At 48.0% G+C, this 51,288-nt stretch overlaps 1 protein-coding gene across 1 annotated transcript; it reads left to right on the forward strand.

The window, feature by feature from the left end:
- The first annotated feature begins 21,525 nt into the window (after positions 1–21,525).
- Positions 21,526–45,484, forward strand: LOC143793444 (uncharacterized). Its single transcript, XM_077280414.1, has 9 exons — positions 21,526–22,269; positions 24,090–24,401; positions 29,287–29,556; positions 29,820–29,909; positions 30,368–30,463; positions 31,026–31,124; positions 36,819–36,929; positions 43,183–43,299; positions 43,791–45,484. The coding sequence occupies exons 1-9, from the start codon at positions 22,221–22,223 to the stop codon at positions 43,934–43,936; spliced, it is 1,290 nt and encodes a 429-aa protein (XP_077136529.1). The 5' UTR covers positions 21,526–22,220; the 3' UTR covers positions 43,937–45,484.
- Positions 45,485–51,288: the final 5,804 nt, after the last annotated feature.

A 51,288-nucleotide genomic window follows, 5' to 3' on the forward strand; every position in this document is an offset into this window, starting at 1 on the left:
ATATTTAAAAAAAAAAAATAATAATTAACATTTAACTTTTTTTTTTCACAAAAAAATGACTTCCGATCCTAATTTTCCAGTCCCTCCTGCCAGCACCATCAGGAGGTTGTCCTTCTTATCCTTGACCGGGACAGGAAGAGGTGAAGAGGCCTCTCCCTCCACCACCTCAGTGATTCTACTGTCCTTATCAGAAGAGTGGACCTGTCATCTCCCAATGCGCTGGAGCTCCTGATGGCGGAGGATTGGGGCGGGGTCCTCGTCATCTTTCCGCTTCCTCCTGCAGGAGGTCTGGAGGCGAGCGAGGGGGCTCCTGGAGAGAGGGGCTCTTGGCTCATGCAGCTCATCCCTGCACGTGGCTCCGACCCATACTGAAGATTCAGAGGCACTTCCGGTTACAGGGGATGATGCACAGGCCTCTAGTACCTGGCGTACGTTCCACCTTGGAACATACTTCTAGAAGATTTGACTAAAAAACAGCGCCAAATCCTAATTTTAAAGGGAACTGCCTTTTGACAATGCAGATGGAAAACAGGTAAGACATTACTATTTAAAGTATGGACAGGGGTGAGCTGAGGTTCCCGGGAAATATAGTCAGCCATCTGTGGAAGGTCAAACCACTTGGCCGGTCTGATACCTTCTGGAACCCCGCTACAAGTGAGTTTCTGGGAGTTTGGGGTCTCACACTGTCTGTCGTCTAGGGTATGATTCATGGTACCTTCCTTTGAAGGAAGCCCCTAAAAGGTCCATGACACCACCCGCACCCAGAAAGAAAGGGAAGAGATGTGCCATGTGTAATACTAAACTGCCGGACACATATGGGAAATGCTATGCCCAGAGTGTATTGCCAAGGGAGTTAACGATGAACACCCCTCATTTATGACCGATATAAGGACCATAATAAGAGAGGAGGGTCAGAATCCCGTCACGGAGTTGGCTACCCCACAATCCTCCCAGATGGCTCCCAGGCAAAAAGACCACGATGGGAGATGGAATCCAGTTCAGAAGGGGAGGAATTATCAGACTACACTGACCCTAAACGAAAGGGAAGAATTTATCACAAGTCCCCCAGAGGACAAGAAGTACCTTGTCTCTTGAGAAGATACTGACGCGCCATTATCGGCCGTCGGGACTACTATGAAGATGGAGGATACCCACCAGCCCTCCTCAATACATGATGAAATGTTCCGGGGTTTAAGGAGCCGTATGAACAAAGTGTTCCCTGTCAATAACCATATTAAAGCCATGACCCTGGAGTAGTGTTGAGCATTCCGATACCGCAAGTATCGGGTATCGGCCGATACTTGCGGGTATCGGAATTCCGATACCGAGATCCGATACTTTTGTGGTATCGGGTATCGGTATCGAAACAACATTAATGTAAAAATGTGTGAAAGAAAGAATTAAAATAAAAAATATTGCTATACTCACCTCTCCGACGCAGCCTGGACTTCAGCGAGGGAACCGGCAGCGTTGTTTGCTTAAAATTCGCGCGTTTACTTCCTTAAGTCCCGGCTTGTGATTGGTCGCGTGCTGCCCATGTGGACGCGACGCGACCAATCACAGCAAGCCGTGACGTAATTTTAGGTCCTTCAGGATTTTAAAATTACGTTCTGGCTTATGATTGGTCGCGTCGCGGTCACATGGGCGACGCGACCAATCACAAGCCGTGACGTCACGGGAGGCTGGACACGCGCGCATTTTAAAATGCGCGCGTGTCCTGCCTCCCGTGACGTCCCGGCTTGTGATTGGTCGCGTCGCCCATGTGGCCGCGACGCGACCAATCACAGCAAGCCGTGACGTAATTTTAGGTCCTTCAGGATTTTAAAATTACGTTCTGGCTTGTGATTGGTCGCGTCGCGGTCACATGGGCGACGCGACCAATCACAAGCCGTGACGTCACGGAAGGCTGGACACGCGCGCATTTTTGCGCGGTGCATGTCGGGCTCTGGAGCTGAGCCCACATCTTTTCCAGCACATGTCATATGTCCCTAACAGCCACAGGTGGAATCACGATCCACCCGAGGCTGTTAACATGTGAAATACCACTGTCAATCTGACCGCGGTATTCAACACGATAGCGCCTGAAGCGCGTCACAAACCCCTCCCATCTGTGCCAGTGTCACATGACCATGGGTCGCCGCTGGGTTGGCATGACCACCCATGGTTTAAATTAGATTCATGTGGTTGTCATAGCAGGATAGCCATGAGCACCGCCCAGCGTATCTGCTAACACAGGATGATCGCAGCTTCTAGTCTCCCATGGAGACTGATGACAGTGTAAAGTAGAAAAAAAATGTTTTTAAAATATTATTAAAATAAATGTATAATTAAATTAACCCCTTCAAAATAAAACAATGAAAAAAAATATATACATTTGGTATCGCAGTGTTCAGAATCGCCCAATCTATCAATACATAAAAATAATTTATCCAATCGGTAAACAGCATAACACAAAAAAAAATCAAAACTCCAGAATTACATTTTTTTTATTTCCTCAACATTGCACTAAAATGCATCTAAAGATGGAATCTGCACCAAAATGGTATCCATAAAAATATCAGCTCGGCACGCAAAAAAACATTCCTCACCCAACCTGAGATCACGAAAAATGGAGACTCTACAGGTCTCGGAAAATGACGCAATGTTTTTTGTTTTTGTTTTTTCCCTAACTTTTTGAGGATTTTTTTTCACCACTTAGATAAAAAATAACCTAGACATGTTTGGTGTCTATGAACTCGTAATGACCTGGAGAATCATAGTGGCAGCGCAGTTTTAGCATTTGGTGAATGTGGTAAAAAGAAAAATTATCAAATTGAACTTTTATTGCAAATTCACCTCACTTTAAATTTTTTCCAGTACATGATATGGTAAAACCAACGGTGTCGTTCAAAAGTACAACTCGTCCCGCAAAAAAAAAGCCACCACATGACCATATTGACGGAAAAATAAAAAACACGGCTGGTGTCAACGATTGACAGTAGCATCAGAATGGTTACTCAGCAGGGACCGGAGCCAGCTCCCATCACTGCTGTCCCATGCACCTAATGGCTGTTTAGCGCAGAAGGCATCTGCTGCGTAAAGTTCGGCTCCTGAGCCCCCTCCGCCCATGCAGACCCCATGGTGTAGTCGTACTTTGTGTTGACTTGATTTTATGTATATGCACAGGGAGAGGATTGTCCCGGCCCTTGTCCTTGCCTTGGCCCGGTCCTTGTTCCAGCCCTTGTCCTTTTCCCCGATCCTGTCTTTCTTAAAGAAGACATGGAACCAATACATGTGCAGTGCAACCATTTTAAACGTGCAAAAAAATCATGCTTTGTACAAAAGTCCACAACTATGTAACCGAATACACTGGTCGACAACTTTATTTCTTTTTTTTTAACATTGGGACATTACTATCATGATTACAAAGTTGCAGTTGCGTAATTTGCACAATTGTATAATTCCGGCGACATTTGATAAATATGTGGTGGAGTTGAAGTAAAGAGTTTGTCTGAAATTGCGCCATTTTTGTTAATGTGGGCCACTGTGTTTTATATGACACCCTGATATTAGTGTGTTTTAGAACATTATTGGTGGCCTTAGTATTTCTATGTAGCTGCATCATGGGCTCCAAGAATGATTGTATCAGATGGGCCCAAAGTGCTCCACAGAAGCTGAGCGGGGCCTGTGCTAAGCTAGAAAAAAAGGGGCTTTAGAATGTTAGTGCGGTAAGTTTGTCATGATGGCATCTACCAAAGAGCTCCAAGGTGGCCCCAAGGTCTCCAGGACAATCTGGAGTGGTCATGTATGTTACATGCCGGGGAAGGTCTCAAGGTCAGTGAATGTCCCGGCCGGCCGTGAGAACATTGCAGACTGGCATCCAACCTGGGTGCAGAGGGGAATTCACCATAAGTCCCAGCAGTTACTGGCAGCGGCCGGGCATTTCCAGAGGTACTTTCCTTTGCTCCGGGCCTTGTCACATGTTCCTCTCCTGACTTCTGTGAAGACAATAACTTTTACTCTGCTCTCAGAACTTTAAAGGCAAGAAAGTCAAGAATCATTTGTGCTATAACGAAACCTTAGATTGGACGATGGACACTCACGTCTTCGTGCAAATCACCTGGAGTGAGGAGCATCGCCACACAAGGATCATAGACTACAGTGCTTTGTGTAACGAATCCATCCATCATAACCAGAGTTGTTGACCGTAGGTCTGAGGTCCAGCGTAATATTTGTCTGGACCCTCTGATCTGCTCTAACCACCTGTATTCTGTATACATAAGGGAAAAACACAAAGCCCTTCAAAGGCAACAAAAACGCAACCTTCTGCCCAAGGAGAAGCTCTCTGAACATAAAAGGTCCGTTATGATGCCACCATGCCAGTTACTCAAGTGGAGGGCAGATGGAAAGTCTTTACCAGGTGATGGATGAAAACATCCATCACCTGGTTAATCTATCAATAAAGGATCTACTTTAGTCCTGTGAGACTTTTCACAAGGTCACATCCTCCCTAATAGGAGAAAAATCCCGTAATTTCACAGCTTCTCCAAGAATTCATCCACATGGAAGTATTGGAGGAAGGTCCAGGCATGTATTCTCCAATCTTGGTGGTTCTTAAGCCAGGAGGCAGCTGGTGTTTGATGGATATCGCATACCTCAACATCTTTAATCAAGTCCATCAGTAACATGGACCTGACAAAGGTTGTTTACCGAAACGCGCGTTGGGGCGGAGGCGTGTGCCAGGAGTGTCTCCGCAGATTGCGGTGGGTAATTATTTGTTATGTGCTCTGTTCACTTTACCATCTTTGTGGCGCTGTCCCTTTATATAATTGTGCGATGGTTATCATAGGATTATTTATGGCTTCAGCACTCAGTATTTTTACAGAGTATGATGTAATGTCGGTGTGAGCCCGGCACTGTGAGTGATTATTGTTTGGGTCACACCGTTTGTTTATCCCATTACCTTGTATAGATTGCTTGACCTCCTGTCACACGTCTCCTGCCATTGCCTTTGCAGCACTGTTTTAGACTCTTTTCTGTATTTTTGCTTCTTTACACCTGGTGTTATTTTAAATAATAAAGTTTTTGATGTTTTCTACTATTAGTCTGAATATCATCTTTTTGATATGTCTACATTTGATATTTGCGTAACCATCAATTTATGAGATTCCGTTCAGAAATTTCTGCACATGGCAAATCCGAGGTAGGCTGAAGTCCTTCATCTTCGGGTCACTCCATGTTTTCTATCACGTGTTTAGAGCCTCATCTCATGTTGTTCTACCCTGTTTCACCAGACACACCACACATCTTCTGACCTGCCCTAATTCTCCACCATGCAGCCACATATCTCCTGACCTGCCCTAATTCTCCACCATGCAGCCACATATCTCCTGACCAGCTCTAATTCTCCACCATGCAGCCACACATCTCCTGACCTGCCCTAGTTCTCCACCATGCAGCCACATATCTCCTGACCAGCTCTAATTCTCCACCATGAAGCCACTGCACAGCCACACATCTTCTGACCTGCCCTAATTCTCCACCATGTAGTCACTGCACAGCCACACATCTCCTGACCTGCCTAATTCTCCACCATGCAGCCACATATCTCCTGACCTGCCCTAAATCACCATGCAGTCACTGCACAGCCACACATCTCCTGACCTACCCTAATTCTCCACCATGCAGCCACACATCTCCTGACCTGTCCTAATTCTCCACCATGAAGCCACTGCACAGCCACACATCTCCTGACCTGCCCTAATTCTCCACCATGCAGCCACACATCTCCTGACCTGCCCTAATTCTCCACCATGCAGCCACACATCTCCTGACCTGCCCTAATTCTCCACCATGAAGCCACACATCTCCTGACCTGCCCTAATTCTCCACCATGCAGCCACACATCTCCTGACCTGTCCTAATTCTCCACCATGAAGCCACTGCACAGCCACACATCTCCTGACCTGCCCTAATTCTCCACCATGCAGCCACACATCTCCTGACCTGTCCTAATTCTCCACCATGCAGCCACACATCTCCTGACCTGTCCTAATTCTCCACCATGCAGTCACTGCACAGCCACACATCTCCTGACCTGCCCTAATTCTCCACCATGCAGCCACACATCTCCTGACCTGCTCTAATTCTCCACCATGCAGCCACACATCTCCTGACCTGCTCTAATTCTCCACCATGCAGCCACACATCTCCTGACCTGCCCTAATTCTCCACCATGAAGCCACACATCTCCTGACCTGCCCTAATTCTCCACCATGCAGCCACACATCTCCTGACCTGCCCTAATTCTCCACCATGAAGCCACTGCACAGCCACACATCTCCTGACCTGCCCTAATTCTCCACCATGCAGCCACACATCTCCTGACCTGCCCTAATTCTCCACCATGCAGCCACACATCTCCTGACCTGCTCTAATTCTCCACCATGCAGTCACTGCACAGCCACACATCTCCTGACCTGCCCTAATTCTCCACCATGCAGCCACACATCTCCTGACCTGCCCTAATTCTCCACCATGAAGCCACTGCACAGCCACACATCTCCTGACCTGTCCTAATTCTCCACCATGAAGCCACACATCTCCTGACCTGCCCTAATTCTCCACCATGAAGCCACTGCACAGCCACACATCTCCTGACCTGCCCTAATTCTCCACCATGCAGCCACACATCTCCTGACCTGTCCTAATTCTCCACCATGCAGCCACACATCTCCTGACCTGTCCTAATTCTCCACCATGAAGCCACTGCACAGCCACTCATCTCCTGACCTGCCCTAATTCTCCACCATGAAGCCACACATCTCCTGACCTGCCCTAATTCTCCACCATGCAGTCACACATCTCCTGACCTGCCCTAATTCTCCACCATGCAGCCACACATCTCCTGACCTGCCCTAATTCTCCACCATGCAGCCACACATCTCCTGACCTGCCCTAATTCTCCACCATGAAGCCACTGCACAGCCACACATCTCCTGACCTGCTCTAATTCTCCACCATGCAGTCACTGCACAGCCACACATCTCCTGACCTGCCTAATTCTCCACCATGCAGCCACATATCTCCTGACCTGCCCTAAATCACCATGCAGTCACTGCACAGCCACACATCTCCTGACCTACCCTAATTCTCCACCATGCAGCCACACATCTCCTGACCTGTCCTAATTCTCCACCATGAAGCCACTGCACAGCCACACATCTCGTGACCTGCCCTAATTCTCCACCATGCAGCCACACATCTCCTGGCCTGTCCTAATTGTCCACCATGAAGCCACTGCACAGCCACACATCTCCTGACCTGCCCTAATTCTCCACCATGCAGCCACACATCTCCTGACCTGTCCTAATTCTCCACCATGAAGTCACTGCACAGCCACACATCTCCTGACCTGCCCTAATTCTCCACCATGCAGCCACACATCTCCTGACCTGCCCTAATTCTCCACCATGCAGCCACACATCTCCTGACCTGCCCTAATTCTCCACCATGCAGTCACTGCACAGCCACACATCTCCTGACCTGCCCTAATTCTCCACCATGCAGCCACACATCTTCTGACCTGCCCTAATTCTCCACCATGCAGCCACACATCTCCTGGCCTGTCCTAATTCTCCACCATGCAGCCACACATCTCCTGACCTGCCTAATTCTCCACCATGCAGCCACACATCTCCTGGCCTGTCCTAATTCTCCACCATGCAGCCACACATCTCCTGGCCTGTCCTAATTCTCCACCATGCAGCCACACATCTCCTGACCTGCCCTAATTCTCCACCATGAAGCCACTGCACAGCCACGCATCTCCTGACCTGCTCTAATTCTCCACCATGCAGCCACACATCTCCTGACCTGCCCTAATTCTCCACCTTGCAGCCACACATCTCCTGACCTGCTCTAATTCTCCACCATGCAGCCACACATCTCCTGACCTGCCCTAATTCTCCACCATGCAGCCACACATCTCCTGACCTGCTCTAATTCTCCACCATGCAGCCACACATCTCCTGACCTGCCCTAATTCTCCACCATGCAGCCACACATCTCCTGACCTGCCCTAATTCTCCACCATGCAGCCACACATCTCCTGACCTGCTCTAATTCTCCACCATGCAGCCACACATCTCCTGACCTGCCCTAATTCTCCACCATGAAGCCACACATCTCCTGACCTGCCCTAATTCTCCACCATGCAGCCACTGCACAGCCACACATCTCCTGACCTGCCCTAATTCTCCACCATGAAGCCACTGCACAGCCACACATCTCCTGACCTGCCCTAATTCTCCACCATGCAGCCACACATCTCCTGACCTGTCCTAATTCTCCACCATGCAGCCACACATCTCCTGACCTGCCCTAATTCTCCACCATGCAGCCACACATCTGACCTGTCCTAATTCTCCACCATGAAGCCACTGCACAGCCACACATCTCCTGACCTGCCCTAATTCTCCACCATGCAGCCACACATCTCCTGACCTGCCCTAATTCTCCACCATGCAGCCACACATCTCCTGACCTGCTCTAATTCTCCACCATGCAGTCACTGCACAGCCACACATCTCCTGACCTGCCCTAATTCTCCACCATGAAGCCACTGCACAGCCACACATCTCCTGACCTGCCCTAATTCTCCACCATGCAGCCACACATCTCCTGACCTGCCCTAATTCTCCACCATGCAGCCACACATCTCCTGACCTGCCCTAATTCTCCACCATGAAGCCACTGCACAGCCACACATCTCCTGACCTGTCCTAATTCTCCACCATGAAGCCACACATCTCCTGACCTGCCCTAATTCTCCACCATGAAGCCACTGCACAGCCACACATCTCCTGACCTGCCCTAATTCTCCACCATGCAGCCACACATCTCCTGACCTGTCCTAATTCTCCACCATGCAGCCACACATCTCCTGACCTGTCCTAATTCTCCACCATGAAGCCACTGCACAGCCACTCATCTCCTGACCTGCCCTAATTCTCCACCATGAAGCCACACATCTCCTGACCTGCCCTAATTCTCCACCATGCAGTCACACATCTCCTGGCCTGTCCTAATTCTCCACCATGAAGCCACTGCACAGCCACACATCTCCTGACCTGCCCTAATTCTCCACCATGCAGTCACACATCTCCTGACCTGCCCTAATTCTCCACCATGCAGCCACACATCTCCTGACCTGCCCTAATTCTCCACCATGAAGCCACTGCACAGCCACACATCTCCTGACCTGCTCTAATTCTCCACCATGCAGCCACATATCTCCTGACCTGCCCTAAATCACCATGCAGTCACTGCACAGCCACACATCTCCTGACCTACCCTAATTCTCCACCATGCAGCCACTGCACAGCCACAAATCTCCTGACCTGCCCTAATTCTCCACCATGCAGCCACACATCTCCTGACCTGCCCTAATTCTCCACCATGAAGCCACACATCTCCTGACCTGCCCTAATTCTCCACCATGCAGCCACACATCTCCTGACCTGTCCTAATTCTCCACCATGAAGCCACTGCACAGCCACTCATCTCCTGACCTGTCCTAATTCTCCACCATGAAGCCACACATCTCCTGACCTGTCCTAATTCTCCGCCATGCAGCCACACATCTCCTGACCTGTCCTAATTCTCCACCATGCAGTCACTGCACAGCCACACATCTCCTGACCTGCCCTAATTCTCCACCATGCAGCCACACATCTCCTGACCTGTCCTAATTCTCCACCATGCAGCCACACATCTCCTGACCTGTCCTAATTCTCCGCCATGCAGCCACACATCTCCTGACCTTCCCTAATTCTCCACCATGCAGCCACACATCTCCTGACCTGTCCTAATTCTCCACCATGCAGTCACTGCACAGCCACACATCTCCTGACCTGCCCTAATTCTCCACCATGCAGCCACACATCTCCTGACGTGCTCTAATTCTCCACCATGCAGCCACACATCTCCTGACCTGCCCTAATTCTCCACCATGCAGCCACACATCTCCTGACCTGCTCTAATTCTCCACCATGCAGCCACTGCACAGCCACACATCTCCTGACCTGCCCTAATTCTCCACCATGCAGTCACTGCACAGCCACACATCTCCTGACCTGCCCTAATTCTCCACCATGCAGCCACACATCTTCTGACCTGCCCTAATTCTCCACCATGCAGCCACACATCTCCTGGCCTGTCCTAATTCTCCACCATGCAGCCACGCATCTCCTGACCTGCCTAATTCTCCACCATGCAGCCACGCATCTCCTGACCTGCCCTAATTCTCCACCATGCAGCCACACATCTCCTGACCTGCCCTAATTCTCCACCATGCAGCCACACATCTCCTGACCTGCTCTAATTCTCCACCATGCAGCCACACATCTCCTGACCTGCCCTAATTCTCCACCATGCAGCCACACATCTCCTGACCTGCCCTAATTCTCCACCATGCAGTCACTGCACAGCCACACATCTCCTGACCTGCCCTAATTCTCCACCATGCAGCCACACATCTTCTGACCTGCCCTAATTCTCCACCATGCAGCCACACATCTCCTGGCCTGTCCTAATTCTCCACCATGCAGCCACGCATCTCCTGACCTGCCTAATTCTCCACCATGCAGCCACACATCTCCTGACCTGCTCTAATTCTCCACCATGCAGTCACTGCACAGCCACACATCTCCTGACCTGCCCTAATTCTCCACCATGCAGCCACACATCTCCTGACCTGTCCTAATTCTCCACCATGCAGCCACACATCTCCTGACCTGCCCTAATTCTCCACCATGCAGCCACACATCTCCTGGCCTGTCCTAATTCTCCACCATGCAGCCACGCATCTCCTGACCTGCCTAATTCTCCACCATGCAGCCACACATCTCCTGACCTGCTCTAATTCTCCACCATGCAGTCACTGCACAGCCACACATCTCCTGACCTGCCCTAATTCTCCACCATGCAGCCACACATCTCCTGACCTGTCCTAATTCTCCACCATGCAGCAACACATCTCCTGACCTGCTCTAATTCTCCACCATGCAGCCACACATCTCCTGACCTGTCCTAATTCTCCACCATGAAGCCACTGCACAGCCACACATCTCCTGACCTGCCCTAATTCTCCACCATGCAGCCACACATCTCCTGACGTGCTCTAATTCTCCACCATGCAGCCACACATCTCCTGACCTGCCCTAATTCTCCACCATGCAGCCACACATCTTCTGACCTGCCCTAATTCTCCACCATGCAGCCACACATCTTCTGACCTGCCCTAATTCTCCACCATGCAGCCACACATCTCCTGACCTGTCCTAATTCTCCACCATGAAGCCACACATCTCCTGACCTGTCCTAATTCTCCACCATGCAGCCACACATCTCCTGACGTGCTCTAATTCTCCACCATGCAGCCACACATCTCCTGACCTGCCCTAATTCTCCACCATGCAGCCACACATCTCCTGACCTGCCCTAATTCTCCACCATGAAGCCACACATCTTCTGACCTGCCCTAATTCTCCACCATGCAGCCACACATCTCCTGACCTGTCCTAATTCTCCACCATGAAGCCACACATCTCCTGACCTGCCTAATTCTCTACCATGCAGCCACGCATCTCCTGACCTGCCTAATTCTCCACCATGCAGCCACACATCTCCTGACCTGCCCTAATTCTCCACCATGCAGTCACACATCTCCTGGCCTGTCCTAATTCTCCACCATGCAGCCACACATCTCCTGACCTGCCCTAATTCTCTACCATGCAGCCACGCATCTCCTGACCTGCCTAATTCTCCACCATGCAGCCACATATCTCCTGACCTGCTCTAATTCTCCACCATGCAGCCACTGCACAGCCACACATCTCCTGACCTGCCGTAATTCTCCACCATGCAGCCACACATCTCCTGACCTGTCCTAATTCTCCACCATGCAGCCACACATCTCCTGACCTGCTCTAATTCTCCACCATGCAGCCACACATCTCCTGACCTGCCCTAATTCTCCACCATGCAGCCACACATCTCCTGACCTGCCCTAATTCTCCACCATGCAGCCACACATCTCCTGACCTGCCCTAATTCTCCACCATGCAGCCACACATCTCCTGACCTGCCCTAATTCTCCACCATGCAGCCACACATCTCCTGACCTGCCCTAATTCTCCACCATGCAGCCACACATCTCCTGACCTGCCCTAATTCTCCACCATGCAGCCACACATCTCCTGACCTGCCCTAATTCTCCACCATGCAGCCACACATCTCCTGACCTGCCCTAATTCTCCACCATGCAGCCACACATCTCCTGACCTGCCCTAATTCTCCACCATGCAGCCACACATCTCCTGACCTACCCTAATTCTCCACCATGCAGCCACACATCTCCTGACCTGTCCTAATTCTCCACCATGCAGTCACTGCACAGCCACTCATCTCCTGACCTTCCCTAATTCTCCACCATGCAGTCACTGCACAGCCACACATCTCCTGACCTGTCCTAATTCTCCACCATGCAGCCACACATCTCCTGACCTGCCCTAATTCTTCACCATGCAGTCACACATCTCCTGACCTGTCCTAATTCTCCACCATGCAGCCACACATCTCCTGACCTGTCCTAATTCTTCACCATGCAGTCACTGCACAGCCACTCATCTCCTGACCTGCCCTAATTCTTCACCATGCAGCCACACATCTCCTGACCTGCCCTAATTCTCCACCATGCAGCCACACATCTCCTGACCTGCCCTAATTCTCCACCATGCAGCCACACATCTCCTGACCTGCCCTAATTCTCCACCATGCAGCCACACATCTCCTGACCTGTCCTAATTCTCCACCATGCAGCCACACATCTCCTGACCTGCTCTAATTCTCCACCATGCAGCCACACATCTCCTGACCTGCCCTAATTCTCCACCATGCAGCCACACATCTCCTGACCTTCCCTAATTCTCCACCATGCAGCCACACATCTCCTGACCTTCCCTAATTCTCCACCATGCAGCCACACATCTCCTGACCTGTCCTAATTCTCCACCATGCAGTCACTGCACAGCCACACATCTCCTGACCTGCCCTAATTCTCCACCATGCAGCCACACATCTCCTGACCTGCCCTAATTCTCCACCATGCAGCCACACATCTCCTGACCTGTCCTAATTCTCCACCATGCAGTCACACATCTCCTGACCTGCTCTAATTCTCCACCATGCAGTCACTGCACAGCCACACATCTCCTGACCTGCCCTAATTCTCCACCATGCAGCCACACATCTCCTGACCTGTCCTAATTCTCCACCATGCAGTCACACATCTCCTGACCTGCTCTAATTCTCCACCATGCAGCCACACATCTCCTGGCTGCCCTGTATATTTTCTGTTGCTTTATGGTATTATTGATGCTTGGAGCGTTTACAAACCTGAAATAACTTACAAAATAGGGATAATTTTTGGAAACAGCCTCTTCCCTTTTCCTTTAAAAAAAAAAAAAAAAGATACATTTTAGATACATTTTAGACAATTTGATAAAGCCTCTGTAATTTCTTAATCATTTTGTGAATAACAAAACTGTTGCGGATCCCAAAAATTGATGTTTTTTTCACTTGTACTTGAGAAGTCAATACTTCACATTCAAAGCTATGCACCTGATTGTTCTCCCTAGATAAAATTATAATTTTTGGGACGGCATGTGAGAAAATTATCGCTACTTCATTTTGCAAAATGATACTTTCCAAACATGGATCATTTTTGCACCCTACCGTGTGAAGAGGCTATGGCTTAAGTTTACATCTCCTGTGTATATACAGCAATCACATTTTTAGGGAAAATTTAACGAACTCTAAACCAATGTATCCAACTCTAACCATAATGAGTTCTATAGAAGCGTCATCCGCCGCCATAGCTCCATTGGCCAGGTGCACGTTCTTTTTGTTCTGATGACCGCACTCTAGTTTGAGACTTCACTACAATTTTGCTTCCGGCTGTAGTTTCTTCAGAGCTCTGACCTATCAGGCTGGATCGTCACTTGTAAAGCAGCTGCAACAACAAGCCATCCCTCAATGTCTTCTGGGGGGACTTCCAGACCACCCATCTCTACACCCTTCTTTTTTTTGTTTCAATATTTTTATTTGGATAATAAAAATTTCACAATAATCTCCCAACGTGGGAGTACTGAAAATACAAAATTTACATAAGTATCAACACTAACATTGTAATGTATGGGGGAAGTATTAATGTTGATTAATGAAAGACAAGACAGAAACAAAAGGGGATAAGTCCAAGACCGAATACAGTATAAAACCACTCTACAATTTTACAATAATATTCTCACATATCAACAAGTATCGATCGGTTATCAATATTATCCAGTTCAGGATCCCCACTCCTTCGAAGAGAAAAATAAAAAGCAACATCTCAGGGAGACAGGGTGAGAGCCAACTTCATTTGACCATCCGGATATAGTTCGAGCCATGGCGACCAGGTTTGGAAAAAGGAATTCCAGCTATCAGTTCTCGTCGCTTGAATGCGCTCATATATCATGATAGTGTTCATTCTATCTTTGACAAGAGATATTGAAAGTGTAGGAGACCTCCATTTTGACGCTATGTGTATTTTGGTTGCCATTCCCAATAACACCGCCAGTCTGTGTAATTTTTTAGATAACCCCTGCGGTTTTAATCCCAGAAGGAGGGTCAGTGGGTTCATTAATGTCTCTTTTCCAATCATCCTATCCAGTAAAAGCTTTACCTCCCGCCACAGTCTACACCCTTCTTAATAGTGTTTTGGTGCACCAGACATGGACTGTCCTGAGACTTCTTGCATTTGATAATGGTGGTCTTCAGGGGGCAGAAAAGATGTTCAAAAGATGTTGTGAGTAACGTGGAAATGGCCTCGTCATGTATGTCAGTTAAAAGGTGCCTTGGAGAAGGGCACAAGGTCATTAAATGTCATCTTCCTCTCCGGGCCGTGAGAATATTTCAGATTAGCGGTAGTTCTGGGTGCAGAAGGGAATTCACCATAAGTGTCAGCAGTTCCTGGCAGCGGCCGGGCATTTCCAGAGGGACTTTCCTTTGCTCCAGGCCTCCTTATATGTTCCTGTTCTGACACCATCATGTGTTGTGCTACTAACCAAGAAAGTGACATGTAAATCAGTGCAAGCACAACCCCTCTTCTCGCCATGTTTCACCACACCAAACAGAGCAGATTGGATGTTGGACATTTCCCTATTAACTTGAAAACTAACTCATGTAGAAACTGATTGCCTGGGCCATGTCCGCCATTGTGTCAAGTGATGTCCATGTCGGCCATTGTATCCGAGCCATCTCCACTATTGTTTCCAGGCTGCTTCCACCATTGTGCCCGGGCCGTGTCTACCACTGTATCCGGGCCATGTCCACTATTGTGCCCGGGCCATGTCTACCATTGTATCCAGGTCTTGTCCACCATTGTGCTCGGGCCCTGTCTTCCATTGTATCTGGGCCATTTCCACCATTGTGCCCGGGCCGTGTCTACCATTGTATCTGGGCCATGTCCACCATTGTGCCTGGGCCGTGTCTACCATTGTATCTGGGCCATGTCCACTATTGTGCCTGGGCCGTGTCTACCATTGTATCTGGGCCATGTCCACCATTGTGCCTGGGCCGTGTCTACCATTGTATCTGGGCCATGTCCACTATTGTGCCTGGGCCGTGTCTACCATTGTATCTGGGCCATGTCCACTATTGTGCCTGGGCCGTGTCTACCACTGTATCTGGGCCATGTCCACCATTGTGCTCGGGCCGTGTCTACCATTGTATCCTGGCCATGTCCACCATTGTGCCCGGGCCGTGTCTACCATTGTATCTGGGCCATGTCCACCATTGTGCTCGGGCCGTGTCTACCATTGTATCCGGGCCATGTCCACCATTGTGCCTGGGCCGTGTCTACCATTGTATCTGGGCCATGTCCACCATTGTGCCCGGGCCATGTCTACCATTGTATCTGGGCCATGTCCACCATTGTGCCTGGGCCGTGTCTACCATTGTATCTGGGCCATGTCCACCATTGTGCCCGGGCCGTGGCTACCATTGTATCTGGGCCATGTCCACCATTGTGCCCGGGCCATGTCTACCACTGTATCTGGGCCATGTCCACCATTGTGCTCTGGCCGTGTCTACCACTGTATCTGGGCCATGTCCACTATTGTGCCCGGGCCATGTCTACCATTGTATCCAGGTCTTGTCCACCATTGTGCCCGGGCCCTGTCTTCCATTGTATCCGGGCCATGTCCACCATTGTGCCCGGGCCGTGTCTACCATTGTATCTGGGCCATGTCCACCATTGTGCTCGGGCCGTGTCTACCACTGTATCCGGGCCATGTCCACCATTGTGCCCGGGCCGTGTCTACCATTGTATCTGGGCCATGTCCACCATTGTGCCTGGGCCGTGTGTTCCATTGTGTCTGGGCCATGTCCACCATTGTGTCTGGGCCGTTTTAAGCTTTGTTTATGGGCCATGTTCACTATTTTGTCATGGCCATGTTTACCATTGTGTCTGGGCTGTTTCCACAATGGTGTCTGGGCCATGTTAAGCTTTGTTTATGGGCTGTGTCCACCAATGTGTCTGAGCCACATCCACCATTGCGTTCGGGCTGTTTCCACCATTGTTTCTGGGCCGTGTTAAGCTTTGTTTATGGGCCATGTTCACTATTTTGTCATGGCCATGTTTACCATTGTGTCTGGGCTGTTTCCACAATGGTGTCTGGGCCATGTTAAGCTTTGTTTATAGGCTGTTTCCACCATTGTATCCTGGCCGTGTTTACCATTGTGTTTGGGCTGTTGTCACAATTGTGCCCGGACAGTGTGCAGCATTGGCTGTGGACTAAGAACATTCAGTGTTCGAAACGCGTTCAGCTGTATCATGGTTGTCCTTCCATTTTTTGGATATTACTGATTTTTGACATGCAGTGTTTCCTCTCTTTTTAAAAAAAATAATTTGAAATAAACAATTTTTGATTTTATACATTTTCCTGAGCTGGATTCTTTTCTCACTTTCATCGTTTCCAGAGAGCTTTGGCAGAAGCCCTTTCCGTGCTCGGACTGATTATAACTCATGGAGATCATTCAAGAAGGGTGAGCTGAAATTTTGTGTGTGTTTTTCCAGCATTGATTGTGCCTGGGCCATGTCTATCACTGTGCAGCGTCCCTTCTTCCTTCATTGTGTAAACATCAGGGAAATGAAGAGATGATTGCTAGGGTTTAAGGAGAGGATTGTTGTCCCCTTCTCGTTCCTTTCTCACTGCTCCTCAGTTCCGGATCTTTGCTGGATTTTTCTTTTCATAATGTTTCCTATTGGTGGAAGGTGCGGACTACAGGCAGCTGGTTAATCCCAAAGTGGGGCATGGTCTGGTAGTATCACAATATATCTTCTGCTCACTTTATGGCCAAGCATTCTTTTTCTATGATGGAATAATCTTTCTGACATGCCGACCGTTTCCTATTCAGGTAGAGAGCAGGATGTTCTTCTCCATGAATTTCCTAAAAAAGGACTATTCCTAATCTAACTTCTGAGGCGTCCGTATGGAGTACAAATTGTGTTAAAGTCTGGGGTAACCAGGACCAGCAGCTTACACACAGCTAGGTTCAGTTCTTGAAAGGCCGTCTCTGCCTCCGATGTCCATCTGGCCATAACTCATTCTGTCCCCTTAAGAAGGTTGGTCAGGGGTGCAGCACCATGGCAAAGTTTGGAAATAACCTCTTGTAGTACCGTGTGATTTCCAGAAAGGCCCTAACTTGCTTTTTCGAGAGTGGGTTCTGCCAGTTGTGGATTGTCCACTTTATTGATCTTATTTCTACCTACTACATATCCAAGTTATTTGACCTCCTCTTTCCCCATGGCACATTTTTGGGGATTTATAAAGAACCCCACATTCCTGAGTGCATCAAACACTGACCTATCCCAGATGACTTCCGAAATCCAGGTTGAAAATTACGATATTGGCCAGGTATGCCGCAGCATAATTCTTATTTGGTGCGAGGATCCGGTCCATGGTCCTCTGAAAGGTAGCCGGAGCTCCCTGTAGTCCAAACTGCATCTGGCTGTATAGGAAGCATAGAGAAGGCCATCTTCTCCTTGGCTTCTTGTGACATTAGATCCAATGTGGTTACATACCTTGCCGGTCAAATTCTTTCGATAAGCTCATCGACATGCAGCATCAGATATGCACAGAACTTGGAGACTTTGTTCAGCTTCCAATAATCATTACAGAATCTCCATTTGGCATTGGGATTTTATACAAGGACAATCTCTAGCTAAACCATCCAAAAATTCTAAACCACTTAGATTCCTCAATAACTTTGAGATTAAGGATAAGCTTCACTTCCTTGGAGAGCAGTTCTAGCCAGGCCTTGGGAATTCGGTAGGTCTTCAAGTTCACCTGTACATGGGGTTCTGTCAGAACCTCGTGTTCTATGACATCTCTACACCCCAAAAAATAAAAGAACAGGTCTCGGGTTCTGCTGCAGCAATTCCAGACCTGTTTTTGGGCCTACATTAGCATCTCAGCTGATGTGACTGCTTCAAAGCCCCCCTTCTGGCACACCAGCAAACATGCGCTTCAGTAGCGTCCCTGTCATGCCATGCCTTGATAAGATTGAAGTGATAGACCTGGTACAGCTTTCGTCTTCCCAGTTGATGCATCTTGTAGTTCACTTCACCCAACTTCTCTATCACCTCATAGGAGCCAAAAATGTAACTCTACTGTGGGAGTAAGTACAATGACTCTGTCCTCGGGGCTGAACTGTCTCAACTTAGCAGACCGGTTGTAGACCCAGGATTGAACCTGGAAGAGATGTTCCTTTACAATAGACATTACCTTTGCAACTCTCTCCTGCATCTGGGTGATGTGCTTGATGACCCTCCAGTGGGGAGTGACTTCGGCTTCCCAGATTTCCTTTCCTATATCAATGAGACCTTGCTGATGTCAACCATATACGAGTTCAAAGGGAGAAAATCCGGTAGTCTTGTGGAACCTCCAGGATAGAGAGTAACTGATATCAGAGGAGACAGCCCGATCTCATCTGTAATTTTCTATGACTTTCTTAAGCATAATCTTTAAGGTTTTATTAAACCTTTCCACAAGGCCGTCCGTCTTGGGATGGTAGACTGATGTTTTCAGTTCTGTAACTTGCCAGGCCTTACAGTTTTCTTCTCACCCTACTCATAAAGGGTGTTCCTTGATCCGTCAGGATCTCTCTTGATGGTCCACATCTTTGCCAGGGCAGGACTAAGTCGCAGGCTATACTTTTTACAGAGGAGTTTCTCAGGAGAACCACTTCTGGGAAAAGCAAAGCATAGTTGAGGACAACAAATATTGATGCCCCCGAGCAGACTTAACCAGGAGCCCACCAGGTCCATAGCAATTCGCTCAAGTGGCACCTCTACGATAGGCAGTGGCACAAGAAGAATTTTGAAAATGAGGGAGCTGTTAACTGGCAGATGGGACAGGATTTACAATTGTCACAATAATGTAAAAATGCCATATTGTGAGTTTAGTTCTAGAAGGTACTTTGGCACAGACGCGCTGCAGATTCGACCCCCTTTCTCCTCCACTGCATTCGCTGATACAAAAACAAAGCCCTATGACAGACACACTCTGTGCAACCTCATACCAATGTGTAGCAGCCCCCACTGAGCAGTTTTATGGATCTATGCTGCAGGCAGACAAGTCTCCCTACCCTACTCATTCCCCCTCCCACCTGGTACTGGTTGAAACTGGTATAGAAGCCATGAGCTTCTATTGTTCTTTTAAGGCTATATATAGTGGCACCGATCAGGGCTAGAGATATAAGAATTATATATTCCGGATGTCCATCGAGGGATCTATAACTCTCTGAAATAGCTAGAAGCTAAACCCAATGAGTGCGAAGTGCGGGTTTCTCTGTAAGCTGGTCATGTAACCATGCCATATTTACACTTATAAGAATTGCCCCGACGTGGTGCACCCCCTGATCATTGTGACTTTTGTATATGAGACTCATACAGCGAGCTAGGCATAAAAATGGTTTTCATAATGCTAAGTAAAGGGGGGGTTTCAGCCTCTAAGTGAGGTGACCACAGGGGGAGTGCCTTTGGTTTTAGGCTAGGAAATAACTGAGTGAAGCAGGAGGCTTCACGGGTCTTTGTCTGGGGTCTAGCTGCTGTACAGATGCTTGCTATGCATCTAGATGTATCCCCTCCTCCACAGCACACAGTCGGCCTTGAGATAAGATGACATAGTGAAATGTAAGTGTTTTTTCAACTTTAAACCCATTTTATTTGTAATTGTCTGTACATACGAGAATTGTTTTCTTTATAATATCTTTTTATACTTTGTAAACACTGCCTACCTTTTTGAAGTAAAATATAAAACTACTAGCTTGTCTCTCCTTGCTCTATAGCGAACGGTCGCGTCCTCTGAAGTGAATTACACTACTAATCTGGGTTGGCTCCGGACCCTTTAATAATTACAAAATCGGAGCTGGTGGCAGCGGAATTTGTCCTGTGCAATTGGGAGTCTTTGCCGCGACCGGCGGCATTGATAATTATTGTTCCTGCCTGAGTGGGAGTAGTTATATCGCCCTCGCTGCAGTGTGCCCAATAGACAGTACATAGCACTAGTGTTAATTGAGTTTGCTTGGGTGCTCGGGTATGCACCAAGTATCTCAAATCCCAGCATATTGTTTTTTGAGTGTCTAATAGCCATGAAACATGCGGGGCAGGGGCTCCAGCATGTCACTGAAGCACCCGGTTCAATACTTGGTGCATACCGAGCACCCTAGGCAAACTGGAGTAGCGACCACTTGCACGCAACACTAATAGCGACTTATTCAATATGATGACCTAATGTTATCAAATTCTGTGCGCTACCTGTGGGTCAAAATACTCACTATACCCCTGGATCCTTGAGGGGTGTGGTTTCCAAAATTGGGTTACATGTGGGGAGTTTTCACTGTTTGGGTGCATGAGGGGCTCTCTAAAAGTGGCATGGCGTCCTCTCTTGATTCCAGCAAATTTTGGGTTCAAAAAGTCAAATGGCGCTCCTTCCAGAGCCTTGCTATGGGTAAAAACAGTAGTTTTCCCCCACATATGTAGTATCTGTGTGCTCAGTGGAAATTGCACAACAAATTTTGGGGTATATTTTCTCCTGATACTCTTGTGAAAATAAAAAAAAAAATAGGTGTAAAGTAAATTGTTTGTGAAAAAGTTAAATGTTCATTTTTCCTTCCACATTTTTTCAGTTCCTGGAAGCACCTGAAGGGTTAATAAACTTCTTGAATGTGGTTTTGAGCACCTTGAGGGGTGCAGTTTTTAGAATGGTGTCACTTTTGGTCATATAGACCCCCCAAAGTCACTTCAAATGTGAGGTGGTACCTAAAAAATGGATTCCTAAATGTTGTTGGAAAAATGAAAAATCGCAGGTCAACGTTTAACCCTTATAACGTCCTAACAAAAAATATTATGATTCCAAAATCGTGCTGATGTAAAGTGGACATGTGGGAAATGTTAGTTATTAACTATTCTGTGTGACATAATTGTCTGGTTTAAGGGCATAAAAATGCACAAATTGTAACATTTTACAAAATTTCTTCAAATTTCCGTTTTGGTTTTTTTTTCACAAATAAACACAAGTCATATCGAATAAATGTCACCACCATCATGAAGTCCAATGTGTCACGAGAAAACAGGATCACTGGGATCCGCTGAAGCTCCAGAGCTGTAATAAATGGTCAGAATTGTAACATTTAGCTTGGTCATTAAGGTCAAACTTGGCTCGGTCACTAAGGGGTTAAGCGCCTCTGTTAGACTTGGGTCCCTATGTTGGACAGACCCGACATTTTCTCTGGTCACTCCTATCTCAGGAATGTCGGCCTCAGGAGATGATACTGCCTCATCTAAGTGATATTTCTAAGAATCCCATAGTGTAAGTTCTGCCGGTGTAAATCCCTGTTGCAGAATTTAGGTGCCATTACACTTTTAGATCGGCTGTGCCTGCAGCTGCCTGACACAAGAAGAAGCCATCAGCAGCAGTCACCTCCTCACATCATGGGGGGCCGGGGGAGTAAAGTCTTCACTTTCTAGAATTGAACCATTAGTCTCAAGAAATGGAAAAACCCCAGAAATTCCCGTGACATCATCTGAAGGACTGAGGAAGCTGAGGGTCAGACTCCTCCAGAAACCTCCAGACATGGCTGCACCCACATCGCTCCTCGTCTTCCCTCTCATTATCGGCATCGGTGAGTAATTAGCAATAACTTCAATATTTCATAAATTACTCTAGGTATTGTGCCCTTAACAGGGAGCTGCTATACAGGGGACTGCCTGACTGCAGGGCGGCCGCAGGACTCAGCTCTGTGTACATGAGGCTGCTATACAGGGGACTGCTATACAGGGGACTGCTGTATAAGGAGCTGCTATACAGGGGACTGCTATACAGGGGACTGCTGTATAAGGAGCTGCTATACAGGGGACTTCATGACTGCAGGGCGGCCGCAGGACTCAGCTCTGTGTACATGGGGCTGCTATACAGGGGACGGCTGTATAAGGAGCTGCTATACAGGGGACTGCCTGACTACAGGGCGGCCGCAGGACTCAGCTCTGTGTACATGGTGGGCCATGTCTGGTGACTTTGGTAACGAGGATGCATACCAGCGACTCACTAATCTAATTTATCCCCAGGCAGGAGAAGTGGCCGGGACATCGGATCTGGCTGATCTAATCCTCCGTAACTTGTATCTATGCATTTCGACAGAGTTGGCGTTTATGGTTTCATATGTAAAAAGTTCTGATAAACTTTCACTTCCCCTCCACTGCAGCCGCAGAGTCACATAATAACAGTAGGGGGCGCTCTTCATATCACTCAGCTGCCACTAAACAATACAACTATTCTACATGGGAGAGCGCCCCCTGGTGTCAGAAGGATTCTTCTAGAATTGGCGTCTAAGGCGATGAGTCTCGGCTCCAGTCCTCAAATTCCCCCAACAGATGATGTTTTCAGGCTTTTCTTGATATTACACAAGTTATAGAGTTACCAAGGCTTCAGAAATTGCCTCACGTTATAGAGAGAACTTGTGGGACCTGGAGCAATGTCTGATGCCTCGATAGTCCCATCACCTGAGTAATATGAAGGTTATTGAGGACAGGAGTTGGAAGTTCTGTCCTAAGGAACTTCTCAGAGGGGGCTCCTGGTGACCTCCTGGGACCAGTTGTTGGATTTTAGGACACTTGTGCCTTTTTTTTTAGCTGAGACAAGTCCTTGTGATTACTTCTGAGTTGCTTTAGCTTTGACTTTGATCCATGTTTCTCCAGAATGGTCTACAGATTTCTCCAAGTCTTGTTCTTGCTGACCGTCCTCTTGTTCTGTACTCGCCTCTTCTGAGCATGGTCCTGATATAAGGGCAGTACAAGTTGTTTGCCCGGCAGCTCTAAAAATGGCAACCGTTGACATGCTTTGTGCTGACTGTTCGGCTATCAGGTCCCAGTAGAGCTCCGACTTTCAACCCTGACAGGGATGGGGACCTACACGGGGTCCTGGCTTGAGTCCTTATAGCAATACTGGCTGGTGGTGCAGTCTGGCAGAAAGAATGGTCGGAACTAGGAGGCACAAAATCGTACGGCAGAATAGTCAGTCAATGAGCCGAGGTCAGAATCAGGACGATCCACTGGGAACACAAGAACAAAGCACTCGGGAGTTTACTAAAGATAGTCAAATTATAACTGACAGTAGACAGCAGGGTTTCAGGAACTTAAACGGGACCTGTATCAGCTGTCATGTTCCCTTTAAATAGATTGAAGCCTACCCAGTTGACACGGAAGGGAGCAAACACTGACAGACGATAACTCCAGTGATACCAGTTTGTACAGGCCTAGTAGTCCCAGTGCCATACAAAATATGAATGTGGCTCTGCCCAGCAAAAAAACAGACAGGACGGGCAGGCAGATGTCACAGGACCACTTCTCCGAGGACCTGTGTCTTCCAGCGTCTCCTGAATGGTCATTGCTGATGGCTGGGCCTTACTTTTGTGTCCTCTTGTAATGTTGTTTCTGTGTTTTCCAGTGGGAGATGTTGAGATTGAGACGCTCAGGATCCTTGGAGCCACCGGCTCTTCTGTCCTCCTTCCAGGACTGAAGAGTGAAGTAGAATTCAAAGGAAATATGATCTACGAGCTGAGAAAATTAGGTGGAAATCCCAGCTGGTTGATGATGGACCACGGAGAACCCCATGTACATAAGGTCTATGAAAACCGAGGGCAAGTCTTCCCAGAAAACAAGTCATTCCTGCTCACAAACCTGACTGAGAAAGACAACGGTATCTATGAGCAGAAGCTGAATCAGCGAACACTGCTCCGCGTGATCCTGACTGTGATTGGTGAGTGGTCCTAGTGATAAGGGAACTGGTGAGGAGGCCAGTCCTGTGGGGTTATTACATGATTGTGGGGCAGGAGACAAGAACATCAGATGAGCTCCATTCGGAAATGTGGAGATCTCCAGAAGCCGTGCCCAGCCCTTCAAGGTTTACTATCATCTCACCTCATCAGGGAAGTCCCCAGGTCTCCATCATGTGTCTTCTCATGATATGAACCATTCAGCCCATTGTTACTGGTGGGATCCATTGTGATGATGGTGATGCCAGGATCTTGCACGTATGGGGGTCACTGGACAAAGACTGTTTCACCCACATCCAGATTTACTCCAAGACAAGCAGATGTGGGCATTGCACAGTACCCATCCCATAACAAAACACCCATCCCACCACAGAGTACCCATCCCATAACACATCACCCATCACACAGTACCCACCCAGAAGCACTGTATCCATCCCATAATAGATCACCCATCCCATAACACATCAACCATGCCATAACACATCACATAACACAGTACCCACCTAATAGCACTGTATCATCTGTCTGTGACGACACATTTTATCTTAATTATCCAGGTCTCTATTTTCAGTAATGCTGGAGGCATAGACTGTTATCTTTTATGAAGCTTCTTCTTGTAGGTTGAAATTATATTTGTAAATTGATGAATGGTTGTTATTTATCTCTTATATCAGCTCCTATAGTTTATTGTATAGTTATCTTTGCAAAACAGAGAGGCAGGGTCACTGAGCAATGATGTTTGCTAATACGTTGATTACACATTATACCAGGCCATTCAGTTTGCTGACTAGCATACATTGAAGGATAAACTATTAATAATAGTTAACCTCATCACCCCTTCCCCTTGACCTGTGGATCATGGCTAGAAGAACACCAATAGTGAACTATATAAGTGGCATATGCCTCTATAACAGGTCATCTAGGACATCCAAGACATCCAGAGATTCTTTACAAAACTACAGCCGGGAGCATGCTACAGAATAGCTGCAAGATCATGGCTCCATCATGAAGGAAACAGATTTGACATTCTACAGGATGTCAGCTTAGGGGACCACGGCCCCAGCTGAAAGAATACAGATCTGCTCCATTGACCATCACTGAACACATGGAAACGTTTGGGAAAGCCAGGATTTGGACCCACCGGTCACATGGCTCCATGAAGATGTTTGAAGAATCCAGGTTTTTTCCTTCCAGTCACCTGGCCTTGTATCTAAATGGAATTTCATCTTCCTACTCTTGTCGTTACCTCCTGCAGACCGGTCACCATTCTGGTCGCTCTTCTCGGAACTTGCTCCAGTTTGTTGATGTCTTTTTTTAAAATGTGCCCAGAACTGGACACAGTATTCCAGATGAGGTCTGACCAAAGAGGAGTAGAGGGCAATAATGACTTCACATGATCTAGACTGGTATGTTTCTGTTAATACATCCCACAATTGTATTTGCCTTTTTTGCTGCTGCTGCATCACACTGTTGACTCATGTTCAGTCTGTGATCTATTAGTATACCCGTCTTTTTTACATGTGCTGTTGCTTAGCCCTATTCCTCCCTTTCTGTATATGCGTTTTTCATTATTATTGCCCAGATGTAGTACATTTGCATTTTTCCCTGTTAAAAACCATTCTGTTAGTTGCTGCCCACTGCTCCAGTTACTTATATCTTTTTGACTGCTCTCTCTCTTCTCCAGTATTAGCTATCCCTCATAGCTTTGTGTCATCAGCAAATTTAATCAGTGTACCCTCAATTCCTTCATCTAAATCATTGATAAAGATGTTTAACAATTCGGGGCCCAGGCCAGAGCCCTGTGGTACCCCACTTGAGACATTCTTTAAACTTGATGTGCAGCCATTTACGACCACTCTTTGGGTCGGATCACTAAACCAGTTATGAATCCACCTAACATTTGCCTCGTCCATTCCATACTTAGTCATTTTTTCAATAAAGATGGTGTGAGATACTTTGTCAAATGCTTTGCTGAAGTCAAGATATACTATATCTACAGCATTTCCCTGGTCCACCCAGTCAGTGATTCTGTCATAGAAGGAAATTGTTAGTCTGACATGACTTATTAGTTACAAACCCATGCTGACTCTGGTTAATCACTTCATTGTTATCCAGGTACTTGCATACATGTTGTTTAATAATTTGTTCAAAGATCTTTCCTGGTATAGACGTCAGACTCACCGGCCTATAGTTCCCTGGGTCCACCTTCTTCCTCTTTTTTAAGATAGGAACAACATTTGCTCTTGTCCAGCCTTATGGGACTTCTCCTGTTCTCCAAGAATTTTCAAAGATTATGGAGAGTGGTTCCAAAATTTCTTCTGCTATCTCCTTCAGTACTCTGGGGTGTAATTCATCTGGACCCGGAGACTTGAATTCATTTATGTTAGCGAAGTGTTTCCTCACAATCTCTCTGTTTATAGATATCTTGAATTCTTCTATTACTTAATAGGACAGTTAAAATCAGTTGATATTACATTTTCTTTCTGAGAGAAAACAGATGCAAAATAGGAATTTAAAAGTTTGGCCTTCTTAACATGCTTTCTTACCATTTCATCATTTTCATTCTGTAAAAATCCCATAGCATCTTTGACTTTTCTTTTACTTTTGACATATCCCCAAAATCCTTTTTTATTGCTTTTGACGTCTCTTGCAATCCTTAATTCATTGTCAGCTTTAGATAATCTGATTTGTGCCCTGCAGGTTCTGTAGACAGCATTATATTCTTCTTTAGATATGCCTCCCTCTTTCCATTTGATGAACATTTCTTTCTTCCTTTTTAGCATGTGTTTAAGTTCTGAGTTCATCCATCCTGGTTTCCTTAAATGCTTCCTATTCTTCCCTCTTTTTGGAATTGTTAACGAATGTGCTTTGAGAATCTCATTTTTCAAGATTTCCCATCCTTCCTTGACATTGGATCCCTCCGATTCTCTTTCTGAGTCCCTTAAAATCTGCATTTCTAAAATCTAACCTTAAAGTCTGAGTCTTCACAGGTCTTCCTCCTCTAGTTATCCAAAATTCTAAAATAGCATGGTCGCTACCTCCTAGCGTCCCAGCCACTCCTCAACCATTTCCTCCCTGTTTATAAGGATTAGATCCAAGGTAGCAGATCCCCTTGTTCTCTCCTACCTTTTGGAAGATAAAGTTGTCAGCAAGAGAGGATAAGAATTTGCTTGACCTGTTAGATTTGCCTGAGAGAGATTCCCAGCAAATGTCTGGATAGTTGAAATCTCCCATGACCACTATGTCATATTTTTTGGAGAACTTGTCCATTTGTTGCATAAAGAGTTCATCCATATCTTCAGCTTGCACAGGCAGCCTCGTGTCTCCTGTATGCTCCTGTATCTCTTGTATGCTCTTCTGTCTCCTGTATGCTCCTCTGTAGGCTTCTCTGTCTCCTGTATGCTCCTCTGTAGGCTTCTCTGTCTCCTGTATGCTCCTCTGTCTCCTGTATGCTCCTGTGTCTCCTGTATGCTCCTCTGTCTCCTGTATGCTCCTGTGTCTCCTGTATGCTCCTCTGTCTCCTGTATGCTCCCGTGTCTCCTGTGTGCTCCTCTGTCTCCTGTGTGCTCCTCTGTCTCCTGTGTGCTCCTCTGTATGCTCCTCTGTCTCCTGTATGCTCCTCTGTCTCCTGTATGCTCCTCTGTCTCCTGTGTGCTCCTGTGTCTCCTGTATGCTCCTCTGTCTCCTGTGTGCTCCTCTGTCTCCTGTATGCTCTTCTGTCTCCTGTATGCTCCTGTGTCTCCTGTATGCTCCTGTGTCTCCTGTGTGCTCCTCTGTCTCCTGTGTGCTCCTCTGTCTCCTGTGTGCTCCTCTGTCTCCTGTGTGCTCCTCTGTCTCCTGTGTGCTCCTGTGTCTCCTGTATGCTCCTCTGTCTCCTGTGTGCTCCTCTGTCTCCTGTATGCTCTTCTGTCTCCTGTATGCTCCTGTGTCTCCTGTATGCTCCTCTGTCTCCTGTGTGCTCCTCTGTCTCCTGTATGCTCCTCTGTCTCCTGTATGCTCCTGTGTCTCCTGTGTGCTCCTCTGTCTCCTGTATGCTCCTGTGTCTCCTGTGTGCTCCTCTGTCTCCTGTATGCTCCTCTGTCTCCTGTGTGCTCCTCTGTCTCCTGTGTGCTCCTCTGTCTCCTGTGTGCTCCTCTGTCTCCTGTGTGCTCCTCTGTCTCCTGTGTGCTCCTGTCTCCTGTATGCTCCTCTGTCTCCTGTGTGCTCCTCTGTCTCCTGTGTGCTCCTCTGTCTCCTGTGTGCTCCTCTGTCTCCTGTGTGCTCCTCTGTCTCCTGTATGCTCCTGTGTCTCCTGTATGCTCCTCTGTCTCCTGTATGCTCCTGTATCTCCTGTATGCTCCTCTGTCTCCTGTATGCTCCTCTGTCTCCTGTGTGCTCCTGTGTCTCCTGTATGCTCCTCTGTCTCCTGTGTGCTCCTCTGTCTCCTGTGTGCTCCTCTGTCTCCTGTGTGCTCCTCTGTCTCCTGTGTGCTCCTCTGTCTCCTGTGTGCTCCTCTGTCTCCTGTATGCTCCTCTGTCTCCTGTGTGCTCCTCTGTCTCCTGTATGCTCCTCTGTCTCCTGTGTGCTCCTGTCTCCTGTATGCTCCTCTGTCTCCTGTGTGCTCCTCTGTCTCCTGTATGCTCCTGTGTCTCCTGTATGCTCCTGTGTCTCCTGTGTGCTCCTCTGTCTCCTGTGTGCTCCTCTGTCTCCTGTGTGCTCCTGTGTCTCCTGTATGCTCCTCTGTCTCCTGTATGTTCCTCTGTCTCCTGTGTGCTCCTCTGTCTCCTGTATGCTCCTGTGTCTCCTGTGTGCTCCTGTTTCTGCACCATACACCTTTTATCTCTCGTCTACTCCTGACTGAGATCATTTCTTCTCATATTCTCTCCTTAGATCCCGTGGAGAATCTGGACTTGAGAATCGCAGATACGGACAATGTGACCTGTCGTGTTTCTCTTCTGTGTGATGCGGGGACAAGCGATTCCTCTAATGTAACCTTCCTAAGAAATGCATACGAGATAAAGGAGAACACGTCTAAGATCGAGAATGACCATCTCCTGGTCATTGATGGGACCAACCCCCAACATTGGGGCATCTACAAGTGTAGAGCGAAGAACCTTGTTAGCCAGAAGGACTCCCAGGAGATGGAGCTCATTCCCGAGAGTAATGTCCCTAATCATATTGTTTTATTGTCTTCTGTCCTCATGATCAGATCTGAGCATCTGAAGCCATCAATAGCAATGACAGACCAGGGTCTCCAGGACATGGTCCAGTCTTGGAGACTTCTTAAGTCATTGCCTTGAGTTGTTGGCTCCCGATCTTCCATATTATGTTCTCTACATTGTATCGCCCTTATGATATGTCGTCGTGGGTATAACGCCTGGCTTCCCCGTACATAGATGATCATCCATGACTTGTCTCCTCAGGAATCAGTGGAGGGTACGTGTTCTTCTGCATTGGCTGTATCGGAGGGGTCATCTACATCTGTCACCATCTCTGTCTACTGGTTACCATTTGTAAGTAGCATCACAATGAGCCAGAAGGCTGAGAAGCGACCCTTCATATTGCAGATCTTGGGCCCCTGTGTAGGAAGTGACTGTGATTGATGTGACTACTCCGGGACATCCTAAGGTATTAGGAGGGCAGGATTAGGGCCCGGCGGCAGAATTTGGCAGCACACAATGAGGCTAGACAAGAGATGGGGGACTGGTAGGGTATTGTGGGACCCTATGGAGGGTGGATGGTCCTATATGGGGGCTGCACTAAGAGGTGACCCCGTCTCTGCCTTCTGTAGTCCCTAGGGGGCAGTACCAGCATGTAACTGAGGTGATCCTCCAGGCAGTGAGGTGTATGTGTGTGTATATATATATATATATATATATACTGTATATATATACTGTATATCTACCAGTATAGCCCCAGGCTGACCAGCACATGAGCCGTTATGTCACTGACCCGTCATCTTATGTCGCAGGCCAAAAAGACACTTCTCTATCAAAACTTCTCTTTTCTGCTACGTGTATACTGGGAACCAGTATGGAGTCCAGCGCATCGTCCATCTTCTTACATGGTAGGTACTTTCCTTGCAAAGGCTGAAAATTAACCCCTGACCTGCCGCATGTCTGCTAACACTAGGACATTGGATAGATCTGCTCCCAAGGGGCAGGGCTTATCAAAAATGAGTGCAGCTTATCCAAAGAGGGTGGGGCTTATCTAAAGAGGGGTGTGGCTTACCTAAAGAGGGGGCGTGGCTAATCTAGAGGGTGTTGCTTATCTAAAAGGGTTGGCCTATATAAAGCGGGTGGGGCTTATCTAAAGAGGGTGGGCTTATCTAAAGAGGGGTGTGGCTAATCTAGAGGGTGTTGCTTATCTAAAAGGGTGTGGCCTATATAAAGCGGGTGGGGCTTATCTAAAGAGGGTGTGCTTATCTAAAGAGGGGTTTGACTAATCTAGAGGGTGGGGCTTATCTAAAGAGGGTGTGGCTTATCTAAGGTGGGTGTGAGGTATTTAGCTAAGAGGAGGGAACTTTATCCTCTTTGTCTCCATTATGTACTTAGCAGACAGAACTGGGGCGACATTGGCTCTGGGGTTGTCGCACAAAGATCTTTATGTGACCCTCGTATTTTTTGCAGTGTTATTTAATTCCAGCAATCAGACGATTGTGATAGGGGGGATCATCGTCATCATTGTCATTCTGATGGTTCGAGCTTTATGGTTATTGATGCTTTGTGGTGAGTATATATGGATTGTTCTGTCTGAATTATTCTGGGGGACAATGTTCAGACACTGGCTGCTCTGGGACCAGGGAATGAGGTTGAGGCACTGGTTGCTCTGGGACCAGGGGACGAGGTTCAGGCACTGGTCATTCCGGGACTAGGGGACGAGGTTCAGGCACTGGTCGCTCTGGAACCAGTGAATGAGGTTCAGGCACTGGTCACTCCGGGACTAGGGGGAATGAGGTTCAGGCAATGGTCACTCCGGGACCAGGGGACGAGGTTCAGGCACTGGCTGCTCTGGGACCAGGGGATGAGGTTCAGGCACTGGTCATTCTGGGACTAGGGGGAATGAGGTTCAGGCACTGGTCACTCCGGGATTATGGGGAATGAGGTTCAGGCACTGGTCACTCCGGGACTAGGGGGAATGAGGTTCAGGCACTGGTCACTCTGGGACTAGGGGACGAGGTTCAGGCACTGGTCGCTCTGGAACCAGTGAATGAGGTTCAGGCACTGGTCATTCCGGGACTAGGGGTAATGAGGTTCAGGCACTGGTCACTCCGGGACCAGGGGACGAGGTTCAGGCACTGGTCACTCCGGGACCAGGGGACGAGGTTCAAGCACTGGCTGCTCTGGGACCAGGGGATGAGGTTCAGGCACTGGTCATTCCGGGACTAGGGGGAATGAGGTTCAGGCACTGGTCGCTCTGGAACCAGTGAATGAGGTTCAGGCACTGGTCACTCCGGGACTAGGGGGAATGAGGTTCAGGCAATGGTCACTCCGGGACCAGGGGACGAGGTTCAGGCACTGGCTGCTCTGGGACCAGGGGATGAGGTTCAGGCACTGGTCATTCCGGGACTAGGGGGAATGAGGTTCAGGCACTGGTCACTCCGGGACCAGGGGACGAGGTTCAGGCACTGGTCGCTCTGGAACCAGTGAATGAGGTTCAGGCACTGGTCACTCCGGGACTAGGGGGAATGAGGTTCAGGCAATGGTCACTCCGGGACCAGGGGACGAGGTTCAGGCACTGGCTGCTCTGGGACCAGGGGATGAGGTTCAGGCACTGGTCATTCCGGGACTAGGGGGAATGAGGTTCAGGCACTGGTCACTCCGGGACCAGGGGACGAGGTTCAGGCACTGGCTGCTCTGGGACCAGGGGATGAGGTTCAGGGACTGGTCATTCCGGGACTAGGGGGAATGAGGTTCAGGCACTGGCCGCTCTGGGACCAGGGGACAAGGTTCAGGCACTGGTCATTCCGGGACTAGGGGTAATGAGGTTCAGGCACTGGTCACTCCGGGACCAGGGGACGAGGTTCAGGCACTGGTCACTCCGGGACCAGGGGACGAGGTTCAAGCACTGGCTGCTCTGGGACCAGGGGATGAGGTTCAGGCACTGGTTGCTCTGGGACCAGGGGATGAGGTTCAGGCACTGGTTGCTCTGGGACCAGGGGATGATGTTCAGGCACTGGTCGCTCTGGAACCAGTGAATGAGGTTCAGGCACTGGTCATTCCGGGACTAGGGGGAATGAGGTTCAGGCACTGGTCACTCCGGGACCAGGGGACGAGGTTCAGACACTGGTCACTCCGGGACCAGGGAATGAGGTTCAAGCACTGGCTGCTCTGGGACCAGGGGATGAGGTTCAGGCACTCGTTGCTCTGGGACCAGGGGATGAGGTTCAGGCACTGGTCGCTCTGGAACCAGTGAATGAGGTTCAGGCACTGGCCGCTCTGGGACTAGGGGGAATGAGGTTCAGGCACTGGTCACTCCGGGACTAGGGGGAATGAGGTTCAGGCTCTGGTCACTCCGGGACTAGGGGGAATGAGGTTCAGGCACTGGCCGCTCTGGGACTAGGGGGAATGAGGTTCAGGCTCTGGTCACTCCGGGACTAGGGGGGATGAGGTTCAGGCACTGGTCACTCCGGGACCAGGGGACGAGGTTCAGGCACTGGTCACTCCGGGACTAGGGGGAATGAGGTTCAGGCCCTGGCCGCTCTGGGACTAGGGGGAATGAGGTTCAGGCACTGGTCACTCCGGGACTAGGGGGAATGAGGTTCAGGCACTGGTCACTCCGGGACTAGGGGGAATGAGGTTCAGGCACTGGTCACTCCAGGACTAGGGGGAATGAGGTTCAAGCACTGGTCACTCCGGGACTAGGGGGAATGAGGTTCAGGCCCTGGCCGCTCCGGACAGGGGGAAGAGGTTCAGGCACTGGCCGCTCTGGACAGGGGGAATGAGGTTCAGGCACTGGTCACTCCGGGACCAGGGGACGAGGTTCAGGCACTGGTCACTCCGGGACCAGGGAATGAGGTTCAGGCACTGGCTGCTCTGGGACCAGGGAATGAGGTTCAGGCACTGGTCACTCCGGGACTAGGGGGAATGAGGTTCAGGCACTGGTCACTCCGGGACTAGGGGGAGTGAGGTTCAGGCCCTGGTCACTCCGGGACTAGGGGGAGTGAGGTTCAGGCCCTGGTCACTCCGGGACTAGGGGGAATGAGGTTCAGGCCCTGGCCACTGCAGGACTAGAGGGAATAAGGTTCAGCCCCTGGCCGCTCTGGGACAGGAGGACGAGGTTCAGGCACTGGCCGCTCTGGGACAGGAGGACGAGGTTCAGGCACTGGCCGCTCTGGGACAGGAGGACGAGGTTCAGGCACTGGCCGCTCCGGGACCAGGGGGACGAGGTTCAGGCAATGGCTGAGCCATCTTGCAGGTGTACTGATTATACTAAATGCCTCTCAGCAATGATCTTTAGCATATGCATGCTGCTCCTTTATGAACAGGGGAGCACAAGCACGCTCATACTAGACGCGCCTCCGGAAACTGTGGTTCCCACAACATGAAGCATGAGGGACATGCCTGGAGACCACGGGGCTGGGGCGGTGAATAAGCCGGTGTCCCAGGTTGGAGGAGGAAGGGGACAATCATGTAGGGGCGCCAGCCATAGCTCTACATATAAATACTCCACAATAGCAAAAAGAAATACTCACCGCCACCACCAATCGTATCTACAGGCGACTGGACACCCGTTACAGGTAGCGCATGGCTTCATGGGTGCGGTCCACAGAGCAAGAGGAACAGAACTATTACATTTTATATATTGAATCCAAAAAGTAGGCAGTGTTTATAAAAATATACTAAGATGTTACAAAATGGACAAAACGATATGGTGTATACAATCACATGAGATAAAAAGGAATGACTAAAAAAAAGTACTAAACATACAGTACAGACCAAAAGTTTGGACACACCTTCTCATTTAAAGATTTTTCTGTATTTTCATTACTATGAAAATTGTACATTCACACTGAAGGCATCAAAACTATGGATTAACACATGTGGAATTATATACTTAACAAAAAAGTGTGAAACAACTGGAATTATGTCTTATAGTCTAGGTTCTGCACAGTAGCCACCTTTTGCTTTGATGACTGCTTTGTACACTCTTGGCATTCTCTTGATGAACTTTAAGAGGTAGTCACCGGGAATGGTCTTCCAACAATCTTGAAGGAGTTCCCAGAGATGCTTCGCACTTGTTGGCCCTTTTGCCTTCACTCTGCGGTCCAGCTCACCCCAAACATCTCGATTGGGTTCAGGTCTGGTGACTGTGAAGGCCAGGTCATCTGGCGTAGCACCCCATCACTCTCCTTCTTGGTCAAATAGCCCTTTCACAGGTTGGAGGTGTGTTTTGGGTCATTGTCCTGTTGAAAAATAAATGATGGTCCAACTAAACGCAAACCGGATGGAATAGCATGCCGCTGCAAGATGCTGTGGTAGCCATGCTGGTTCAGTATGCCTTCAATTCTGAATAAATCCCCAACAGTGTCACCAGCAAAGCACCCCCACACCATCACACCTCCTCCTCCATGCTTCACGGTGGGAACCAGGCATGTAGAGTCCATCCGTTCACCTTTTCTGCTTTGCACAAAGACACGGTGGTTGGAACCAAAGATCTCAAATTTGGACTCATCAGACCAAAGCACAGATTTCCACTGGTCTAATGTCCATTCCTTGTGTTCTTTAGCCCAAACAAGTCTCTTCTGCTTGTTGCCTGTCCTTAGCAGTGGTTTCCTAGCAGCTATTTTACCATGAAGGCCTGCTGCACAAAGTCTCCTCTTAACAGTTGTTGTAGAAATGTGTCTGCTGCTAGAACGCTGTGTGGCATTGACCTGGTCTCTAATCTGAGCTGCTGTTAACCTGCGATTTCTGAGGCTGGTGACTCGGATAAACTTATCCTCAGAAGCAGAGGTGACTCTTGGTCTTCCTTTCCTGGGGCGGTCCTCATGTGAGCCAGTTTCTTTGTAGCGCTTGATGGTTTTTGCCACTGCACTTGGGGACACTTTCAAAGTTTTCCCAATTTTTGGAACTGACCTTCATTTCTTAAAGTAATGATTGCCACTCGTTTTTCTTTACTTAGCTGCTTTTTTCATAATACAAATTCTAACAGTCTATTCAGTAGGACTATCAGCTGTGTATCCACCAGACCTCTGCCCAACACAACTGATGGTCCCAACCCCATTTATAAGGCAAGAAATCCCAGTTATTAAACCTGCCAGGGCACACCTGTGAAGTGAAAACCATTCCCGGTGACTACCTCTGGAAGCTCATCAAGAGAATGCCAAGAGTGTGCAAAGCAGTCATCAAAGCAAAAGGTGGCTACTGTGAAGAACCTAGAATATAAGACATAATTTCAGTTGTTTAACACTTTTTTGTTAAGTATATAATTCCACATGTGTTGTTTGATAGTTTCAGTGTGAATTTACAATTTTCAAAGTCATGAAAATACGGAAAAATCTTTAAATGAGAAGGTGTGTCCAAACTTTTGGTCTGTACTGTATGTGTCGCGGAAATGGCGCAGATTGTAGAGGAAGGAAGCATTCATTTTTGGGGGAACAAACAAAACTTTTTATTAACACAAGTCACATCCACATACCTCTCCTCCGGTGACTCATAGCAGGGCTGGTGTTTAGAATATTGTGATCCACAACTTTCAGGACAGGATATCTTCACCCCGGAAGGTCCCAGGCGGGAGATATTAAAGTCATAATTACTATCACGATTTTATCTTTCTATAGAACAGAAACATGGCATGGATGTTGTCATCCATTAATTTGGAAGTGCTGCCGCAACCACCCAGTGATGTAAGACAATGTATAACGTTCGCCACTTTGTCATGAAGCCAGTAATATGCCTCTCATATCTACCATATCTATGCCGTTCATAAAAACCTCAATACTCATACTGGAGCCTAACCAAAAACAGGCTACTTGCCTTTCTGGTCACAGCAAGTGCCAAGGGTATTGGTTATCTCCCCAGCCATAAATCTGTCATCTCACCGAATTCCTCTGTTACATATGCCTGGACTGCGATCCATCAGATAATCCACTTTAATTACCTGTTCACACCAGGGTGGTCCCCTCTTCATAAGGGTCAAGTAGAGATTATAAGAGTGCAAGCCCTGCTTCAAAATTCACAATGATACGTATCAGATGGCTTTATAGATTGTGTAATTATATCTATGACGGTGACTCCTGTACACACTGTCACTGCAGAGGTTCAGGACAATATCCGGCTCCGTACATGGGACGTAGATGAGGGGTCGGGGCTCACAGTCTGCGGAGAATGGAGACACTAGTGTAACCATTGTACAAGACTGCACCTCTGTATTACACTCTGAAAGTCTCCTCTTTTTATAACCCGTCTCTCCATATATCACAGGTCTTCCCCTGCACCCGATGATAATCAGGATTATGGAGGATGCACTATTTGCAGCTGATTTGCTCCTGGTACCAGCAATTTATATACAGTACATATGGTTGTATTTGGCAGGTGAGTGCTCTGTTTACCGAGGGGATACCAGGGTCTGATTGTACATTGTGTCCACATTACATCCCTGGTGGTGGAGTCTCTGATTGTACATTGTATCCACATTACATCCCCGGTGGTGGAGTCTCTGATTGTACATTGTGTCCACATTACATCCCTGGTGGTGGAGTCTCTGATTGCACATTGTGTCCACATTACATCCCCGGTGGTGGAGTCTCTAATTGTACATTGTGTCCACATTACATCCCCGGTGGTGGAGCCTCTGATTGCACATTGTGTCCACATTACATCCCCGGTGGTGGAGTCTCTGATTGTACATTGTGTCCACATTACATCACTGGTGGTGGAGTCTCTGATTGTACATTGTATCCACATTACATCCCCGGTGGTGAAGTCTCTGATTGTACATTGTGTCCACATTACATCCCCGGTGGTGGAGTCTCTGATTGTACATTGTGTCCACATTACATCCCTGGTGGTGGAGTCCCTGATTGTACATTGTATCCACATTATATCCCCGGTGGTGGAGTCTCTAATTGTACATTGTATCCACATTACATCCCCGGTGGTGAAGTCTCTGATTGTACATTGTGTCCACATTACATCCCCGGTGGTGGAGTCTCTGATTGTACATTGTGTCCACATTACATCCCCGGTGGTGGAGTCTCTGATTGTACATTGTTTCCACATTACATCCCTGGTGGTGGAGTCCCTGATTGTACATTGTATCCACATTACATCCCCGGTGGTGGAGTCTCTAATTGTACATTGTGTCCACATTACATCCCCGGTGGTGGAGTCTCTGATTGTACATTGTGTCCACATTACATCCCCGGTGGTGGAGTCTCTGATTGTACATTGTGTCCACATTACATCCCCGGTGGTGGAGTCTCTGATTGTACATTGTATCCACATTACATCCCCGGTGGTGGAGTCTCTGATTGTACATTGTATCCACATTACATCCCCGGTGGTGGAGTCTCTGATTGTACATTGTATCCACATTACATCCCCGGTGGTGGAGTCTCTGATTGTACATTGTATCCACATTACATCCCCGGTGGTGGAGTCTCTGATTGTACATTGTGTCCACATTACATCCCTGGTGGTGGAGTCTCTAATTGTACATTGTATCCACATTACATCCCCGGTGGTGGAGTCTCTGATTGTACATTGTATCCACATTACATCCCCGGTGGTGGAGTCTCTAATTGTACATTGTATCCACATTACATCCCCGGTGGTGGAGTCTCTGATTGTACATTGTGTCCACATTACATCCCTGGTGGTGGAGTCTCTGATTATACATTGTGTCCACATTACATCCCTGGTGGTGGAGTCTCTGATTGTACATTGTGTCCACATTACATCCCTGGTGGTGGAGTCTCTGATTGTACATTGTATCCACATTACATCCCCGGTGGTGGAGTCTCTGATTGTACATTGTGTCCACATTACATCCCTGGTGGTGGAGTCTCTGATTGTACATTGTATCCACATTACATCCCCGGTGGTGGAGTCTCTGATTGTACATTGTGTCCACATTACATCCCCGGTGGTGGAGTCTCTGATTGTACATTGTGTCCACATTACATCCCCAGGGGTGAAGTCTCTGATTGTACATTGTATCCACATTACATCCCCGGTGGTGGAGTCTCTGATTGTACATTGTGTCCACATTACATCCCCGGTGGTGGAGTCTCTGATTGTACATTGTGTCCACATTACATCCCCAGGGGTGAAGTCTCTGATTGTACATTGTATCCACATTACATCCCTGGTGGTGGAGTCTATGATTGTACATTGTGTCCACATTATATTCCTGGTGGTGGAGTCTCTGATTGTACATTGTGTCCACATTACATCCCTAGTGGGTGGTGGAGTCTCTGATTGTACATTGTGTCCACATTACATCCCTGGTGGGTGGTGGAGTCTATGATTGTACATTGTGTCCACATTACATCCCTGGTGGTGGAGGATATGATTGTACATTGTGTCCACATTATATCCCCGGTGGTGGAGGCTCTGATTGTACATTGTGTCCACATTACATCCCCGGTGGTGGAGTCTCTGATTGTACATTGTATCCACATTACATCCCTGGTGGTGGAGTCTATGATTGTACATTGTGTCCACATTATATTCCTGGTGGTGGAGTCTCTGATTGTACATTGTGTCCACATTACATCCCTAGTGGGTGGTGGAGTCTCTGATTGTACATTGTGTCCACATTACATCCCTGGTGGGTGGTGGAGTCTCTGATTGTACATTGTGTCCACATTACATCCCTGGTGGTGGAGGATATGATTGTACATTGTGTCCACATTATATCCCCGGTGGTGGAGGCTCTGATTGTACATTGTGTCCACATTACATCCCCGGTGGTGGAGTCTCTGATTGTACATTGTGTCCACATTACATCCCTGGTGGTGGAGTCTCTGATTGTACATTGTGTCCACATTACATCCCCGGTGGTGGAGTCTCTGATTGTACATTGTGTCCACATTACATCCCCGGTGGTGGAGGCTCTGATTGTACATTGTGTCCACATTACATCCCTGGTGGTGGAGGATATGATTGTACATTGTGTCCACATTACATCCCTGGTGGTGAAGTCTCTGATTGTACATTGTGTCCACATTACATCCCCGGTGGTGGAGGCTCTGATTGTACATTGTGTCCACATTACATCCCTGGTGGTGGAGGATATGATTGTACATTGTGTCCACATTACATCCCTGGTGGTGGAGTCTCTGATTGTACATTGTATCCACATTACATCCCTGGTGGTGGAGGATATGATTGTACATTGTGTCCACATTATATCCCCGGTGGTGGAGGCTCTGATTGTACATTGTGTCCACATTACATCCCCGGTGGTGGAGTCTCTGATTGTACATTGTATCCACATTACATCCCCGGTGGTGGAGTCTCTAATTGTACATTGTATCCACATTACATCCCCGGTGGTGGAGTCTCTGATTGTACATTGTATCCACATTACATCCCCGGTGGTGGAGTCTCTGATTGTACATTGTGTCCACATTACATCCCTGGTGGTGGAGTCTCTAATTGTACATTGTATCCACATTACATCCCCGGTGGTGGAGTCTCTGATTGTACATTGTATCCACATTACATCCCCGGTGGTGGAGTCTCTAATTGTACATTGTATCCACATTACATCCCCGGTGGTGGAGTCTCTGATTGTACATTGTGTCCACATTACATCCCTGGTGGTGGAGTCTCTGATTATACATTGTGTCCACATTACATCCCTGGTGGTGGAGTCTCTGATTGTACATTGTGTCCACATTACATCCCTGGTGGTGGAGTCTCTGATTGTACATTGTATCCACATTACATCCCCGGTGGTGGAGTCTCTGATTGTACATTGTGTCCACATTACATCCCTGGTGGTGGAGTCTCTGATTGTACATTGTGTCCACATTACATCCCCGGTGGTGGAGTCTCTGATTGTACATTGTGTCCACATTACATCCCCAGGGGTGAAGTCTCTGATTGTACATTGTATCCACATTACATCCCCGGTGGTGGAGTCTCTGATTGTACATTGTGTCCACATTACATCCCCGGTGGTGGAGTCTCTGATTGTACATTGTGTCCACATTATATCCCCAGGGGTGAAGTCTCTGATTGTACATTGTATCCACATTACATCCCTGGTGGTGGAGTCTATGATTGTACATTGTGTCCACATTATATTCCTGGTGGTGGAGTCTCTGATTGTACATTGTGTCCACATTACATCCCCGGTGGTGGAGTCTATGATTGTACATTGTGTCCACATTACATCCCTGGTGGGTGGTGGAGTCTCTGATTGTACATTGTGTCCACATTACATCCCTGGTGGTGGAGGATATGATTGTACATTGTGTCCACATTATATCCCCGGTGGTGGAGGCTCTGATTGTACATTGTGTCCACATTACATCCCCGGTGGTGGAGTCTCTGATTGTACATTGTGTCCACATTACATCCCTGGTGGTGGAGTCTCTGATTGTACATTGTGTCCACATTACATCCCCGGTGGTGGAGTCTCTGATTGTACATTGTGTCCACATTACATCCCCGGTGGTGGAGGCTCTGATTGTACATTGTGTCCACATTACATCCCTGGTGGTGGAGGATATGATTGTACATTGTGTCCACATTACATCCCTGGTGGTGGAGTCTCTGATTGTACATTGTGTCCACATTACATCCCCGGTGGTGGAGGCTCTGATTGTACATTGTGTCCACATTACATCCCTGGTGGTGGAGGATATGATTGTACATTGTGTCCACATTACATCCCTGGTGGTGGAGTCTCTGATTGTACATTGTATCCACATTACATCCCTGGTGGTGGAGGATATGATTGTACATTGTGTCCACATTATATCCCCGGTGGTGGAGGCTCTGATTGTACATTGTGTCCACATTACATCCCCGGTGGTGGAGTCTCTGATTGTACATTGTATCCACATTACATCCCCGGTGGTGGAGTCTCTAATTGTACATTGTATCCACATTACATCCCCGGTGGTGGAGTCTCTGATTGTACATTGTATCCACATTACATCCCCGGTGGTGGAGTCTCTGATTGTACATTGTGTCCACATTACATCCCTGGTGGTGGAGTCTCTAATTGTACATTGTATCCACATTACATCCCCGGTGGTGGAGTCTCTGATTGTACATTGTGTCCACATTACATCCCCGGTGGTGGAGTCTCTGATTGTACATTGTGTCCACATTACATCCCCAGGGGTGAAGTCTCTGATTGTACATTGTATCCACATTACATCCCCGGTGGTGGAGTCTCTGATTGTACATTGTGTCCACATTACATCCCCGGTGGTGGAGTCTCTGATTGTACATTGTGTCCACATTACATCCCCAGGGGTGAAGTCTCTGATTGTACATTGTATCCACATTACATCCCTGGTGGTGGAGTCTATGATTGTACATTGTGTCCACATTATATTCCTGGTGGTGGAGTCTCTGATTGTACATTGTGTCCACATTACATCCCTGGTGGGTGGTGGAGTCTCTGATTGTACATTGTGTCCACATTACATCCCCGGTGGTGGAGTCTATGATTGTACATTGTGTCCACATTATATTCCTGGTGGTGGAGTCTCTGATTGTACATTGTGTCCACATTACATCCCTGGTGGGTGGTGGAGTCTCTGATTGTACATTGTGTCCACATTACATCCCTGGTGGTGGAGGATATGATTGTACATTGTGTCCACATTATATCCCCGGTGGTGGAGGCTCTGATGGTACATTGTGTCCACATTACATCCCCGGTGGTGGAGTCTCTGATTGTACATTGTGTCCACATTACATCCGTGGTGGTGGAGTCTCTGATTGTACATTGTGTCCACATTACATCCCCGGTGGTGGAGTCTCTGATTGTACATTGTGTCCACATTACATCCCCGGTGGTGGAGTCTCTGATTGTACATTGTGTCCACATTACATCCCCGGTGGTGGAGGCTCTGATTGTACATTGTGTCCACATTACATCCCTGGTGGTGGAGGATATGATTGTACATTGTGTCCACATTACATCCCTGGTGGTGGAGTCTCTGATTGTACATTGTGTCCACATTACATCCCCGGTGGTGGAGGCTCTGATTGTACATTGTGTCCACATTACATCCCTGGTGGTGGAGGATATGATTGTACATTGTGTCCACATTACATCCCTGGTGGTGGAGTCTCTGATTGTACATTGTATCCACATTATATCCCTGGTGGTGGAGGATATGATTGTACATTGTGTCCACATTATATCCCCGGTGGTGGAGGCTCTGATTGTACATTGTGTCCACATTACATCCCCGGTGGTGGAGTCTCTGATTGTACATTGTGTCCACATTACATCCCTGGTGGTGGAGTCTCTGATTGTACATTGTGTCCACATTATATCCCCGGTGGTGGAGGCTCTGATTGTACATTGTGTCCACATTACATCCCCGGTGGTGGAGTCTCTGATTGTACATTGTGTCCACATTACATCCCTGGTGGTGGAGTCTCTGATTGTACATTGTATCCACATTACATCCCTGGTGGTGGAGGATATGATTGTACATTGTGTCCACATTATATCCCCGGTGGTGGAGGCTCTGATTGTACATTGTGTCCACATTACATCCCCGGTGGTGGAGTCTCTGATTGTACATTGTGTCCACATTACATCCCTGGTGGTGGAGTCTCTGATTGTACTTTGCGTTTCTTGTAGCCTCTGATCTCTGTGGCTTGAGGAATCGGCAGATACTGTGGACGCTCCTGCAGCTTGTGATCGGCTTCGTCATCCTACTTGCTGTGGTCCTGCCCCTGAGGATCCTGTGGGTGAAGTGTGAGTACAGTGGGAGGATCACACATGATGAATAGATGTGTGATGTCTCATCTACAGTGAAGGGCTGGGGTCTACTACAAGTCGTCCATTGCTGTGATTACACATAGGTAGATTAATTTTTAGTTTGCACTGTGGCCCCTGGGTAAATAAGATTCAGTACTTGTGGAGATCACTGGCGGCTTTCATAAATTGTATTTTATCTGTGCCTTGTAGAGTGTGCAGGGTCTGAGACTCGTGATGACATCACACGTAATCACCAGTGATGTCACGCACACCTCTTCAGAGCCGGCCACTCTCACCCCTTTGTATTTTGTCAGAATTTTGACCTCCCTTTTATCTTACTATACATTGTACAAGGATGTGAATATGCCGAGATTTTCTACATGTGTGTACGGAGACGCCAGGGCCTGGTGTTCGGCCACTCGGGGTTAATTGTCTATAAGAAGTGTTATATAATGTGTAAGAAGCTCCCGTCCCGTGTCTTATTACAGGCCGGCCAGGAGCTCCGGACCCCCACAAGGGCTCGTTTGCTCTCGCTCCAGACGAAGACGGAACGGTCGACATCAATGAAGACGAAAGAAAGAATGAAGGACCTGAAAAAGAAACCCAAAGTGGAGCGGATGAGACCCCAACATGAAATAAGAAACCTCTACACTCCTCAACATGGAAATTACAGCACCAAAAAGGAAAAGTGGTGGATGATGGAAATCACCGGGCAGAGACGTCACTGATCTGCAGCTGCTGGGAATGGAAACCAAATGATCAAAACCGCTGGACTTGTCCGGTCCGGAGTCTGAGCCTCGTGCAGAAATCCCGGCACCTCCGGCCTCGATTCCTATCACTGAGGTCAGTAATGGTCGTCTGAGACATTTCTTCAACATCACCAGGGCACACGTGGCTTGTACTACTGTGAGCCGCCTACGTGGCCTAAACATGCTCCCGTGGCCCCAGCATCTCCGGACTTGTCTACATCGGGGACATCAGGGAAATCATTGGTCGGTGATTACACAGGAGCAGCCGGCAGCAGATATTGATTATTCGTACAATCAGCTGCAGAACCGTCCTGATACGATCAATAATAACCTCAGTGATCGCAGCCGAGGCCGGAGGTGCCGGGATTTCTGCACGAGGCTCAGACTCCAGACTGAAGAAAATCCAGATTTTGCAAAAATGTAGTTTCCATTTTTCTATCATGTGCAGATCAGTAAGTTGTCTCCATCCTGTGGTTTCCATCATCCCACCTCTCTTCCTTCCTGGTGATGGGATTTCTTTGTTGAGGCGTGCACGATCCATCGATCCAACTGGTTTTCTATGTGTAGATGGGTGACGGTGGTGGAGTCTCGCCATCATTGTGCAATGTGTGATTCTAGATGCTCCATGGTGACGTGGATGCAGCCAATTATCCTCTGATATCAGCGTTTGTTACTTTATTTATTCTGTCTATATGTCGTCTACCTGTCTGTTACCCTGGGGAGACTGGGCGGGCAGAGGTTATTTAGGGGCTGGGTTCCCTCCTGAACGTTGTCAGTCACAGAGGCCCAGGGTTTGTCCCAGAGGGGCCCAGGGTTTGTCGCAGAGGGGCCCAGGGTTTGTCGCAGAGGGGCCCAGGGTTTGTCGCAGAGGGGCCCAGGGTTTGTCGCAGAGGGGCCCAGGGTTTGTCGCAGAGGGGCCCAGGGTTTGTCGCAGAGGGCCCAGCGTCTGTCGCAGAGGGGCCCAGGGTGTGTCGCAGAGGGGCCCAGGGTGTGTCGCAGAGGGGCCCAGGGTTTGTCGCAGAGGGGCCCAGGGTTTGTCGCAGAGGGGCCCAGGGTTTGTCGCAGAGGGGCCCAGGGTTTGTCGCAGAGGGCCAGTGTCGGTCACAGAGGGCCAGTGTGATGAGCAAGAACAATGTTACGGAGCAGTGGATGGCCATAAAGCAGTGGATTTATCCTCTGTAACTGTGTCCTTCACCAGGTTACAGAGGGCTGATTGCGTCTGTGACTGTCCCGGGCACTGGAGACTGATGGCCATGAGATGTCATTCTATACTGGGCCAATAATGTAAATCTTCCCTGTACATACGTGTCTGGTTTTCTGTCTGTCTTATAACTTGGGGGTAATTATTTGGAGTGTAAGATTCGCCGTGCCTTGTAGGTGATTATAATGTCTATATAATGTAATTCTTTAGTAAAGTTTTGATATTTCCTCTATTATTCTTCATTGCTGACTATTGCTGAACACACAGACTGAATATTGCCTTTATATCAGGGACATCAAACTCAAACACATAGAGGCCACAAATCAAAGCTTGGAGAAAGTCGCAGCCGACCCTGATATTTATTACAAGTCTACAACTGACAACATTTTTCATTATCAAATAGAGCAATGAACTTTTACAGATGGAAACAAACTTAAAGGGGTCGTCCCATGAGGAAAGTACATTTTGATCGATAGATCTTAAAAAGAAATATTGGAATATGTTCTGTAAGAGCAGTAACGAGCACAAGGCCGAATATAAATAAGAACAAAGGATAAAAACCCGGAATAATGCAGATAATAAAGAGTGATGCCAACAAGGAGCAGCTCTCCTCCTGGTGGGAACCCAGAGGTTAGACAATTACACATATTTCCAGCATTATGCTGCAGAACTCCCAACTTATGAGCAACTGGGAAAAAGAGGGGCCACTGGCAGCTCCGTGAGACTGATGCAACTTCTCCTTAGCCACTGTCACGCTGCAGCTCTGCAGGTAAATGCAAGCTCCACTAGATGGCAGCAGAGCGGAGAGAGGGCAGAAATGCTGCTCAGAGCAGACCAGCAGAACTGCAGCGAGGCTACCACCGGGTGGCAGCAGATTAGTCAAACAAGCCGGATCAAACACAGAGGGAAACATCGAGTCTGGGCAGGAAGAGAGGAATGAACAGACACGGGCAAAGACATGAAATATAACTGACACTGCCTGCAGGATGCAGCGCAGAGAAATGGCAGATCTGACACCGCAACGAGGTAGAGAAAGTTAACCCCTGACATGACCAGACCGGGGAAAGGAGAAGCAAGACCCAAAACCTGGTCTGGATCATGACAGCCATGAGAAATCCTGTTTTGACATTTTAAATTAAAAACTAAAGGAACAAATTGAGATAACTAAGAAATGTAAGACTGAGAAACTTCAAGAAACCCAATCACAAAACAGCATTGAAAAATGTCAGTATCCTCTAAAGGAAAGGAAACCTCGGCAATATCGTAGGGACCGCCAAGACTTTGAGAACGAAAAGATTTACCAGTTCTTAGGAGATCGTCCAGAACGGGGAAGAGAAACTGATCAGTCATCAACTGAACCCAGGTCAGGTGTTCTACATCCAACATACCTCCTACAGAATCGCAACCCCATCATCAAGGAGTAGAGTCGGGGCGGACATACCACCGGTGCAGCCAGTGCAGCTGCCCCGAGGCCCGAAGGTGGAGGGGGTCCCTGCAGGCAGCGGCGTACTGCCCATAGCAGTAGAGTATGCAGCCGCTATGGGGCCACTGAGTCAAGGTTACAGGTGGGAGTGAGAGGGGCCCAGTGTCACACACCATTGGGCCCAGGGCCGGACTGGGACTGAAAATCAGCCCTGGCACACCATTGTGCTCGGGCCGTGTCTACCATTGTATCCTGGCCATGTCCACCATTGTGCCCGGGCCGTGTCTACCATTGTATCTGGGCCATGTCCACCATTGTGCTCGGGCCGTGTCTACCATTGTATCCGGGCCATGTCCACCATTGTGCCTGGGCCGTGTCTACCATTGTATCTGGGCCATGTCCACCATTGTGCCCGGGCCATGTCTACCATTGTATCTGGGCCATGTCCACCATTGTGCCTGGGCCGTGTCTACCATTGTATCTGGGCCATGTCCACCATTGTGCCCGGGCCGTGGCTACCATTGTATCTGGGCCATGTCCACCATTGTGCCCGGGCCATGTCTACCACTGTATCTGGGCCATGTCCACCATTGTGCTCTGGCCGTGTCTACCACTGTATCTGGGCCATGTCCACTATTGTGCCCGGGCCATGTCTACCATTGTATCCAGGTCTTGTCCACCATTGTGCCCGGGCCCTGTCTTCCATTGTATCCGGGCCATGTCCACCATTGTGCCCGGGCCGTGTCTACCATTGTATCTGGGCCATGTCCACCATTGTGCTCGGGCCGTGTCTACCACTGTATCCGGGCCATGTCCACCATTGTGCCCGGGCCGTGTCTACCATTGTATCTGGGCCATGTCCACCATTGTGCCTGGGCCGTGTGTTCCATTGTGTCTGGGCCATGTCCACCATTGTGTCTGGGCCGTTTTAAGCTTTGTTTATGGGCCATGTTCACTATTTTGTCATGGCCATGTTTACCATTGTGTCTGGGCTGTTTCCACAATGGTGTCTGGGCCATGTTAAGCTTTGTTTATGGGCTGTGTCCACCAATGTGTCTGAGCCACATCCACCATTGCGTTCGGGCTGTTTCCACCATTGTTTCTGGGCCGTGTTAAGCTTTGTTTATGGGCCATGTTCACTATTTTGTCATGGCCATGTTTACCATTGTGTCTGGGCTGTTTCCACAATGGTGTCTGGGCCATGTTAAGCTTTGTTTATAGGCTGTTTCCACCATTGTATCCTGGCCGTGTTTACCATTGTGTTTGGGCTGTTGTCACAATTGTGCCCGGACAGTGTGCAGCATTGGCTGTGGACTAAGAACATTCAGTGTTCGAAACGCGTTCAGCTGTATCATGGTTGTCCTTCCATTTTTTGGATATTACTGATTTTTGACATGCAGTGTTTCCTCTCTTTTTAAAAAAAATAATTTGAAATAAACAATTTTTGATTTTATACATTTTCCTGAGCTGGATTCTTTTCTCACTTTCATCGTTTCCAGAGAGCTTTGGCAGAAGCCCTTTCCGTGCTCGGACTGATTATAACTCATGGAGATCATTCAAGAAGGGTGAGCTGAAATTTTGTGTGTGTTTTTCCAGCATTGATTGTGCCTGGGCCATGTCTATCACTGTGCAGCGTCCCTTCTTCCTTCATTGTGTAAACATCAGGGAAATGAAGAGATGATTGCTAGGGTTTAAGGAGAGGATTGTTGTCCCCTTCTCGTTCCTTTCTCACTGCTCCTCAGTTCCGGATCTTTGCTGGATTTTTCTTTTCATAATGTTTCCTATTGGTGGAAGGTGCGGACTACAGGCAGCTGGTTAATCCCAAAGTGGGGCATGGTCTGGTAGTATCACAATATATCTTCTGCTCACTTTATGGCCAAGCATTCTTTTTCTATGATGGAATAATCTTTCTGACATGCCGACCGTTTCCTATTCAGGTAGAGAGCAGGATGTTCTTCTCCATGAATTTCCTAAAAAAGGACTATTCCTAATCTAACTTCTGAGGCGTCCGTATGGAGTACAAATTGTGTTAAAGTCTGGGGTAACCAGGACCAGCAGCTTACACACAGCTAGGTTCAGTTCTTGAAAGGCCGTCTCTGCCTCCGATGTCCATCTGGCCATAACTCATTCTGTCCCCTTAAGAAGGTTGGTCAGGGGTGCAGCACCATGGCAAAGTTTGGAAATAACCTCTTGTAGTACCGTGTGATTTCCAGAAAGGCCCTAACTTGCTTTTTCGAGAGTGGGTTCTGCCAGTTGTGGATTGTCCACTTTATTGATCTTATTTCTACCTACTACATATCCAAGTTATTTGACCTCCTCTTTCCCCATGGCACATTTTTGGGGATTTATAAAGAACCCCACATTCCTGAGTGCATCAAACACTGACCTATCCCAGATGACTTCCGAAATCCAGGTTGAAAATTACGATATTGGCCAGGTATGCCGCAGCATAATTCTTATTTGGTGCGAGGATCCGGTCCATGGTCCTCTGAAAGGTAGCCGGAGCTCCCTGTAGTCCAAACTGCATCTGGCTGTATAGGAAGCATAGAGAAGGCCATCTTCTCCTTGGCTTCTTGTGACATTAGATCCAATGTGGTTACATACCTTGCCGGTCAAATTCTTTCGATAAGCTCATCGACATGCAGCATCAGATATGCACAGAACTTGGAGACTTTGTTCAGCTTCCAATAATCATTACAGAATCTCCATTTGGCATTGGGATTTTATACAAGGACAATCTCTAGCTAAACCATCCAAAAATTCTAAACCACTTAGATTCCTCAATAACTTTGAGATTAAGGATAAGCTTCACTTCCTTGGAGAGCAGTTCTAGCCAGGCCTTGGGAATTCGGTAGGTCTTCAAGTTCACCTGTACATGGGGTTCTGTCAGAACCTCGTGTTCTATGACATCTCTACACCCCAAAAAATAAAAGAACAGGTCTCGGGTTCTGCTGCAGCAATTCCAGACCTGTTTTTGGGCCTACATTAGCATCTCAGCTGATGTGACTGCTTCAAAGCCCCCCTTCTGGCACACCAGCAAACATGCGCTTCAGTAGCGTCCCTGTCATGCCATGCCTTGATAAGATTGAAGTGATAGACCTGGTACAGCTTTCGTCTTCCCAGTTGATGCATCTTGTAGTTCACTTCACCCAACTTCTCTATCACCTCATAGGAGCCAAAAATGTAACTCTACTGTGGGAGTAAGTACAATGACTCTGTCCTCGGGGCTGAACTGTCTCAACTTAGCAGACCGGTTGTAGACCCAGGATTGAACCTGGAAGAGATGTTCCTTTACAATAGACATTACCTTTGCAACTCTCTCCTGCATCTGGGTGATGTGCTTGATGACCCTCCAGTGGGGAGTGACTTCGGCTTCCCAGATTTCCTTTCCTATATCAATGAGACCTTGCTGATGTCAACCATATACGAGTTCAAAGGGAGAAAATCCGGTAGTCTTGTGGAACCTCCAGGATAGAGAGTAACTGATATCAGAGGAGACAGCCCGATCTCATCTGTAATTTTCTATGACTTTCTTAAGCATAATCTTTAAGGTTTTATTAAACCTTTCCACAAGGCCGTCCGTCTTGGGATGGTAGACTGATGTTTTCAGTTCTGTAACTTGCCAGGCCTTACAGTTTTCTTCTCACCCTACTCATAAAGGGTGTTCCTTGATCCGTCAGGATCTCTCTTGATGGTCCACATCTTTGCCAGGGCAGGACTAAGTCGCAGGCTATACTTTTTACAGAGGAGTTTCTCAGGAGAACCACTTCTGGGAAAAGCAAAGCATAGTTGAGGACAACAAATATTGATGCCCCCGAGCAGACTTAACCAGGAGCCCACCAGGTCCATAGCAATTCGCTCAAGTGGCACCTCTACGATAGGCAGTGGCACAAGAAGAATTTTGAAAATGAGGGAGCTGTTAACTGGCAGATGGGACAGGATTTACAATTGTCACAATAATGTAAAAATGCCATATTGTGAGTTTAGTTCTAGAAGGTACTTTGGCACAGACGCGCTGCAGATTCGACCCCCTTTCTCCTCCACTGCATTCGCTGATACAAAAACAAAGCCCTATGACAGACACACTCTGTGCAACCTCATACCAATGTGTAGCAGCCCCCACTGAGCAGTTTTATGGATCTATGCTGCAGGCAGACAAGTCTCCCTACCCTACTCATTCCCCCTCCCACCTGGTACTGGTTGAAACTGGTATAGAAGCCATGAGCTTCTATTGTTCTTTTAAGGCTATATATAGTGGCACCGATCAGGGCTAGAGATATAAGAATTATATATTCCGGATGTCCATCGAGGGATCTATAACTCTCTGAAATAGCTAGAAGCTAAACCCAATGAGTGCGAAGTGCGGGTTTCTCTGTAAGCTGGTCATGTAACCATGCCATATTTACACTTATAAGAATTGCCCCGACGTGGTGCACCCCCTGATCATTGTGACTTTTGTATATGAGACTCATACAGCGAGCTAGGCATAAAAATGGTTTTCATAATGCTAAGTAAAGGGGGGGTTTCAGCCTCTAAGTGAGGTGACCACAGGGGGAGTGCCTTTGGTTTTAGGCTAGGAAATAACTGAGTGAAGCAGGAGGCTTCACGGGTCT

The sequence above is a fragment of the Ranitomeya variabilis genome, chromosome 1 (genome assembly GCF_051348905.1).
Source record: "Ranitomeya variabilis isolate aRanVar5 chromosome 1, aRanVar5.hap1, whole genome shotgun sequence".
NCBI lineage: Eukaryota > Metazoa > Chordata > Amphibia > Anura > Dendrobatidae > Ranitomeya > Ranitomeya variabilis.

What these genes read in the sequence shown, in the direction of transcription:
- LOC143793444 (XM_077280414.1), top strand. Translation starts at nt 22,221, where the DNA reads ATGGCTGCACCCACATCGCTCCTCGTCTTCCCTCTCATTATCGGCATC. An exon ending in ATCGTCCATCTTCTTACATG is followed by an intron (nt 30,464 to 31,025) that starts GTAGGTACTTTC and finishes TATTTTTTGCAG; the next exon opens with TGTTATTTAATTCCAGCAAT. An exon ending in GAGGATCCTGTGGGTGAAGT is followed by an intron (nt 43,300 to 43,790) that starts GTGAGTACAGTG and finishes GTCTTATTACAG; the next exon opens with GCCGGCCAGGAGCTCCGGAC.